Source organism: Oncorhynchus keta, unplaced genomic scaffold (assembly GCF_023373465.1).
Source record: "Oncorhynchus keta strain PuntledgeMale-10-30-2019 unplaced genomic scaffold, Oket_V2 Un_contig_1696_pilon_pilon, whole genome shotgun sequence".
Classification (NCBI taxonomy): Eukaryota; Metazoa; Chordata; class Actinopteri; order Salmoniformes; family Salmonidae; genus Oncorhynchus; species Oncorhynchus keta.
In genome coordinates, this window is record NW_026280215.1 from 1 (window position 1) to 71,264 (window position 71,264).

The 71,264-nt window shown below is 40.8% G+C and overlaps 1 protein-coding gene, 1 long non-coding RNA gene and 1 pseudogene across 2 annotated transcripts; 1 reads left to right on the plus strand and 2 right to left on the minus strand.

Moving 5' to 3' along the window:
* Positions 1-1,547: 1,547 nt before the first annotated feature.
* LOC127919550 (Ig lambda-2 chain C region-like) lies at positions 1,548-4,584 on the minus strand (annotated as a pseudogene).
* Positions 4,585-9,096: 4,512 nt separating this feature from the next.
* LOC127919548 (NACHT, LRR and PYD domains-containing protein 12-like) lies at positions 9,097-51,479 on the minus strand. Its single transcript, XM_052503289.1, is given in 15 exon segments — positions 9,097-10,012; positions 10,374-10,420; positions 10,639-10,812; positions 12,745-12,918; positions 16,680-16,853; positions 17,871-17,901; positions 17,904-18,046; positions 18,290-20,087; positions 20,497-20,615; positions 20,800-20,916; positions 29,210-29,440; positions 39,364-39,441; positions 49,713-49,818; positions 50,146-50,179; positions 51,260-51,479. Coding segments are annotated over 11 exon segments (3,546 nt in total). The 5' UTR covers positions 29,425-29,440; positions 39,364-39,441; positions 49,713-49,818; positions 50,146-50,179; positions 51,260-51,479; the 3' UTR covers positions 9,097-9,458.
* Positions 29,747-36,795, plus strand: LOC127919549 (uncharacterized). The gene is made up of 7 exons (XR_008103275.1): positions 29,747-30,059; positions 30,174-30,339; positions 31,683-33,123; positions 33,586-34,144; positions 34,551-34,606; positions 36,101-36,161; positions 36,595-36,795. It is a non-coding gene; the product is annotated as an uncharacterized LOC127919549 (long non-coding RNA).
* Positions 51,480-71,264: the final 19,785 nt, after the last annotated feature.

Sequence of the window (71,264 nt, forward strand, 5' to 3'; positions counted from 1 at the left end):
TGTTATAATCATTGAAATCCTCATCTCATATAATAAGCAAAATATTTATACCTATAGCATCTGTAAATACCAGTGGTGGGAAAAGTATGCAATTGTCATAATTTTATTTAGGAATGTAGTGAAGTAAAAGTAAAAGTAGTCAAAATATAAATAGTAAAAGTACAGATACCCCTGAAAACTACTTAAGTTGTACTTTTAAAATATTTATACTTATGTTGTCACGTTCTGACCTTAGTTCCTTTGTTATGTCTTTGTGTTAGTTTGGTCAGGGGCGTGAGTTGGGGTGGGTAGTCTATGTTCTTTTTTCTATGTTGTGTTTATGTTTTTGGCCTGGTATGGTTCTCAATCAGAGGCAGGTGTCGTCGTTCTGTTGAGTCATCTGATTGTGTTTTGGCCTGGTATGGAATCAGAGGCATGTCTCTGATTGAGGGAGCCTTTTCCCACCTGTGTTTTTGTGGTTCTCAATGAGGTGTCGTTCGTTGTCTCTGATTTTCTGTTTTCCCACCTGTGTTTTGTGGCTGATTATTTTCTGTTTTAGTGTTTTTCACGTTTGGTTTTTAGTTTATTTTCACGTTGTTATGTTGTATTTCAGTGTAGAGTAAATAAACCATCATGAACACATACCACGCTGCGCATTGGTCCGATATTGACTACTCCTCCTCAGAGGAAGAAGAAACCGTTACATATGTACGTTGGTAAAAACTGCAAATACAGTCCATGATATAGGACTATTTCTGTAATACCGTTGAAACACAAGGTGGCAGCATATTACAATATTTGTCTCACTTCTCTTCCTGCCATTTGCAGATATATAACAGATTCATGCAAAATGCTATTATACATTGCAGTAAGATTATAACACTTTTGCATATTGTAGCTATAAAATATGAATATATTGAATATATCATGTTATTGTATTCTTGTTTTAATTCCTCATACAGTGAAATAGTACCAGAAAATATTGTCAAGGAAATAATGTGATCCCCAATCACATGATTTCTTTACAAATCAACTATATTTTAGATAGATATGGATGATTATTAAATATATACTTTTAGAATACTTTTAGAATGATCTCATAATACAATCATAGTACAATCATAGTACAATCATAGTACAATCATAATACAATCATATCATACTAATGAAGGTTCTCAATGAAGTACTAATTTAAACTAAACTTGTGGTCCATCTCTGGTTATTCATTAACATTATAGTAAACCTGCCCTACATCCTGGATATCTACATCAACTATTTCTGGATCTGACTAAAGTCAGTGAGCAGGCTGCTCTATTTTGAGTTCAGTTAAATTCCCCTCATGCAGAGCTGCTAACACTGATGCTCATCAACATGCTCTAATACAAACACGTGTTCTTTTAGAATGTTCTTTATTGAATATCCACAATACAGCAAAAAGCTTTAACTATTCCTCTATTATAAATCTGCAAAACAACCCATTTCAAATATAACAAGTCTACTTATCATGTAGCCTATTATATCAGTGTGATTAGCTATTTATCTTTATGGAACATAATGAATATATGTAGGTTAAACTTCTAATGCATTAACATTATCTTGAAAAGTGATGTAGAAAATGAAATGGACATTACAATTGATCTCAGGCTACTCAGTGCTGCATTTAGACTTCTTGATGTCTTTCTCAGCGAACTTGGATCCCGCGGTGACTTTACATGAGAACACTTTGTCCTGGTTCCATTCTGACGTGTCAACGGTCAGACAGCTGCTGAGCTGGAACGTCTTGTCGGCTTGCGGTACCGGGACACTCGTTGCGATGCCGCCGGTGACCGGATTTCCAGCTGTCCAGCTGACATCAGCGTAGCCCTGATCTGTACAGACACACCAGGGTGACTTTGCTGGACTTCAACTCTTCACTGGACGGAGGGAGGATGGTCAAGACAGGCGGAGGGAGGGTAGAGTCTGGACCAATGGAATGAGCAGAATAAATATTACACAAAATCATTTGATATATTAGTAGAATGAAACAGGGTTGTGTGATTATACTGTAGAATAAACAGTACAACATTTTCTCAAAGGCTACAAACAATTAACATTCTGGCCTCGTAAATTAAAAGGCACTAAAACCATGGAATTCTATTGTTACATGTTACTCACAAATCTCTGTTTGTACCCGGTCTTAGTTTAAACTTCCTAAGTAACTCTCCATATGTGACTTTTCAGAGGTGAAGCAGATTTCTGTACAAGTGGATAATGAGTTCAGATCTCTACGTTTAAACATAATCAAGTAGTCAGATGTGCTGAATGAGGGATACAATCAAACATACATCCTACTACTAGTCACCCAGCAAACAGAGTTACCAACTGTAATGTCGTAGCCTGCAATGTAATGAATCATGTAGCAACATTGTGTAACTACCATATACATGGTTTTATCATTATTTAATATAATGTGGGACCAATACCTTAAAGGTTGATACAACTTTATGTAGCATTCACATTCAAATCTACCTCTGAGTAAATAGATGATTATTGTATGAGACATTATAAATGAGTAGTGTTGTCAAGTGACAGCAGTAACCGACATGGTCAAATAGTCCATCATGTGTTTTCAGTTTAAATGAGAAATCAACAACTACAGATGTATGGTAGGCTATTTATTTTATTTATTTGACCTTTATTTAACTATGCAAGTCAGTTAAGAAAAAATTCTTATTTTCAATGACAGCCTAGGAACAGTGGGTTAACTGTCTGTTCAGGGGGCAGAACTGACAGATGTACCTTGTCAGCTCAGGGTTGGAACTTGCAACCTTCCAGTTACTAGTTCAATGCTCTAACCACTATGCTACCCTGCCGCTATGAAGATGTCTGGGGTGTCCATGACTCTTGATAATCAGTCCACAAAGTAGGTTAATTCCACTAAATAAACATGAAAAAAATAATATAATGTTAAATATGTAACTCTATTAACTATTACGTTTTACAAAAAGCCTTGAATACAAAAATATAAGGTTAAAATAAAGGGAACTCACCAGTAAAAATGAGCTTGGTTCCTTGTCCGAATACCACAGTGATTCAGTTTGTATACACAGCCGTACAATAACCTCCTCACTCTCTACTGAGAGGACAGGAACTGAACCATCCCATTCAGACAGAGCTTCACTCTCTCTACTGAGAGGACAGGAACTGAACCATCCCATTCAGACAGAGCTACTGAGAGGACAGAGAACTGAACCATCCCATTCAGACAGAGCTCACTCTCTACTGAGAGGACAGGAACTGAACCATCCCATTCAGACAGAGCTTCACTCTCTCTACTGAGAGGACAGGAACTGAACCATCCCATTAAGACAGAGCTTCACTCTCTACTGAGAGGGACAGGAACTGAACCATCCCATTAAGACAGAGCTTCACTCTCTCTACTGAGAGGACAGGATCCATCCCATTCAGACAGAGCTTCACTCTACTGAGAGGACAGGGAACTGAAACATCCCATTCAGACAGAGCTTCACTCTCTCTACTGAAGAGGACAGGAACTGAAACATCCCATTCAGACAGAGCTTCACTCTACTGAGAGGACAGGAACTGAACCATCCCATTCAGACAGAGCTTCACTCTCTCTACTGAGAGGACAGGAACTGAACCATCCCATTCAGACAGAGCTTCACTCTCTCTACTGAGAGGACAGGAACTGAAACATCCCATTCAGACAGAGCTTCACTCTCTCTACTGAGAGGACAGGAACTGAACCATCCCATTCAGACAGAGCTTCACTCTCTCTACTGACAGGACAGGAACTGAACCATCCCATTCAGACAGAGCTTCAATCTGTCTACTAAGAGGAAAGGAACTGAAACATCCCATTCAGACAGAGCTTCACTCTCTCTACTAACATCTCAGGCTTTTCTAGAGTTTCTCTCTATGAAGTAACAGTATATTGTATAGCATCATATTCCGCTGTTTCTGTCTGGTCCTTTTGAATGCATCAGTTAAAGCAAAATCCATATGATGCAGTATTGACCTGATGATGATGATGATGATGATGATGATGATGATGATGATGATGATGATGATCACAACAAGAGAGACAACATCAGTTTCCTTTCAGACAATGTCTTTTTATAATCTTTTTGACATGTAGTAATGGATGGTTCTTCCATTTCCAGATCTCCCATTGTGTCTTGTATATAATGTTATAATAATCACTGATCAACTGCTGTTTCTTAGAGTTCACCCCTCTACCATGAAGCAGAAGTGAGTGTATTTGGGGAGGAGGTTTTTGTCATGGTGTATATCACTGTTATACGATTTCATTAGCATCGTGTGTCTTACAATAATACACTGCTGAGTCTGTCTCCTCCACATTGTTAATAATCAAACAATAATCTGATTTAGACTGATGATTAGATGTGAATTTAGGAGAGAAGAAACCAGAACCATATTCTTATGTCCTCCTCTGGTGGACGTTGACAGAACTGACAGAACTGCACTCTCTATTCTGATCACTGATGCATATTGTAAAACATAACGTGACACTGAGTGTAGAAAACATTAAGAACACCTACCTAATATTGAGTTGAATCTTACAAGGTCATAGTTCTCATTCATGCTGAAAATGATACTGAGTCCAACATCTAATGTTAATAACAGAGAACAGTTTAAACCATGTAATAATGGCAGACAGGTGTGCAACTTGTCCCCCACACATTCTGAAATGTAATTTTGTCCCCACTAGTTTTATCATTGCAATGTGATACAAGAAGCCGTCGAGCATGGGAGATTTGAGCATAGTTCAGTGTGTATATTTTGAGCTCTTTCACCGAGGTGTAAAAGCAAGCAGAGCAGAAACTGGCTACTATTTAGTTAACTGATGTAGCTGGCAAGGTAACAACTGATTAACTTAACAGAACAAAAGTAAACTCGTGTTTATTCGCAGTGCTGAGCTAGTATTGTAACCGACATGTTTCATCCCTCTCGACTGAGGTGAATGAATAAGCTAATCTAGCGAGTAACTACCACAGCCAGGTCAGTTCTAGCCTCTAGTTATCTTTCAGATGGCGATATAAAGACAAAATGTTCCCCATGGCTATCTGTATATAAAAAAATAAATTATAAAATGGTGCCCCTTGGTTTGCTTAATATAAGGAATTTGAAATATTTGTACTTTCATTTTGATACTTAAGTATATTTTAGCAATTACATTTACTTTTGATACTTAAGTATATTTAAAACTAAATACTTTTATACTTTTACTCAAGTAGTATACTGGCTGACTTTTACTTGAGTCATTTTCTATTAAGGTATCTCTACTTTCAGTATGAGAATCTGGGTACTTTTCCATCACTGCAGCCTACTCTACTTCAATGAGACCACACATACTAGGTGCACTTGAACTCTCACACCCAACTAGAGAAGTAGGCTACGGAAGTGGTTCTGTAGCTCAGTTGGTAGAGCATGGCGCTTGTAACGCCAGGGGAGAGGTGGGAGGGTTCCGGGACCAAAAATATAAAATATATATATTTGTGCCTCCCTTCTAAAACCAAAGTTGCACCTCTGATGCAGGCCATGGAATAACTGGAACATTTTCATCTTCCAGGAACTGTGTACAGATCCTTGCAACATGGGGCCAAGCATTATCATGCTGAAACATGAGGTGATGGGGGCAGATGAATGGCACGTCAGGTCTCAGGATCTGCGATCCTGCAGGTATCTCTGTGCATTCAAATTGCCACAGATAAAATGCAAATGTGTTCGTTGTTCATAGCTTATGTCTGCCCATAACATAACCCCACCGCCACCATGGGGCACTCTGTTTACAACATTGACATCAGCAAACCACAGGGTCCACACGATGCCATGTCTGTCATCTGCAGGTACAGTTGAAACCGGGGGTCCCAGAAGAGCAAACTTCTCCAGCGTGCCAGTGGCCATCTGTGAGACGGTCTCTGACAGTTTGTGCAGAAATTCCATTTGGTTGTGCAATCCCACCGTTTCATCAGTTGTCCGGATGGATGGTGTCAGGTGATCCTGCAGGTGAAGAAGCCGGATGTAGATCCTTGGATAATATAATGTGTGGTTACACGCAGTCTGTAGTTGTGAGGCCAGCTGGTCGTACGGCTTTAGGCAGCTAAAACAATGTTGGAGGCGGCTTATGAGATTTTAACATTAAATTCAGCTCATAACAGCTCTGGTGGACATTCCTGCAGTCAGCATGCCAATTGCACACTCCCTCAAAACTTGAGACATCTTTCCCATGTGACAAAACTGTTAACAAACATTTTAGAAGACCTGGGAGATCTATTGTGATGAACAAGGTGCACCTATGCAATTATACTGTTTAATCAGCTACATTGATATGCCACACCTGTCCTATAGCAAAAGAGAAATGTGCACTAAAAGGAATGTGGACAACATTTGAGAGAAATAACTTTTGTGCATATAGATCATTTCTGGGATTTTTATTTCAGCTCATAAAACATGGGACCAACACTTTGCATCTTGCATGTATAGTTTGCTCGGTGTATGATGACAGAATAGTGGATATTATAATGTCTTTACTAAATGCACAGTATCACTTCCTGAAGCTAGTGCTTGCTGCAACGTAACATTGGGTGTGAACTTACGCAGGAGTCTCATTGTAGACAACTAGTAACCCAGCAAAAAATAAATGCCAGCTTTTTCTGTCTTGCTGGTCTTTATGTGACAAAATGAACTGGTGGGGAGGTTCTCTTCGGTCCTGTTGAACCAATCCAGTAAATGTGGAGTAGTTAAGATGGAGTGTTGCTTTGTTAATGTCCAAAAGAGGAAATCACTGCTGTCACATGATCTCTTTCCATTTACCCTGAATGTTTCTGACCCCACAGAGGGTGTTGTAACAGAGATGATAGAGAAAGGAGATTCACTGAAAACACACTACTAAGGAACAGCTACGACCCCATTGAAGTTGACATTTTACATGGTTAAGGTCTGTGTGTGTGTTTTCATAAAAGCTTATTTTTCAACTGAATGAGTCCCATTTCTATGTACTGAACCCCTATTACTGTCCTCCATTTACTGTACTGTCATATTCTGATCAGTATTAAAACATTTACACCTCTTCTTCCATCTATTACTGTACTGTCACATTCTGATCAGTATTAAAACATTTACACCTCATCTTCCATCTATTACTGTACTGTCACATTCTGATCAGTATTAAAACATTTACATCTCTTCTTCCATCTATTACTGTACTGTCATATTGTGATCAGTATTAAAACATTTACACCTCTCTTCTTCCATCTATTACTGTACTGTCATATTGTGATCAATATTAAAACATTTACACCTCTCTTCTTCAATCTATTACTGTACTGTCATATTGTGATCTCTATTAAAACATTTACACCTCTCTTCTTCCATCTATTACTGTACTGTCATATTGTGATCAATATTAAAACATTTACACCTCTCTTCCATCTATTACTGTACTGTCATATTGTGATCAATATTAAAACATTTACACCACTCTGCTTCAATCTATTACTGTACTGTCATATTGTGATCAATATTAAAACATTTACAGGTCCTTCTTCAATATATTACTGTACTGTCATATTCTGATCAGTATTAAAACATGTACACCTCTCTTCTTCCATCTATTACTGTACTGTCATATTGTGATCAATATTAAAACATTTACACCTTCTTCCATCTATTACTGTACTGTCATATTGTGATCAATATTAAAACATTTACACTCTCTTCTTCCATCTATTACTGTACTGTCATATTGTGATCAATATTAAAACATTTACACCTCTCTTCTTCAATATATTACTGTACTGTCATATTCTGATCAGTATTAAAACATTTACACCTCTCTTCTTCCATCTATTACTGTACTGTCATATTGTGATCAATATTAAAACATTTACACCACTCTTCCATCTATTACTGTACTGTCATATTGTGATCAATATTAAAACATTTACACCTCTCTTCTTCCATCTATTACTGTACTGTCATATTGTGATCAATATTAAAACATTTACACCTCTCTTCTTCCATCTATTACTGTACTGTCACATTCTGATCAGTATTAAAACATTTACACCTCTCTTCTTCCATCTATTACTGTACTGTCATATTCTGATCAGTATTAAAACATTTACACGTTCTCTTCTTCCATCTATTACTGTACTGTCATATTGTGATCAGTATTAAAACATTTACACCTCTCTTCTTCCATCTATTACTGTACTGTCATATTGTGATTAATATTAAAAACATTTACACCTCTCTTCTTCAATCTATTACTGTACTGTCATATTGTGATCAATATTAAAACATTTACAACTCTCTTCTTCCATCTATTACTGTACTGTCATATTGTGATCAATATTAAAACATTTACAGGTCTCTTCCATCTATTACTGTACTGTCATATTGTGATCAATATTAAAACATTTACACCCTATTCTTCAATCTATTACTGTACTGTCATATTGTGATCAATATTAAAACATTTACACCTCTCTTCTTCAATATATTACTGTACTGTCATATTCTGATCAGTATTAAAACATGTACACCTCTCTTCTTCCATCTATTACTGTACTGTCATATTGTGATCAATATTAAAACATTTACACCTCTCTTCCATCTATTACTGTACTGTCATATTGTGATCAATATTAAAACATTTACACCTCTCTTCTTCCATCTATTACTGTACTGTCATATTGTGATCAATATTAAAACATTTACACTCTCTTCTTCAATATATTACTGTACTGTCATATTCTGATCAGTATTAAAACATTTACACCTCTCTTCTTCCATCTATTACTGTACTGTCATATTGTGATCAATATTAAAACATTTACACCTCTCTTCTTCCATCTATTACTGTACTGTCATATTCTGATCAATATTAAAACATTTCCACCTCTCTTCTTCCATCTATTACTGTACTGTCATATTGTGATCAATATTAAAACATTTCCACCTCTCTTCTTCCATCTATTACTGTACTGTCATATTGTGATCAATATTAAAACATTTCCATCTCTTCTTCCATCTATTACTGTACTGTCATATTGTGATCAATATTAAAACATTTCCATCTCTCTTCTTCCATCTGGTTTGTTAACTTTATTATTCACATCTGTCACATGTACATTTCATTCAGTGGAATTGAGTTTAAACAAAAACAAGATTGTTGTGTCAATAATTTGACAAATTAACATTCTACAGACAACAATATGTACAAACACCAAGAAGCCCAATCACAACAAGATCAGTGATTTCTAAATGAAAACAGTTTTTACAACACAGTGTGGTGATTCATTCTATTAATGACTGACTCTAGTTGACAATGTCTGTCAACGTCAATGTTGTTTATTCATGAATATTTACAATCACGTTTACACACTAGAGAGATATTCTACATTGTTGCTCCAGTGTGTCTTACTGAACAGGACCAGGATTAGAGTGAAACATCATGTTGTGTTTGACACAGGGACCACCTGACACAGGGACACTGAGGAGTCATACCAAACCCTAAACCCTGGATAGAGGGGCTCAGTGAATGTGGTGTAGAATGTGTACAGGTGGGTCAGTGTGTCAGAGGAGACTCTGTAGAAGGACAGAGTGCCGGCTGGCCAGTCCAGATACACTCCTACTCTGTGGGAGCTGGAGGACGGGATGGCTATTGTAGTGAGATTATCATTGTGCCTTGCATAGTAACTGTTGTCAGAGCATTGTAGACTCCAAGACCTGTCATTGAATCCAATGACACAGTCATTACCCTCTCCTCTCCTGCTGATTCCTTTATATGTCACTCCTATAACAGCCCCTCTTCCACTCCTCTCTACCTCCCAGTAACAGCGCCCAGTCAGACCCTCTTTACACAGCACCTGTTCACAGTCCTCAAATCTCTCCTGGTGATCAGGATACCGCCGCTCCTGTCTCCTACATGTCACCTTTCTGTTCTCCTCAGACAGAGAGAGGTGTCTGTTTACTGTGTTTGGGTCCAGTGTGAGATCACAGGCATCTGATGGATGAAACCAGACACAATATTAGAAATCATCATCATTCACATTAGAACTCACTTTTCACTAATTAATTTAATGTAGATGTTTCTAGGTATCTAACGGATAAAGTAAGGTAACTTGACACACACATATGCATGCATGAACACACACACACACACACACTTTTCTTATGTAACACGAACACGCCATACACATTGTCAAAGCAACTTTCTAAACTTTGGTGTCCCTGATTTCTGCTTCTGTTGAACTACAGCTGATATTTAATATGACCAAGTAAGTAATGATGGTGGTCTTTGACTTTGAATTAACTTGAACTAAGACTTATTCTTAGTCATATTCTTCACAGCAGTCAACACTCACATTTTCTAAGCCCAGGTTTCATTGTGTACTCTCCACCATGTTCCACACTGTAGTGGTAAGCAGAAGAACAGTCATTGAGTGATACACGTGAACTCACACGCACGCACGCACACACACACACACACGTACACACACGCAAACAGACAGACACACACAGACACACACACAGTCAGCATATAACAATGTCCAAGGGGTGGTAAGAATGTTTGTCTTAACTAGCCTAATAAACATGTCTGATATGAACATTGATGTAAACCCTACATACCAGAGTTTCTCCAGTCTGCAGTGTGGATCCTCCAGTCCAGCAGAGAGCAGTCTGACTCCTGAGTCTCCTGGGTGATTGTAGCTCAGGTCCAGTTCTCTCAGGTGTGAGGGGTTTGACCTCAGAGCTGAGACCAGAGAAGCACAGCCTTCCTCTGTGACTAGACAGCGTGACAGCCTGAAAATAGTCAAATCATTTTAAAATCACAATGTTTTTCTTTGGTGTTGAAAATAGAGTGGCGGTATATTTGAACAACATGTTCAGATACATCAGTGTCCTGAAACCTGCCTTCAGAAACTGTTCACCCCTTTGACTGTGTTGTGTCCACAAAGTGGGATTAAAATGGATTTAATGGTCATTTTTTGTCAACGATCTATCATTATTCACGATTCACATAATCACGGTAGCATCTAAATTGAAAGTAGAATTGTTTAGAAACATATTATTTTCTTATTGACAATAAAATATAAAAGAACACAATTAATTATACAGCGCATTGGGAAAGTCTTCAGACCCCTTCCCTTTTCACATGTTATGTTACTGCCTTATTCTAAAATGCATTAAATACATACAAATCCTTAATATATTCATAATACCCCATAATGACAAAGTGAAAACAGTTTACAGAAATGTTTGCAAATTTATAAAAATTTTAAAACAGAAATATCAATATCAAAATTAAAAACAGAAAAATCACCCCTCACTCAGTCACAAATAAAGGACCTTTGGCAGCGATTATAGCCTCGAGTCTTTTTGGGTATGACGATACAAGCCTGGCACACCTGTATTTGTGGAGTTTCTCCCATTGTTCTCTGCAAACCGTCTCAAGATCTGTCAGGTTGGATGGGGAGTGTCACGACACAGCTATTTTCAGGTCTCTCCAGAGATGTTCGAAAGGGTTCAAGTCTGGGCTCTGGTTGAGCCACTCAAGGTCATTCAGAGACTTGTTCCAAAGCCACTCCTGCGTTGTCTTGGCTGTGTGATTACAGTCTTTGCCCTGTTGGAAGGTGAACCTTCACACAAGGCTGAGGTCCTGAGTGCTCTGGAGCAGGTTTTCATCAAGGATCTCTCTGTAGTTTGCTCTGTTCATCTTTCCCTCGATCCTGACTAGACTCACAGTCCCTGCCGCTGATAAATAACCCCACAGCAGGATGCTGCCACCACCATGCTTTACCATAGGGATGGTATCAGGTTTCCTCCAGATGTAACACTTGGCATTCAGGCCAAAGAGTTCAATCTTGGTTTCATCAGGCCAGATAATCTTAATTGTCATGGTCTGAGAGTTTTTAGGTTCCTTTTGGCAAATTTCAAGCAGGATTTCATGAGCCTTTTACTGAGGAGTGGCTTCCCTCTGGCCACTACCATAAAGGCCCGATTGGTGGAGTGCTGCAGAGATGGTTGTCCTTCTGGACGTTTCTCCCATCTCCACAGAGGAACCCTAGAGCTCTGTAAGACTGACCATCGGATTCTTGTTCCCCTCCCTGACCAAGGCCCTTCTCCCCCGATCAATTTGGCCGGGCGGCCAGCATGAGGGAGAGTCTTGCTGGTTCCAAACTTCTTCAATTTAAAAATGATGAAGGCCACTGTGTTTTAGGGACCTTCAATGTTAGGGACCTTCAATGTTGCAGAAATTGTTTGGTAGCCTTCCCCAGATCTGTGCCTCAACACAATCCTGTCTCAAAACTCTACAGACAATTCCTTTGACCTCATGGCTTGGTTTTTGCTCTGACATTCACTGTCAATTGTGGGACCTTATATAGAAAGGTGTGTGCCTTTCCAAATCATGTCCAATCAATTGAATTTACTACAGGTGGACTCCAATCAAGTTTTAGAAACATATCAAGGATGATTAATGGAAACAGGATGCATTTTAGATCAATTTCGAGTCTCATAGCAAATGGTCTCAATACTGATGTGAGGTATTTCTGTTTTTATTTTTAATACTTTTGCAAAAATGTCTAAAAACCTGTTTCTGCTTTGTCATTATTGGGTATTGTACATAGATTGATGATCATTTTTAATAAGTCTGTAACGTGACAAAATGTTGAAAAGGTCAAGGGGTCTGAATACTTTCCCAATACACTGTACATACATTATTAATTAACTGACCTCAGAGTATCCAATTTACAGTGGGGATTCCCCAGTCCAACAGAGAGCATCTTCACTCCTGAATCGTTCAGGTCATTGTTACTCAGATCCAACTCTCTCAGGTGTGAGGGGTTTGACTTCAGAGCTGAGACCAGAGAAGCACATCCTTCCTCTGTGACTCCACAGCCTGACAGCCTGATAAAGAGGTCATCATGATTTTACAAACACACTGTTCATTTAACACCAAATCAAACAGAAAATTCAACAAGGTTGTAGAGTCACAAGCTTGATGTAAAATCAAAATCAAATCAAATACACATGGTCACATACACATGGTTAGCAGATGTTAATGCGAGTGTAGCGAAATGCTTGTGCTTCTAGTTCCGACAATGCAGTAATAACCAACGAGTAATCTAACTAACAATTTCACAACAACTACCTTATACACACCCGTGTAAAGGGAGGAAGAATATGTACATAAAGATATATGAATAAGTGATGGTACAGAACGACATAGGCAAGATGCCGTAGATGGTATCGAGTACAGTATATACATATGAGATGAGTAATGTAGGGTATGTAAACATTATATTAAGTGTTTAAAGTTTTTGTTTACATTTTTTACATAAATTTTTACATTATTAAAGTGGCTGGAGTTGAGTCAGTGTGTTGGCAGCAGCCACTCAATGTTAGTGGTGGCTGTTTAACAGTCTGATGGCCTTGAGATAGAAGCTGTTTTTCAGTCTCTCAGTCCCAGCTTTGATGCACCTGTACTGACCTCGCCTTCTGGATGATAGCGGGGTGAACAGGCAGTGGCTCGGGTGGTTGTTGTCCTTAATGATCTTTTTGGCCTTCCTGTGACATCGGGTGGTGTAGGTGTCCTGGAGGGCAAGTAGTTTGCCCCCGGTGATGCGTTGTGCAGACCTCACTACCCTTAGAAGAGCTTTACCGTTGTGGGCGGAGCAGTTCCGTACCAGGCGGTGATACAGCCCGACAGGATGCTCTCGATTGTGTATCTGTAGAAGTTTGTGAGTGCTTATGGTGACAAGCTGAATTTCTTCAGCCTCCTGCACCTTCTTCACCACGCTGTCTGTGTGGGTGGACCAATTCAGTCCGTGATGTGTACGACGAGGAACTTAAAACGTACTATCCTCTCCATTACTGTCCCGTCGATGTGGATATGGGGTGCTCCCTCTGCAGTTTCCTGAAGTCCACGATCATCTCCTTTGTTTTGTTGACGTTGAGTGTGAGGTTATTTTCCTGACACCACACTCTGAGGGCCCTCACCTCCTCCCTGTAGGCCGTCTCGTCGTTGTTGGTAGTCAAGCCTACCACTGTCGTTTCGTCTGCAAACTTGATGATTGAGTTGGAGGTGTGCATGGCCACGCAGTCATGGGTGAACAGGGAGTACAAGGGAGGGCTTAGAACGCACCCTTGTTGGTCCCTAGTGTTGAGGATCAGTGGGGTGGAGATGTTGTTACCTACCGTCACCACCTGGGGGCGGCCCGTCAGGAAGTCCAGTACCCAGTTGCACAGGGTGGGGTCGAGACCCAGGGTCTCAGGCTTGATGACGAGTTTGGAGGGTACTATGTTGACGTTAAATGCTGAGCTCGATGAACAGCATTCTCACATAGGTATTCCTCTTGTCCAGATGGGTTAGGGCAGTGTGCAGTGTGGTTGCGATTGTGTCGTCTGTGGACCTATTGGGGCGGTAAGCAAATTGGAGTGGGTTGAGGGTGTCAGGTAGGGGGGAGGTGATATGGTCCTTGACTAGTCTCTCAAAGCACTTCATGTTGACAGGAGTGAGTGCTATGGGGCGGTAGTCGTTTAGCTCAGTTACCGTAGCTTTTTTGGGAACAGGAACAATGGTGGCCCTCTTGAAGCATGTGGGAACAGCAGACTGGGATAAGGATTGATTGAAATTGTCCGTAAACACCCCAGCCAGCTGGTCTGCGCATGTTCTGAGGACGTGGCTCGGGATGCCGTCTGGGCCTGCAGCCTTGCGAAGGCTAACACGTTTAAATGTTTTACTCACGTCTGCTGCAGTGAAGGAGAGTCCACAGGTTTTGGTAGCGGGCCGTGTCAGTGGCACTGTATTGTCCTCAAAGCGAGCAAAGAAGTTGTTTAGTCTGTCTGGGAGCAAGACATCCTGGTCCGCGATGGGGCTGGTATTCTTTTTGTAATCCGTGATTGACTGTAGACCCTGCCACATACCTCTTGTGTCTGAGCCGTTGAATTGCGACTCTACTTTGTCTCAATACTGATGCTTAGCTTGTTTGATTGCCTTGCGGAGGGAACAGCTACACTGTTTGTATTCGGTCATGTTTCCGGTCACCTTGCCCTGGTTAAAAGCAGTGGTTCGCGCTTTCAGTTTCGCACGAATGCTGCCTTCAATCCACAGTTTCTGGTTTGGGAATGTTTTAATAGTTGCTGTGGGTGCAACATTGCCAATGCACTTGCTAATGAACTCGCTCACCGAATCAGCGTATTCGTCAATGTTGTTGTTTGACTCAATGCGGAACATATCCCAATCCACGTGATCGAATCAATCTTGAAGCCTGGAATCAGATTGGTCGGACCACCGTTGAACAGACCTGAGCGCGGGAGCTTCCTGTTTTAGTTTCTGTCCATAGGCAGGGAGCAACAAAATGGAGTCGTGGTCAGCTTTTCTGAAAGGAGTATGGGGTAGGGCCTTATATGCGTTGCGGAAGTTCAAATAACAATGATCAAGGGTTTTACCAGTCCTGGTAGCACAATCGATATGCTGATAGAATTTAGAAAGTCTTGTTTTCAGATTAGCCTTGTTAAAATCCCCAGCTACAATGAATGCAGCCTCAGGATATGTGGTTTCCAGTTTACACAGAGTCAAATAAAGTTTGTTCAGGGCCATTGATGTGTCTGCTTGGGGGGGAATATATGCGGCTGTGATTATAATCGGAGAGAATTCTCTTGGTAGATAATGTGCTTGACATTTGATTGTGAGGAATTCTAAGTCAGGTGAACAGAAGGTCTTGAGTTCCTGTGTGTTGTTATGATCACACCACGTCTCGTTAATCATAAGGCAACCCCCCGCCCCTCTTCTTACCAGAAAAATGCTTGTTTCTGTCAGAGCGATGCGTGAAGAAACCAGCTGGCTGTACCGACTCCGATAGCATGTCTCGAGTGAGCCATGTTTCCGTGAAGCAAAGTAAGTTACAGTCTCTGATGTCCCTCTGGAATGCTACCCTTGCTCGGATTTCTTCTACCTTGTTGTCAAGAGACTGGACGTTGGCTAGTAGTATACTCGGGAGCGGTGCGCGATATGCCCGTCTCCGGAGCCTGACCAGAAGACCGCTTCGTCTGCCCCTTTCACGGCATCGGTGTTTTGGTTCGCCGGCTGGGATCCGATCCATTGTCACGGGTGGTGGGCAAAACACAGGATCCACTTCGGGAAAGTCGTATTCCTGGTCGTAATGATGGTGAGTTGACGTTGCTCTTATATCCAGTAGTTCCTCCCGTCTGTATGTAATAAAACCTAAGATTTCCTGGGGTAACAATGTAAGAAATAACACGTAAAGAAACAAAATACTGCATAGATTCCTAGGAACGTGAAGCGAGGCGGCCATCTCTGTCGGCGCCGGATGACTGCAGGGAAAGAGTATGGGACCAAATACTAAACTTTTGACAAAATGAATTTGTCCAAATAATTACAACTTCTCCAAATGGGAGGACTAGATATATAAAGTGATTCATTTCTAATCGGTAAAACAGATGTATAAATACCCTCAAATAAAAACGGACATTATGTACTGTCGCCTAATATGAAACATCTCAAATCCAAAATGCTGGAGCAGAGCAACACATTTAAAACTGTGAGCTTCACTGTCCAAACACATACTGTATGGTGTGGACTGTGTGTGCCTGTTGAGGATCTGGTGAACAGTTATCACTTGTTGACTAACTACAGGAATACTGACCTCAGAGTCTCCAGTTTACAGTGGGGATTTCCCAGCCCAGCAGAAAGCAGCTTCACTCCTGAATCCTTCAGGTCATTGTTACTCAGATCCAGCTCGCTCAGGTGTGAGGGGTTTGACTTCAGATCTGAGACCAGAGAAGCACAGCCTTCTTCTGTGACTAGACAGCCTGACAGCCTGCAAGGAGTAAAACATATATATTTTTAATCACACTGCTATTCTTTGGTGGTGAAAAGACTTTTAGATATATCAGTGTCCTTAAACCTGATACAGTGCATTCAGAAATGATTCACCCCTATGACTTTTCCACATTTTGTTGTGTTACAAAGTGGGATAAAAATAAAAAACATTTTTTGTCAATGATCTACACGAAACACACTAATGCCAAAGTGGATGAAGAATTCTAACTTTTGCCTCCCAAAAATAATAAAACCTGACATAAATTGGGACAGTGACACGTGTTGTTGTTTTGGCTCTGTACTCCTGCACTTTGGATTTGAAATGATACAATGACTGTGATGCTGACGTGCAGACTATCTGTAATTTGAGGCTTTTTTCATCCATATAGGTTGATCTGTTTAGAAAATGACATATTCCTGGCATGCAACTATTACATCAAGCTTGTGACTCTACAAACTTGTTGGATGCATTTGCTGTTTGTTTTGGTTGTGTGTCAGATTATTTTGTGCCCAGTATAAATGAATGGTGAATAATGTATTGTGTTATTTTGGAGTCATTTTTATTATAAATAAGAATAGAATATGTTTAGAAACACTTCTACATTATTGTGGATGCTACCATGATTATGGATAGTCCTGAATTAATTGTGAATAATGATGGGTGAGAAAGTTAGAAACACAAATATCATACCCCCAAGACAGCTAACCTCTCTCACCATTACAATAAAAGGGGAGGTTAGCATTTTTTGGGTGTATGATATTTGTGCATCTGTAATTTTCTCACCCATAATTATTCACGATTCCCTGAGGAAGGCTACAATCATGGTAGCATCTATATTAAATATGGAAGTGTTGAGAAACACATTATATTCTTATTTATAATAAAAGGGACTTAAAAATAACACAATACATTATAATATAATATGATAATTATAATATAAAACGGGACTTACAGTCATGTGTGCATAAAAATAACGTTACAATACATTATACATACAGTACATTATTTACTGACCTCAGAGTCTCCAGTTTACAGTGGGGATTCCCAGTCCAACAGAGAGCAGCTTCACTCCTGAATCCTTCAGGTCATTGTTACTCAGATCCAGCTCTCTCAGGTATGAGGAGTTTGACTTCAGAACTTCAGAAGCCAGAGAAGCACAACTTTTCTCTGTGACTCCACAGCTTGACAGCCTGACAGAGAGAACATCATGATTTCACAAACACACTGTTCATTTAACACATAGTGTAGAAGGACAATGGCATTAGGTTTAGTCTCTCAAAAAACATACAGATTCATCTTCAGTCTCCTAGAATGTTATGTTCACATTGTTATACTAATGTGAACATCAATGCATTGATTCAGTATGTTTATCAATAATACATATTTTTCTCTGAAGTAAATATTTATTCCTAAATGTAATTCTATGTACTCACAGAGCAGCTCTGGAGGCTTTGATCACTGGCAGCAGCCTTAGAAGACCTTCCTCTGATCTGGAGTATTTCTTCAGGTCAAACACATCCAGCTCCTTTTCTGAAGTCAGCAACACAAAGACCAGAGCTGACCACTGTGCAGGTGACAGTTTGCCTCTAGAGTGACTTCCTGATCTCAGGTATCTTTGGATCTCCTCCACTAGAGAATGGTCATTCAGTTCATTCAGACAGTGGAACAGATTCATGCACCTCTCTGGAGAAGGATTCTCCCTGATCTTCTCCTTGATGTACTTGACTGTTTCTTCATGGCTCTGTGAGCTGCTTCTTGTCTTTGTCAGTAGACCTCCTAAGTGCTTCTGATTGGACTCCAGTGAGAGGCCCAGAAGGAAGCGGAGGAAAAGGTCCAGGTTTCCCGTCTCACTTTGTAAGGCTTCATCCACAGCTCTCTTGTAGAAAGTAACTTCACGCCTGTCTCTGAACAGAGCAAGAAAGTTGCTGGATGTTGATTGCGGTTTGGCCATTAGATTCTCATTGTTGTTGATGAATGAGAGGAATACATATAGAGCAGCCAGAAACTCTTGAATGCTCAGATGCACAAAGCAGTACACCTTGTCCTGGTACAGCCCACATTCCTCTTTAAAGAGCTGTGTGCACAATCCTGAATACACTGAGGCTTCATTGACATCAATGCCAGCCTCCTTCAGGTCTTCTTCATAGAAAATCAGATTGCCCTTCACAAGCTGTTGAAAAGCCAGTTTTCCCAGTGACAGAATGCTCTCTTTATTCCAGTGTGGACCTGTCTCTTCTTTCCCAAGATACTTTTCATTCTTCTGTTTGGTATGAAACACCACAAGGTGTGTGTACATCTCAGTCAGAGTCTTGGGCATCTCTTCTCTCTTATGCTTCAGCATGTGTTCAAGGACTGTTGCAGAAATCCAACAGAAGACTGGAATGTGGCACATGATGTGGAGGCTCCTTGATGTCTTTATGTGTGAGATGATACTGCTGGCCAGGTCCTCATCACTGAATCTCTTCCTGAAGTACTCCTCCTTCTGTGGGTCATTGAACCCTCGTACCTCTGTCACCTGGTCAACACACCCTGAAGGGATCTGATTGGCTGCTGCAGGTCGGGTAGTTATCCAGAGGAGAGCAGAGGGAAGCAGATTTCCCTTGATAAGATTTGTCAGCAGAACATCCACTGAGGTTGACTCTGTGACGTCACAACAGATCTTGTTTTTCTGGAAGTCTAGGGGCAGTCGGCACTCATCCAGACCATCAAAGATGAACAGAACTTTGTACTTGTCATAGTTGGAGAATCTTGATTCTTTGGTTTCCATTGAGAAGTGATTGAGAAGTTCAATCAAATTGTGTTTTTCCTCTTTCATCAAATTCAACTCCCGAAAAGGGAATGAAAATACAAATTGGACATCCTGATTTGCTTTTCCTTCAGCCCAGTCCAGAATGAACTTCTGCACAGAGACTGTTTTTCCAATGCCAGCGACTCCCTTTGTCAGCACAGTTCTGATAGGTTTGTCTTGTCCACTTAAGGGTTTGAAGATGTCATTACATTTGATTGCAGTCTCTGATCTTGCTTGTTTCCTGGTTGTTGTCTCAATCTGTCTCAGCTCATGTTCATTATTGACCTCTCCTGTTCCACCCTCTGTGATGTAGAGCTCTGTGTAGATCTTATTGAGAAGTGTTGGGTTTCCTTGTTTAGCGACCCCCTCAAATACACATTGAAATGTCTTCTTTAGATTAGATTTCAGTTCACGTTGGCAAATCACAGCAAGCTCGTCTGAATCTAGAAATAACACAGAGGATATTAATAATATGTCTGTTTTATATGCCTACAGTATTGTAGGAATGTGTTATAAAGTTGTACATTATAATATTTTCTTCTCTTAACTGACTGTATAAATGTTTAAGTGTTTTCATAATCATTGCACACTGGAGTGACAGAGTGTATTTGTATTATTTGTATTACTGATATTATCATTAATGTTGTGTCTCTGTCTATCTCTCATCTCTCCTCTTTCTGACTAAATTAATCAACACAACACATCCCTCCTGTTATTTGATAAGGTCACTAGGGGTTGTGTTAAGGCTTCTACAATATCATTGAGTTACACAGCTACTTTATCTGTACTTTAGCTACAGCTTTTAAATGTTTGTTACAAAACAGCAATCAACATGAGGCAGACAGCTTTTACTTTTCTCCAGTGTGTCAGAAATGTCCCTCTCTATGGCACTGCTATCCTGCTTCTCATCTTCAGCATTCACCACTTCCTCATCCTCCCTCTGACTCTCAAAGTCTTCTGGGAGTTCTGGACTAAGAATCACACAGACAGGGAATGTTGTGTTTGTTAAATATTGTTTTAAGGCTATGAAAATTGAAAAAAGGATTAGCCTATGGATTATGAACACCACAAAAATAAATGGGAAAATGAGAGAGCAGAAATGCCTAGAGACAGTGTTGTTTAACTCACTGACCATGACCCATGAGTTCTTCTTACCTTTGTTCATTAGAAAAGTCTCCCTCTCTAAATGTTATAGGTTCAAGCATAGAACAGCCACTATTCATGGACACACAGCTGGGTACAGGGGAGGCTGGTCTCTCCTGCTTGATTGGACTTCAACACAACAGAGACAAACATTAGGAATCTCATTTACTCTAAGCTCAGATGGAGAAACATGAGAAACGTTTCCTTCCAAAATGATATATATCCATTTTTGGGAAATGCTAGTATCAAATCAAATCAATTCAAATTTTATTTGTCACATACACATGGTTAGCAGATGTTAATGCGAGTGTAGCGAAATGCTTGTGCTTCTAGTTCCGACCATGCAGTAATAACCAACAAGTAATCTAACTAACAATTCCAAAACTACTGTCTTATACACACAAGTGTAAGGGGATAAAGAATATGTACATAAAGATATATGAATGAGTGATGGTACAGAGCAGCATAGGCAAGATACAGTAGATGGTATCGAGTACAGTATATACATATGAGATGAGTATGTAAACAAAGTGGCATAGTTAAAGTGGCTAGTGATACATGTATTACATAAGGATGCAGTAGATGATATAGAGTACAGTATATACATATGCATATGAGATTAATAATGTAGGCTATGTAAACATTATATTAGGTAGCATTGTTTAAAGTGGCTAGTGATACATGTATTACATAAAGATGCAGTAGATGATATAGAGTACAGTATATACGTATACATATGAGATGAATAATGTAGGGTAAGTAAACATTATATTAGGTAGCATTGTTTAAAGTGGCTAGTGATAATTGTCCATCATTTCTTTTCAATTCCCATTATTAAATGAACAACTGACTAGTAAAAATTAAAGAAATTAAAATAAAACAGAAATCTGGTGCAAAGACAATTGACAGTGAACAATCACCTATGTCAAACATATTTGTTTAAAATATATTTGAGTATATTATCACATCAGAGACAACTCAATGACACCTGCCTCTGATTAGAAAGACACTCTAATGTAATAAATTGAAATTCAAACATTTGACTGTTAAACCCAGACTCACGCCCTGACCATACTAACTAAATACAAAACACAGGAAATAAAGGTCAATTCTGTGACATATAATATGAGATGAATAATGTAGGGTAAGTAAACATTATATTAGGTAGCATTGTTTAAAGTGGCTAGTGATATATCTTACATCATTTCCCATCAATTCCCATTATTAAAGTGGCTGGAGTTGAGTAGTACATTAAAGAAATTAGAAAAAGAAGAAATTATGAAAGCAATTGATGTGTTTTCTTCACTATGTCATCATATTTGTTTAAAATATATTTGATATATAACATCTGCCTCAAATGAAAACACTCTCATGTAATAAGACACTCTAATGTAATAAATTGTTATTCATTACATTTGAATATATTTAATTTTCAATCAATACAGTTTTATTTTCTTTGTGACAATAATATATATATTGTCACAATAAATTTAATTCTGTACAGTAATATGAGATCTGTTTTTAAAACATTTGCATTTGACAATTTAGTCACTTGCAAATATTCTTATCCTGGGTCCGGTTTAGAAAAGTTTACCTTAGAACCTTGGTCTCTCTGTGATTATCTCTCGGAACAAAATTGCCAATGTCTTCAGTAATTGATACAAACAAGCAAAATATAAAATTATGCTTCAAATGAAAACTGCGATGTCTGCATTAAAATTGAACCAGTTTGCTACAGGCCTATTTCAATCATTTTGAAATATATTTCATGTTCAATCAATAAAGATTTATTTTTTTACTTGTAGACTACGGTCATAAATTTGTCTCAATATATTTAAAATCACGTGTAGCCTAACGTGTGCAATGTTTTCAAATCTTGATTTAGTTTGCATTTTTATTTACCAAGCATGTCAAACCTCAATATTTCCAGCCGATTGTAGTATTACTCAACACCTCATCATTTGTTTATGAAACAATTTCCTGATGCTTAAGGATTATTTTCCTGATGTGAGAAATTATGTGAAATTAAGATATGGCATCTGTAAGTGCATTTATCTCTAGCTATCTAGGTGAGACAACCACATACGCATATCACTTCTGGACCTTATTTGGACACTGTGTTAACAACCCTCCAGACGAGCTTCAATGCCATACAACTCTCCTTCCGTGGCCTCCAACTACTCTTAAATACAAGTTTATCTAAATGCATGCTCTTCAACCGATCGCTGCCTGCACCTGCCCGCCCATCCAGCATCACTACTCTGGACGGTTCTGACTTAGAATATGTGGACAACTACAAATACCTAGGTGTCTGGTTAGACTGTAAACTCTCCTTCCAGACTCACATCAAACATCTCAAATCCAAAGTTAAATCTAGAATTGGCTTCCTATTACAAAGCATCCTTCAATCATGCTGCCAAACATACCCTCGTAAAACAGACCATCCTACCGATCCTCGACTTCGGCGATGTCATTTACAAAATAGCCATCCGTTTTGTCACCAAAGCCCCATACCCACCTCTGCAACCTGTACGCCCTTGCTTCATACTCGTCGCCAAACCCACTGGCTCCAGGTCATCTACAAGACCCTGCTAGGTAAAGTCCCCCTTATCTCAGCTCGCTGGTCACCATAGCATCCCCCACCTGTAGCACGCACTCCAGCAGGTATATCTCTCTGGTCACCCCCAAAAACAATTCTTCCTTTGGCCGCCTCTCCTTACAGTTCTCTGCTGCCAATGACTGGAACAAACTACAAAAATCTCTGAAACTGGAAACACTTATCTCCCTCACTAACTTTAAGCACCAGCTGTCAAAGCAGCTCACAGATTACTGCACCTGTACATAGCCCACCTATAATTTAGCCCAAACAACTACCTCTTTCCCTACTGTATTTATTTTATTTATTTATTTATTTTGCTCCTTTGCACCCCATTATTTTACTTTGCACATTCTTCCACTGCAAATCTACCATTCCAGTGTTTTACTTGCTATATTGTATTTACTTCGCCACCATGGCCTTTTTTTACCTCCCTTATCTCACCTCATTTGCTCACATTGTATATAGACTTATTTTTCTACTGTATTATTGACTGTATGTTTGTTTTACTCCATGTGTAACTCTGTGTTGTTGTTTGTGTCGAACTGCTTTGCTTTATCTTGGCCAGGTCGCAATCGTAAATGAGAACTTGTTCTCAACTTGCCTACCTGGTTAAATAAAGGTGAAATAAAAATAAATAAAACATATTCTGCCTGTTTCGCCCTGTCCGGGTTATTGTCAGACGGGGCCACAATGTCTCCTGACCCTTCCTGTCTCAGCCTCCAGCATTTATGCTGCAATAGTTTATGTGTCGGGGGGCTAGGCACAGTCTGTTATATCTGGAGTATTTCTCCTGTCTTATCCGGTGTCCTGTGTGAATTTGAGTATGCTCTCTCTAATTCTCTCTTTCTATTTTTCTCTCTTTCTAATTCTCTCTCTCTCTCTTTCCATTTTTCTCTCTTTCTAATTCTCTCTCACTTTTTCTCTCTTTCTCTCTCTCTCTCTTTCTCTTGGAGGACCTGAGCCCTAGGAACATGCCTCAGGACTACCTGTCCTGATGACTCCTTGCTGTCCCCAGTCCAGCTGGTTTCAACTGTTCTGTTCTTTGGAACCCTGACCTGTTCGCCGGACGTGCTACCTGTCCCAGACCTGCCGTTTAAAACTCTCTAGAGACAGCAGGTGTGGTAGAGATAGTCTGAATGATTGGCAATGAAAATCCAACTGACATCTACTCCTGAGGTGCTGACCTGATGCACCCTCTATAACCACTGTGATTATTATTATTTGACCCTGCTGGTCATCTATGAACATACTGGCCATGTTCTGTTATAATCTCCATCCGGCACAGCCAGAAGAGGACTGGCCACCCCTCATAGCCTGGTTCCTCTCTAGGTTTCTTCCAAGGTTTTGGCCTTTCTATTGAGTTCTTCCTAGTCACCATGCATCTACACCTGCATTGCTTGCTGTTTGGGGTTTTAGTCTGGGTTTCTATACAGCACTGTGTGACATCAGCTGATGTAAGAAGAGCTTTATAATGAAATTGTATTGAATGATTGATAAAAATAAAACAAATCTGTCACACCCTGACCTTAGTATTCTTTGTTTTATTTTATTATTTTGGTTAGGTCAGGGTGTGACAAGGGTTATGTATGTGTTTTTGTACTGTCTAGGGACTTTGTATGTTTATGGGGGTGTTTACTATCTCGGTGTTTATGTATGTCTATGGTTGCCTAGATTGGTTCTCAATTAGAGGCAGCTGTTTATCGTTGTCTCTGATTGGGAACCATATTTAGGCAGCCATCTTCTTTGGGTATTTCGTGGGTTATTGTCTATGTCTAGTTGCCTGTGTCTGCACATTTATAGTAAAGCTTCACGTTCGTTTGGTTGTTTTTGTAGTTTGTTTAATGTCCGTCTTTATTAAAATATAACATGTATTCATATCACGCTGCGCCTTGGTCTCCTCCATTCAACGAACGTGACAAAATCAGAGAACAGTAATTGGCACGACTTCTGCCGAAGTTGGTCCATCTCCATGTTCGTTCGGCGGTCGAAGTCCCCGACCTTCTAGCCATCGCTGATCCTCTTTTCATTTTCCTTTGGTTTTGTCTGGTCTTGTATCACACCTGGTTCCAATCCCATCAATTACATGTTGTGTATTTAACCCTCTGTTTCCCCCATATCCTTGTGGGTGATTCCCCTCTGTTCCCCCATGTCCTTGTGGGTGATTGTTTATTGTAGTGTTTGAACATGTCTGTCCTGGTGTGTATTTACCCCTCTGTTCCCCCCATGTCTTTGTGGGTGATTGTTTAAGTGCTTGTGCTCATCTGTCCTGGTGTGTATTTACCCCTCTGTTCCCCCTCATGTCCTTGTGGGTTGCTTGTGCTCGTCTGTCCACCCCTCTGTTCCCCCTCCATGTCCTTGTGGGTGATTGTTTTTTGTCTGTCTTGTGCTCGTCTGTCCTGGTGTGTATTGTAATCCATCAATTACTGGTGTGTATTTACCCCTCTGTTCCCCTCATGTCCTTGTGGGTGATTGTTTATTAGTGCTTGTGCTCGTCTGTCCTGGTGTGTATTTACCCCTCTGTTCCCCCTCATGTCCTTGTGGGTGATTGTTTATTTAGTGCTTGTGCTCGTCTGTCCTGGTCTGTATTTACCCCTCTGTTCCCCCTCATGTCCTTGTGGGTGATTGTTTATTGTAGTGCTTTGTGTCTGTCTGTCCTGTCCTGTGTGTATTTACCCCTCTGTTCCCCCTCATGTCCTTGTGGGTGATTGTTTATTGTAGTGCTTGTGTATTTACCCCTCTGTGTCCTTGTGGGTGATTGTTTATTTACCGTCCCTGTTACCCCCTGTTCCCCCTCATGTCCTTGTGGGTGATTGTTTATTGTAGTGCTTGTGCTCGTCTGTCCTGGTGTGTATTTACCCCTCTGTTGTCCTGGTGTGTATTTACCCCTCTGTTCCCCCCCCTTGTGCTCGTCTGTCCTGGTGTGTATTTACCCCTCTGTTCCCCCTCATGTCCTTGTGGGTGATTGTTTATTGTAGTGCTTGTGCTCGTCTGTCCTGGTGTGTATTTACCCCTCTGTTCCCCTCATGTCCTTGTGGGTGATTGTTTATTGTAGTGCTTGTGCTCGTCTGTCCTGTGTGTATTTACCCCTCTGTTCCCCCTCATGTCCTTGTGGGTGATTGTTTATTGTAGTGCTTGTGCTCGTCTGTCCTGGTGTGTATTTACCCCTCTGTTCCCCTCATGTCCTTGTGGGTGATTGTTTATTGTAGTGCTTGTGCTCGTCTGTCCTGGTGTGTATTTACCCCTCTGTTCCCCCTCATGTCCTTGATTGTTTATTGTAGTGCTTGTGCTCGTCTGTGGGTGATTGTTTATTGTAGTGTCCTTGTGGGTGATTGTTTATTGTAGTGCTTGTGCTCGTCTGTCCTGGTGTGTATTTACCCCTCTGTTCCCCCTCATGTCCTTGTGGGTGATTGTTTATTGTAAGTGCTCGTCTGTCCTGGTGGGTGTTGGGTTATTTATTCATTATTTGATTGTTCTGTTTTTTTTGTTATTAAACTGCACCGTTTGGAAACACAGTTTTTGCTCTCCTGCGTCTGACTTCTCTGCCGCCAGTACACACCCCTTACAGAATCACCGACCAGACTTTGGAGTCAACAGGAGCAGGTACCCCGGGTGTAGGGGTGGAGGAGTGCGTCCGAGAGCACGCAGCAATGTTCCACCATCTTGGCACCGCCATGGACTGGGATGTCCAGACTATGTACCGCTGGGAGAGACAGGGAGTTCTTCCAGCGCCTCCACCAGCACAACCGGGGTCTTCTCTGAGCGCCCCTCTTCCTCCTGGTCCCAGTGGGATTCGTCTCTCCCTGCCCCAGGAATACGACGGAAAGGCTGCCTTCTTCAACTGGACCTATACCTGGCCACCGTCCACCCGGCTCCATCGCCGTGAGAGGGTGTCTGCCCTCATCTCGTGCCTCACCGGGAAAGCCCTCGAGTGAGCCAACGCCGTGTGGAGAGAGGGAGATGCGGCGTTGGACCAGTTTGAGGAGTTCACCCACCGTTTCCGGGCAATCTTCGACCACCCGCCTGAGGGTAGAGCGGCGGGTGAGCTCCTCTTCCATCTGAGGCAGGATACGAGGAGTGCACAGGAGTTTGCCCTGGAGTTTAGGACCCTTGCTGCCGGCGCGGGATGGAGCGACAGGACCCTGATCGACCATTACCGCTGCAGTCTGCACGAGGACATCCGTCGGGGGTTGGCCTGCAGAGACACTACCCTCACGTTCGACCAGCTGGTGGACCTGTCCATCCCGGCTGGTCAACCTGCTGGCCACCCGCGGACATTCTGATCAGGGTCTGATGGTTCCATCCTCCCGCACCCCCTCTCCGATACCCAATGGAGCTGGGAGGGGCAGTGTGCAGGGAGACCGGAGGGGGTTCCCGCTCGTGCTCCATCTGTGGCCACAGAGGTCACACTGCCGGTCGGTGCCAGGTTGGTTCCTTTGGGGATCGAGGCAGCTGGCAGGGCGCTCTGGCGTCACCCAGGGTGATCCGGCACCATTCTCTCCCAGAGCCCTCTGTTGCACATATGTTTGTATATCACTTTCCCTGAGTTTTCCCCGCATTCCCCCTGAATATTTCGATTTGTCTCTCGCCTTCTCTAAAAAGAAGGCGACTCAATTACCACCTCATTGACGGGGCGATTGTGCGATTGCGCTGCACTTCCCAGGAGTCACGTGTATCCCCTCTCACAGGCGGAGACGGAGGCTATGGAAACGTATGTCTCTGAATCACTGTGTCAGGGGTACATTCGGTCCTCCACTTCACCCACCTCCTCGAGTTTCTGTTTTGTGAAGGAGGAGGGAGATCTGCACCCATGTATTGACAATCGGGGGCTGAATCTGATCACTGTGAGGTATAGTTAAGTAGGCCTTGTTTACACACGTCTTCTGGCACAACTGGGTGCTTGAGGATATAGTGTCTCATCGGATCCCCAGTTCACGTCTAGGGTCTGGAAGGCGTTCATGGAAAGTCTGGGTGTCTCGATCAGTCTTACTTCAGGGTTTCGCCCCGAGAGTAATGGGCAGGTGGAGAGAGTGAACCAGGATGTGGGTAGGTTTCGGTGGTCCTATTGCCTGTCCTGGCCAGGGGAGTGGGCGGCGTTCGTGCCCTGAGCCGAGATGGCACAGAACTCGCTCCGCCCCTCCTCCTCTAACCTCTCTCCCTTCCAGTGCGTACTGGGGTACCAGCCGGTTCTGGCGCCTTGGCATCAGGCGTACTCTGTTCGCTCCATTCGAGGCGGCCCGGAGGAGAGGTGCTGGGTTCCGGTCGAGGACGTGTTGGACCCATCTATGCTGCAGGAGTTCCACCGTCTTCGTCTGGATCGCCCTGCGCTTCGCCCTCCGGGTTGTCTGGAGCTGGGGGGGTACTGTCACGACTTCCGCCGAAGTTGGCCCTTGTTCATTTGGCGGTCGAAGTCCCCGACCTTCTAGCCATCGTTGATCCTCTTTTCATTTTCCTTTGGTTTTGTCTTGTCTTCCATCACACCTGGTTCCAATCCCATCAATTACATGTTGTGTATTTACCCCTCTGTTCCCCCTCATGTGTTTGTCGGTGTTTGTTTATTGTAAGTGTTTGTGCTCATCTGTCCTGGTGTGTGTCGGGTTATGTACCCATTGTTTGATTGTACAGTTTTCGGGTGGGTTTTTTGTTAATAAAACTGCTCTGTTTGGAAACACAGTTATTGCTCTCCTGCGTCTGACTTCTCTGCCGCCAGTACACACTCCTTACAGTAATATCATATCTAAATAAAAAAAGATATGTTCAATAAAAATGTGGATAGAGTGTTTTGGAAAAAAACATAATAAATCTTAAGCAAAATTGTCATCTCACCTCTTAGCTTTGGTGTCATGTTCCCCAGAGAGATTCATTTTAGAGGCAGGGACCCCCTCCTCTCTCTCCCCAGAGAGATTCATTTTAGAGGCAGGGACCCCCTCTCTCTCCCCAGAGAGATTCATTTTAGAGGCAGGGACCCCCTCCTCTCTCTCCCCAGAGAGATTCATTTTAGAGGCAGGGCTCCCCTCCTCTCTCTCCCCAGAGAGACTCATTTTATAGCACTGAGCCCTAAACAGAGATCCAGCATGTTGGTTGTGGTTAAAACACTGACAACAATTCTTGAATGTCAATTAATCTAATGTATTCATTATCTCTTTGAGAAACAAAACATTTACTAACAGACATATTGAAACAGTCAGGTGATTTAATTCAATCACATTAACATGTAGTTATGACATCTCTTCTCCATGGTAACTGTCAATAATAATAATAATAGTCACTGTTTGTTAAGGTAGTTCTAGACAGTGCAGCAACAACAATAATAATAATAATAGTCACTGTTTGTTAAGGTAGTTCTAGACAGTGCAGCAACAACAATAATAATAATAATAGTCACTGTTAAGGTAGTTCTAGACAGTGCAGCAACAATAATAATAATAATAATAGTCACTGTTAAGGTAGTTCTAGACAGTACAGCAACAATAATAATAATAATAATAATAGTCACTGTTTGTTAAGGTAGTTCTAGACAGTGCAGCAACAATAATAATAATAATAAGTCACTGTTTGTTAAGGTAGTTATAGACAGTGCAGCAACAATAATAATAATAATAATAGTCACTGTTTGTTAAGGTAGTTCTAGACAGTGCAGCAACAATAATAATAATAATAGTCACTGTTTGTTAAGGTAGTTATAGACAGTGCAGCAACAATAATAATAATAATAAGTCACTGTTTGTTAAGGTAGTTATAGACAGTGCAGCAACAATAATAATAATAATAATAGTCACTGTTTGTTAAGGTAGTTCTAGACAGTGCAGCAACAATAATAATAATAATAGTCACTGTTTGTTAAGGTAGTTATAGACAGTGCAGCAACAATAATAATAATAATAAGTCACTGTTTGTTAAGGTAGTTATAGACAGTGCAGCAACAATAATAATAATAATAGTCACTGTTTGTTAAGGTAGTTCTAGACAGTGCAGCAACAATAATAATAATAATAGTCACTGTTAAGGTAGTTATAGACAGTGCAGCAACAATAATAATAATAGTTACTGTTTGTTAAGGTAGTTATAGACAGTGCAGCAACAATAATAATAATAATAATAGTCACTGTTAAGGTAGTTATAGACAGTGCAGCAACAATAATAATAATAATAATAAGTCACTGTTTGTTAAGGTAGTTATAGACAGTGCAGCAACAATAATAATAATAATAATAATAATAATAGTCACTGTTTGTTAAGGTAGTTCTAGACAGTGCAGCAACAATAATAATAATAATAATAAGTCACTGTTTGTTAAGGTAGTTATAGACAGTGCAGCAACAATAATAATAATAATAATAATAATAATAGTCACTGTTTGTTAAGGTAGTTATAGACAGTGCAGCAACAATAACAATAATAATAAGTCACTGTTTGTTAAGGTAGTTCTAGACAGTGCAGCAACAATAATAATAATAATAGTCACTGTTTGTTAAGGTAGTTCTAGACAGTGCAGCAATAATAATAATAATAATAGTCACTGTTTGTTAAGGTAGTTCTAGACAGTACAGCAACAATAATAATAATAATAAGTCACTGTTTGTTAAGGTAGTTCTAGACAGTGCAGCAACAATAATAATAATAATAATAATAATAAGTCACTGTTTGTTAAGGTAGTTCTAGACAGTACAGCAACAATAATAATAATAATAAGTCACTGTTTGTTAAGGTAGTTCTAGACAGTGCAGCAACAATAATAATAATAATAATAATAATAAGTCACTGTTTGTTAAGGTAGTTCTAGACAGTACAGCAACAATAATAATAATAATAATAATAATAATAGTCACTGTTTGTTAAGGTAGTTCTAGACAGTACAGCAACAATAATAATAATAATAATAATAATAATAAGTCACTGTTTGTTAAGGTAGTTCTAGACAGTACAGCAACAATAATAATAATAATAATAATAATAATAGTCACTGTTTGTTAAGGTAGTTCTAGACAGTGCAGCAACAATAACAATAATAATAATAATAGTCACTGTTTGTTAAGGTAGTTCTAGACAGTACAGCAACAATAATAATAATAATAATAATAATAATAGTCACTGTTTGTTAAGGTAGTTCTAGACAGTACAGCAACAATAATAATAATAATAATAATAATAATAGTCACTGTTTGTTAAGGTAGTTCTAGACAGTGCAGCAACAATAACAATAATAATAATAATAAGTCACTGTTTGTTAAGGTAGTTCTAGACAGTACAGCAACAATAATAATAATAATAATAATAATAATAGTCACTGTTTGTTAAGGTAGTTCTAGACAGTGCAGCAACAATAATAATAATAATAATAATAGTCACTGTTTGTTAAGGTAGTTCTAGACAGTACAGCAACAATAATAATAATAATAAGTCACTGTTTGTTAAGGTAGTTCTAGACAGTGCAGCAACAATAATAATAATAATAATAATAATAAGTCACTGTTTGTTAAGGTAGTTCTAGACAGTACAGCAACAATAACAATAATAATAATAATAGTCACTGTTTGTTAAGGTAGTTCTAGACAGTGCAGCAATAATAATAATAATAATAATAATAGTCACTGTTTGTTAAGGTAGTTCTAGACAGTGCAGCAATAATAATAATAATAATAGTCACTGTTTGTTAAGGTAGTTCTAGACAGTGCAGCAATAATAATAATAATAATAATAATAGTCACTGTTTGTTAAGGTAGTTCTAGACAGTGCAGCAATAATAATAATAATAATAGTCACTGTTTGTTAAGGTAGTTCTAGACAGTGCAGCAATAATAATAATAATAATAGTCACTGTTTGTTAAGGTAGTTCTAGACAGTGCAGCAATAATAATAATAATAATAATAATAGTCACTGTTTGTTAAGGTAGTTCTAGACAGTGCAGCAATAATAATAATAATAATAGTCACTGTTTGTTAAGGTAGTTCTAGACAGTGCAGCAATAATAATAATAATAATAGTCACTGTTTGTTAAGGTAGTTCTAGACAGTGCAGCAATAATAATAATAATAATAGTCACTGTTTGTTAAGGTAGTTCTAGACAGTGCAGCAATAATAATAATAATAATAATAATAGTCACTGTTTGTTAAGGTAGTTCTAGACAGTGCAGCAATAATAATAATAATAATAGTCACTGTTTGTTAAGGTAGTTCTAGACAGTGCAGCAATAATAATAATAATAATAGTCACTGTTTGTTAAGGTAGTTCTAGACAGTGCAGCAATAATAATAATAATAATAATAATAGTCACTGTTTGTTAAGGTAGTTCTAGACAGTGCAGCAATAATAATAATAATAATAGTCACTGTTTGTTAAGGTAGTTCTAGACAGTGCAGCAATAATAATAATAATAATAGTCACTGTTTGTTAAGGTAGTTCTAGACAGTGCAGCAATAATAATAATAATAATAATAATAGTCACTGTTTGTTAAGGTAGTTCTAGACAGTGCAGCAATAATAATAATAATAATAGTCACTGTTTGTTAAGGTAGTTCTAGACAGTGCAGCAATAATAATAATAATAATAGTCACTGTTTGTTAAGGTAGTTCTAGACAGTGCAGCAATAATAATAATAATAATAATAATAGTCACTGTTTGTTAAGGTAGTTCTAGACAGTGCAGCAATAATAATAATAATAATAGTCACTGTTTGTTAAGGTAGTTCTAGACAGTGCAGCAACAATAATAATAATAATAAGTCACTGTTTGTTAAGGTAGTTCTAGACAGTACAGCAACAATAACAATAATAATAATAATAGTCACTGTTTGTTAAGGTAGTTCTAGACAGTACAGCAACAATAATAATAATAATAATAATAGTCACTGTTTGTTAAGGTAGTTCTAGACAGTACAGCAACAATAACAATAATAATAATAATAGTCACTGTTTGTTAAGGTAGTTCTAGACAGTGCAGCAATAATAATAATAATAATAGTCACTGTTTGTTAAGGTAGTTCTAGACAGTGCAGCAACAATAATAATAATAATAAGTCACTGTTTGTTAAGGTAGTTCTAGACAGTACAGCAACAATAATAATAATAATAAGTCACTGTTTGTTAAGGTAGTTCTAGACAGTGCAGCAACAATAACAATAATAATAAGTCACTGTTTGTTAAGGTAGTTATAGACAGTACAGCAACAATAATAATAATAATAAGTCACTGTTTGTTAAGGTAGTTCTAGACAGTACAGCAACAATAATAATAATAATAAGTCACTGTTTGTTAAGGTAGTTCTAGACAGTGCAGCAACAATAACAATAATAATAAGTCACTGTTTGTTAAGGTAGTTCTAGACAGTGCAGCAATAATAATAATAATAATAGTCACTGTTTGTTAAGGTAGTTCTAGACAGTGCAGCAACAATAATAATAATAATAAGTCACTGTTTGTTAAGGTAGTTCTAGACAGTACAGCAACAATAATAATAATAATAAGTCACTGTTTGTTAAGGTAGTTCTAGACAGTGCAGCAACAATAACAATAATAATAAGTCACTGTTTGTTAAGGTAGTTATAGACAGTACAGCAACAATAATAATAATAATAAGTCACTGTTTGTTAAGGTAGTTCTAGACAGTACAGCAACAATAATAATAATAATAAGTCACTGTTTGTTAAGGTAGTTCTAGACAGTGCAGCAACAATAACAATAATAATAAGTCACTGTTTGTTAAGGTAGTTATAGACAGTACAGCAACAATAATAATAATAATAAGTCACTGTTTGTTAAGGTAGTTCTAGACAGTGCAGCAACAATAACAATAATAATAATAATAGTCACTGTTTGTTAAGGTAGTTCTAGACAGTGCAGCAACAATAACAATAATAATAATAATAGTCACTGTTTGTTAAGGTAGTTCTAGACAGTACAGCAACAATAACAATAATAATAAGTCACTGTTTGTTAAGGTAGTTCTAGACAGTACAGCAACAATAACAATAATAATAGTCACTGTTTGTTAAGGTAGTTCTAGACAGTGCAGCAACAATAACAATAATAATAATAATAAGTCACTGTTTGTTAAGGTAGTTCTAGACAGTGCAGCAACAATAACAATAATAATAAGTCACTGTTTGTTAAGGTAGTTCTAGACAGTGCAGCAATAATAATAATAATAATAGTCACTGTTTGTTAAGGTAGTTCTAGACAGTGCAGCAACAATAATAATAATAATAAGTCACTGTTTGTTAAGGTAGTTCTAGACAGTACAGCAACAATAATAATAATAATAAGTCACTGTTTGTTAAGGTAGTTCTAGACAGTGCAGCAACAATAACAATAATAATAAGTCACTGTTTGTTAAGGTAGTTATAGACAGTACAGCAACAATAATAATAATAATAAGTCACTGTTTGTTAAGGTAGTTCTAGACAGTACAGCAACAATAATAATAATAATAAGTCACTGTTTGTTAAGGTAGTTCTAGACAGTGCAGCAACAATAACAATAATAATAAGTCACTGTTTGTTAAGGTAGTTATAGACAGTACAGCAACAATAATAATAATAATAAGTCACTGTTTGTTAAGGTAGTTCTAGACAGTGCAGCAACAATAACAATAATAATAATAATAGTCACTGTTTGTTAAGGTAGTTCTAGACAGTGCAGCAACAATAACAATAATAATAATAATAGTCACTGTTTGTTAAGGTAGTTCTAGACAGTACAGCAACAATAACAATAATAATAATAATAGTCACTGTTTGTTAAGGTAGTTCTAGACAGTACAGCAACAATAACAATAATAATAATAATAGTCACTGTTTGTTAAGGTAGTTCTAGACAGTGCAGCAACAATAACAATAATAATAATAATAAGTCACTGTTTGTTAAGGTAGTTCTAGACAGTGCAGCAACAATAACAATAATAATAATAATAGTCACTGTTTGTTAAGGTAGTTCTAGACAGTACAGCAACAATAACAATAATAATAATAATAGTCACTGTTTGTTAAGGTAGTTCTAGACAGTGCAGCAACAATAATAATAATAATAATAATAATAATAGTCACTGTTTGTTAAGGTAGTTCTAGACAGTGCAGCAACAATAATAATAATAATAATAATAATAATAGTCACTGTTTGTTAAGGTAGTTCTAGACAGTACAGCAACAATAACAATAATAATAATAATAGTCACTGTTTGTTAAGGTAGTTCTAGACAGTGCAGCAACAACAATAATAATAATAATAGTCACTGTTTGTTAAGGTAGTTCTAGACAGTACAGCAACAATAACAATAATAATAATAATAGTCACTGTTTGTTAAGGTAGTTCTAGACAGTGCAGCAACAACAATAATAATAATAATAGTCACTGTTTGTTAAGGTAGTTCTAGACAGTACAGCAACAATAACAATAATAATAATAATAGTCACTGTTTGTTAAGGTAGTTCTAGACAGTGCAGCAACAACAATAATAATAATAATAGTCACTGTTTGTTAAGGTAGTTCTAGACAGTACAGCAACAATAACAATAATAATAATAATAGTCACTGTTTGTTAAGGTAGTTCTAGACAGTGCAGCAACAATAACAATAATAATAATAATAGTCACTGTTTGTTAAGGTAGTTCTAGACAGTGCAGCAACAATAATAATAATAATAATAATAGTCACTGTTTGTTAAGGTAGTTCTAGACAGTACAGCAACAATAACAATAATAATAAGTCACTGTTTGTTAAGGTAGTTCTAGACAGTGCAGCAACAATAATAATAATAATAATAATAGTCACTGTTTGTTAAGGTAGTTCTAGACAGTGCAGCAACAATAATAATAATAATAATAATAATAAGTCACTGTTTGTTAAGGTAGTTCTAGACAGTGCAGCAACAATAATAATAATAATAATAATAATAAGTCACTGTTTGTTAAGGTAGTTCTAGACAGTGCAGCAACAATAATAATAATAATAATAATAATAAGTCACTGTTTGTTAAGGTAGTTCTAGACAGTACAGCAACAATAATAATAATAATAAGTCACTGTTTGTTAAGGTAGTTATAGACAGTGCAGCAACAATAATAATAATAATAATAATAATAATAGTCACTGTTTGTTAAGGTAGTTATAGACAGTGCAGCAACAATAATAATAATAATAAGTCACTGTTTGTTAAGGTAGTTCTAGACAGTGCAGCAACAATAATAATAATAATAATAAGTCACTGTTTGTTAAGGTAGTTATAGACAGTGCAGCAACAATAATAATAATAATAAGTCACTGTTTGTTAAGGTAGTTCTAGACAGTGCAGCAACAATAATAATAATAATAATAAGTCACTGTTTGTTAAGGTAGTTATAGACAGTGCAGCAACAATAATAATAATAAGTCACTGTTTGTTAAGGTAGTTCTAGACAGTACAGCAACAATAATAATAATAATAATAATAATAATAATAATAATAATAATAATAATAATAATAATAGTCACTGTTTGTTAAGGTAGTTCTAGACAGTGCAGCAACAATAATAATAATAATAAGTCACTGTTTGTTAAGGTAGTTCTAGACAGTGCAGCAATAATAATAATAATAATAGTCACTGTTTGTTAAGGTAGTTCTAGACAGTGCAACAATAATAATAATAATAGTCACTGTTTGTTAAGGTAGTTCTAGACAGTGGGGAAACACAAGGCCATGTCTCACACTTATTTTTATTCATTAAAAGTAGGCTATTTATTGTCTTTCAATCGGTTCATTTCTAAACGTATCTGAGAATGTGGACATAAGGGATAAAATGGGCATGATTGATCTATTCAGAAAGGCTTTTTGCAATAAGTAAGAGATGTTATATTATGTAAACTAGACAAGGTTATAATGTATAGTAGTGGGTTGTTAGTGATATGTAGATGTTATATTATGTAAACTAGACAAGGTTATAATGTATAGTAGTGGGTTGTTAGTGATATGTAGATGTTATATTATGTAAACTAGACAAGGTTATAATGTATAGTAGTGGGTTGTTAGTGATATGTAGATGTTATATTATGTAAACTAGACAAGGTTATAATGTATAGTAGTGGGTTGTTAGTGATATGTAGATGTTATATTATGTAAACTAGACAAGGTTATAATGTATAGTAGTGGGTTGTTAGTGATATGTAGATGTTATATTATGTAAACTAGACAAGGTTATAATGTATAGTAGTGGGTTGTTAGTGATATGTAGATGTTATATTATGTAAACTAGACTACCTTATAATGTATAATAGCAGATTGTTCGTTATAGGCAGATGGAGGTCTATACCTTGGTTATAGCTACATATCATAGATGACCAACCTGTTCAGATCAGTTCCCATAATGTTATAGGCATAACAGTAGCAGGACAGAGCATGTAGCCTAGGCCTGATATTTTTCTGAATATTTCCAATGGAGGCCATCAGGTCGTTCGGCATGATAATATACATTTATTTAACCTTTAGTTAACTAGGCAAGTCAGTTTAAGAACACATTCTTACTTTCAATGATGGCCTACCCCGGCCAAACCCTCCCGTAACCTGGATAACGCTGGGAAAATTGTGCGCCGCCCTATGGGACTCCCGATCACGGCCGGATCGAACCAGGGTCTGTAGTGACGCCTCGAGCACAGAGATGCAGTGCAATAGACCGCTGCGCCACTCGGGAGCCCAAAATAAGCAGAGGTGTATTTTTTTTAGGTGAGGGAGCGCAATAAAAATATGTCAATTACGTCATACTTTCCTCCAGTTTGTACAGATAGATATAGCCTATTGAATAGCCAGCCCATCCAACCCTGTTCCTGCAGCGCTCCCCTCCTGTAGGGTTTCACTACAACCCCAATTGCAGCTAACCTGATTAATCTTACAAACCAACTCATTATTTGAATCAGGTGGGATAGTTTTGAGTTGGAATGAAAACCTACAGGATGGTAGCTCTCCAGGAACAGGATTGGAGAGCCATGTTATAGAAGATGCATAAAATGCTACGTCTGCCTATGCCCACAATAACATTTCTTAATTTGTTTTTATATTTCTAATACCCTTAGACACCAAGTTAGACATAGCTAATTACAAGGCCATCATCACTGTCATTATTCATGTTTTACGAGGGAAACTGCATCTGCATGCAAATTATTTGATTGCTCTCAATCACAAATAGCCTACGAATTTCGATCTTCTTGAATAACTGTTTCGAGAGAAAATTATAGCAGATGGTTTTAAACTATTAGAACGCTCTCGTCTCAGTGAGCCAGAGGGCAGAATAACTGCCCAATTTCCTAACGCTCAACACAATAACAGCCCAATTTCCTAACGCTCAACACAATAACTGCCCAATTTCCTAACGCTCAACACAATAACTGCCCAATATCCTAACGCTCAACACAATAACTGCCCAATGTCGTAACGCTCGGTAAACGTTGGCAAAAAATCATAGTTAAATTGTTGCCAGCAGCACAGTTACAGTCACCAAGCAGTCACCAACCAAACCAGTTACAGTCACCAAGCAGTCACCAACCAAACCAGTTACAGTCACCAACGCAGTCACCAACCAAACCAGTTACAGTCACCAAGCAGTCACCAACCAAACCAGTTACAGTCACCAACGCAGTCACCAACCAAACCAGTTACAGTCACCAAGCAGTCACCAACCAAACCAGTTACAGTCACCAAGCAGTCACCAACCAAACCAGTTACAGTCACCAAGCAGTCACCAACCAAACCAGTTACAGTCACCAAGCAGTCACCAACCAAACCAGTTACAGTCACCAAGCAGTCACCAACCAAACCAGTTACAGTCACCAAGCAGTCACCAACCAAACCAGTTACAGTCACCAAGCAGTCACCAACCAAACCAGTTACAGTCACCAAGCAGTCACCAACCAAACCAGTTACAGTCACCAACGCAGTCACCAACCAAACCAGTTACAGTCACCAACCAAACCAGTTACAGTCACCAACCAAAATTATTTTTTTAAATGTTCATCTCACCTCTTAGCTTTGGTGTCATGTTCCCCAGGAGACTCATTTTAGAAGCAGGGCCCCAGACTCATTTTAGATCACTGACCCCTAAACAGAGATCAAGCATGTTGGTTGTGGTTAACACGGTGACAACTAATTATCGAATGTCTATTGTTCTCTTTTATTCATTATATCCAAACAGTCAGGTGATTTAATGAAATCACATGAACATGTAGTTGTGATTGATATCTCTTCTCCATGGTAATGCTATGTTCCCTACCAAGAAATAACAAAAATTGGTGCTCAAACAGAAGAGGTAACTAACAAAGAGTCACTAATAGTGGAGGCTCCTCAAAGGAGGAAGGGGAGGTCTACCCTCCTCAGTGAATTTCATAAAAATAAAAATAGTGAAAGATTAAAGTTATAATTTTCAGCATAAATTGTGGTAAATAGTTCACTCAAAGAAAGAGAAAGACAATAGTTGAACAGTATTGAACAAATTAATTTCTTCCAAAATGACGAAGCAAGAGAGAGAGAGTGAGAGAGAATTATGTATATTTCATAGTATATATTTTTTCACCTTCACTTACTTAGCTAGCATCAAATGCAGCTAGCTAATTTAGCCTACTCAAACACCCAGCTCAAACAGAGAAGGGTGCTATTTTAGAAAGCTAACTATGGCTATCCAACACTGGAAGTCTTCCAAGTCAAGGTAAGCTTTTGGCTCTATTAATTTGTTGTCACCGGGGCTCGCCAGTGTAACTGCTAAACTGCTTGCTGCTGACTTATCACTGTACTGCATGATTGTAGTGGGCTTATACTAACACGTTAGTTCTAGTAGCTATGTTGACTATGACTTGACAATTGATGTAGGCTGTGTGTCGTGGTTAGTGGTCATGATATGAAGGTTTGGCTTGAAAAGGTTTGTTCGCTGTTGAATGGCACCGACCACCACTGGTCAGTAACAACAACCGAGACGAAACATGGGTTGTCCACTAGTGATGGGAAACCGAGGCTTTCAGAACCCTTTGGGACTTTCACCAAATAGTGTTGAGAAATGGTTCATTACTCTGAGTGTTTAACACAGTGTACATTCGGGACAACTTCTGGTCAAGAATAAATATCAGCATGTTCAATGTTAATGTAGAATTGTTTTCCCAATGAATCCATCAAAACGTTGTGGCACAATGGATAGGTGTTTTTGTTAGTTCATATCCTTTTTGCCTCCATGTTCACAATTTTTCCAAAAGCATCCGTGATATTATTTAGGATGCCGAAGAGAAAACATATTATCACAGGCTACACGAAATAAAAACAAGTTATTTAAACAACAACAGGAAGATAGCGTGGTTTCACAGATAAACATTTTTCCAACCATAGCCAGGATTCAATCTAGTGCCTATCATGTGCCTATGCTGATATCTGATCCAGATCCCTGTCCCTACCTGCTGAGCCATTCAGTCTCTACAAGCTGGAAGACATGAACTAAATGTGTAAATAAGGTGTTCAGTAGAGGTCAGTGCTTGAAAGAGACTTTGCTTCGAAAAAAGCACCTTGACCAGGGAGAAGTTAGTGGGATCTCCTACATTTTGCAACACATGGTTTGAAAAAGCATGTGATCAAACGTCACTGATAACGTGGTAATGTTACTTCGAAACTAGATCTTTTGTTACAAACAAAACATTTAAAAATGACAGTGGCTCAATTGCATGATTTAGGGTGTTAAATAAAAGCCCGAACAGTCTATGTTTACAGAAACTCATTATTTAAAAGTTTGAAATATAATGTAGCCAGTGTTTCAAAGAAAACTATTCCAAAATATCTATAGGGGGATTTGATCCTGTGCCTCCACAAGACAAGAAACTCACGACTCTATAGGCAGAGACACCAGTGATAGAGGAAAATATAGTTTAGATGGTCAATTATGTATACATTAATGATTAGAAACATTCATGCTAATACTATTATATTATGATTTGAAAAGTATGGGTTCTTAATTGTACTGTTACTGAAAATGTAAGCAGAAATTAATTGTGTCTGTGTCTCCTGGGAAAGTTTTAAAGCAGGGATAAGATAGTACTTCAAACAGATAAGAATGTTTTGGTTGGATTCCATTAGCAGAGAGAAGTATATCCTTTAGGCAGGTTGGAATGTAGTTTATGAGGGGAGTGAAACTATCTCCAGGACCGAATACTACGCCATTGTAAGACTGGGAGAGGGGGTGTAACTGATGACGTCATTTTATGTCTTCTTCAGATTTAAAATGTAATGTTCTTTGTATTTTGGGTCAGTACTCATCAAGAATAAATGCTGAAATTGTTTTTTAAGACTGGTCTCTTGCTAATTCATGCAAATGATAAACTTACAACTTATCATGAATTAGAAATGAGTGCGAATTTAATTGGTTTTGACAATAAAACATAAGGGAATTTAAAATTCCTCTATCAACCAGTCAGGTGAGAAATGGAGAAGAACATCTAGACTAAAGCTGTGTTCGAATACCCATACTAACATACTGTATAATCACTATTAGTTAATTTTATTATACTATAAACGAACAGTAACCTTTCAGTTGAGCGTACTAGAACTTTGCTCGTCTACCGGAAGTTGATGTTGTTGCTATGCAATCTCTTGCTAGTTTGCTATCATAACAAATGACTAGCTAAACATTTTATGATTTCAGGGGTGTTCGTAAATTCAATCTGGAGTGCCGGAGTGTGCTCGTAAATCCCTTCAACGGCAGTCAGGCACCCAAGCTAACTGGCTAACGTTGGCTAGCTACTTCCAGACACAAATGAGAGAACACCTCACTCTGACCATTTTTTAACTCACCCTAGCAGAGCTGGTTAGGCTATTTTAATGTTATCCAGAGCGTTGGTGACTGTAACTGTGCTGCTATAATAATAATATAATAATAATGCTGCTAGCAACAATTTAACTACACTCTTTTTTGCCCACGTTTACTGACACTGGCCATATTCAATGGCTCTGTGGTGTTAGTAAATGTATCAGTTATTCTGCGTGAGAGTGCTCTGAAATCAGAGTAGATAGCCAGAATTAACAATGTCCATTGAAATGCACAACGACTATACCACTTAGCTAAGAATGATGTGAATAATCAAGTCAATAAACGTTGAGTAGTTAGTTAGATAGTTGATGTACTGCCTGGCAAGTTCGATGTACAGTATTAGTAGCCAACGTTAGGTAAGTAGCTAACATACAGGTACATACTGCTGTAATGCTATGCAATTCGTAAGGATAGTGTAGCTAACAAATTGTCAGCCAACATAACGTGTAACTTAACTTATTTGAAAAGTCATTACTTTATTACATTGCTCAACATTTTCTTAACATTTGTCATAATTAGTTAAAGCAATGAATTTGTATCTGCTCTCATCAGACTTCAGCTGCATATTTTCATGAATTTTCTTCAAATCTGAAAACGTTGTGAAACCACTGCCATTTTCTGAAGAATTGTGGGCCCGAAAAGTATAGAAATAGTGTCCCCTGCATGTATTCTTTGTATTTTGGCGAATGTAGTACGACATCCGGGAACTTTTGGCATACTAATTATATCCATACTATGACCAATAAGCATACTATATTCTCAATTCACGTCACAAATAGTATGGTTAGTGCGGTTAGTATGCAGCAGAGGAAATGGAGGAGAATATCTAGACTTAGCCTGTAAGTAGTGTCCAGCAGAGGGAAATGGAGGAGAATATCTAGACTTAGCCTGTAAGTAGTGTCCAGCAGAGGAAATGGAGGAGAATATCTAGACTAAGACTGTAAGTAGCGTCCCGCAGAGGAAATGGAGGAGAATATCTAGACTAAGACTGTAAGTAGTGTCCCGCAGAGGAAATGGAGGAGAATATCTAGACTTAGCCTGTAAGTAGTGTCCAGCAGAGGAAATGGAGGAGAATATCTAGACTTAGCCTGTAAGTAGTGTCCGGCAGAGGAAATGGAGGAGAATATCTAGACTTAGCCTGTAAGTAGTGTCCAGCAGAGGAAATGGAGGAGAATATCTAGACTTAGCCTGTAAGTAGTGTCCAGCAGAGGAAATGGAGGAGAATATCTAGACTTAGCCTGTAAGTAGTGTCCGGCAGAGGAAATGGAGGAGAATATCTAGACTTAGCCTGTAAGTAGTGTCCGGCAGAGGAAATGGAGGAGAATATCTAGACTTAGCCTGTAAGTAGTGTCCAGCAGAGGAAATGGAGGAGAATATCTAGACTTAGCCTGTAAGTAGTGTCCGGCAGAGGAAATGGAGGAGAATATCTAGACTTAGCCTGTAAGTAGTGTCCAGCAGAGGAAATGGAGGAGAATATCTAGACTTAGCCTGTAAGTAGTGTCCCGCAGAGGAAATGGAGAAGAATATCTAGACTTAGCCTGTAAGTAGTGTCCGGCAGAGGAAATGGAGGAGAATATCTAGACTTAGCCTGTAAGTAGTGTCCAGCAGAGGAAATGGAGGAGAATATCTAGACTAAGACTGTAGGTAGTCCAGCAGAGGAAATGGAGGAGAATATCTAGACTTAGCCTGTAAGTAGTGTCCAGCAGAGGAAATGGAGAAGAATATCTAGACTTAGCCTGTAAGTAGTGTCCAGCAGAGGAAATAGAGGAGAATATCTAGAATAAGACTGTAAGTAGTGTCCAGCAGAGGGAAATGGAGGAGAATATCTAGACTTAGCCTGTAGGTAGTCCAGCAGAGGAAATGGAGGAGAATATCTAGACTTAGCCTGTAAGTAGTGTCCAGCAGAGGAAATGGAGGAGAATATCTAGACTTAGCCTGTAAGTAGTGTCCAGCAGAGGAAATGGAGGAGAATATCTAGACTTAGCCTGTAAGTAGTGTCCAGCAGAGGAAATGGAGGAGAATATCTAGACTTAGCCTGTAGGTAGTCCAGCAGAGGAAATGGAGGAGAATATCTAGACTTAGCCTGTAGGTAGTCCAGCAGAGGAAATGGAGGAGAATATCTAGACTTAGCCTGTAAGTAGTGTCCGGCAGAGGAAATAGAGGAGAATATCTAGACTTAGCCTGTAGGTAGTCCAGCAGAGGAAATGGAGGAGAATATCTAGACTTAGCCTGTAAGTAGTGTCCAGCAGAGGGAAATGGAGGAGAATATCTAGACTTAGCCTGTAAGTAGTGTCCAGCAGAGGGAAATGGAGGAGAATATCTAGACTTAGCCTGTAGGTAGTCCAGCAGAGGAAATGGAGGAGAATATCTAGACTTAGCCTGTAGGTAGTCCAGCAGAGGAAATGGAGGAGAATATCTAGACTTAGCCTGTAAGTAGTGTCCGGCAGAGGAAATAGAGGAGAATATCTAGACTTAGCCTGTAGGTAGTCCAGCAGAGGAAATGGAGGAGAATATCTAGAATAAGACTGTAAGTAGTGTCCAGCAGAGGAAATGGAGGAGAATATCTAGACTTAGACTGTAAGTAGTGTCCAGCAGAGGAAATGGAGGAGAATATCTAGACTTAGCCTGTAAGTAGTGTCCGGCAGAGGAAATGGAGGAGAATATCTAGACTTAGCCTGTAAGTAGTGTCCAGCAGAGGAAATGGAGGAGAATATCTAGACTTAGCCTGTAAGTAGCGTCCCGCAGAGGAAATGGAGGAGAATATCTAGACTTAGCCTGTAAGTAGTGTCCCGCAGAGGAAATGGAGGAGAATATCTAGACTTAGCCTGTAAGTAGTGTCCAGCAGAGGAAATGGAGGAGAATATCTAGACTTAGCCTGTAAGTAGTGTCCGGCAGAGGAAATAGAGGAGAATATCTAGACTTAGACTGTAGGTAGTCCAGCAGAGGAAATGGAGGAGAATATCTAGACTTAGCCTGTAAGTAGTGTCCAGCAGAGGAAATGGAGGAGAATATCTAGACTTAGCCTGTAAGTAGTGTCCGGCAGAGGAAATGGAGGAGAATATCTAGACTTAGCCTGTAAGTAGTGTCCAGCAGAGGAAATGGAGGAGAATATCTAGACTTAGACTGTAAGTAGTGTCCGGCAGAGGAAATGGAGGAGAATATCTAGACTTAGCCTGTAAGTAGTGTCCGGCAGAGGAAATGGAGGAGAATATCTAGACTTAGCCTGTAAGTAGTGTCCAGCAGAGGAAATGGAGGAGAATATCTAGACTAAGACTGTAGGTAGTCCAGCAGAGGAAATGGAGGAGAATATCTAGACTTAGCCTGTAAGTAGTGTCCGGCAGAGGAAATGGAGGAGAATATCTAGACTTAGCCTGTAAGTAGTGTCCGGCAGAGGAAATGGAGGAGAATATCTAGACTTAGCCTGTAAGTAGTGTCCAGCAGAGGAAATGGAGGAGAATATCTAGACTTAGCCTGTAAGTAGTGTCCAGCAGAGGGAAATGGAGGAGAATATCTAGACTTAGCCTGTAGGTAGTCCAGCAGAGGAAATGGAGGAGAATATCTAGACTTAGCCTGTAAGTAGTGTCCGGCAGAGGAAATGGAGGAGAATATCTAGACTTAGCCTGTAAGTAGTGTCCAGCAGAGGGAAATGGAGGAGAATATCTAGACTTAGCCTGTAAGTAGTGTCCAGCAGAGGGAAATGGAGGAGAATATCTAGACTTAGCCTGTAGGTAGTCCAGCAGAGGAAATGGAGGAGAATATCTAGACTTAGCCTGTAGGTAGTCCAGCAGAGGAAATGGAGGAGAATATCTAGAGTTAGCCTGTAAGTAGTGTCCGGCAGAGGAAATAGAGGAGAATATCTAGACTTAGCCTGTAGGTAGTCCAGCAGAGGAAATGGAGGAGAATATCTAGACTTAGCCTGTAAGTAGTGTCCAGCAGAGGGAAATGGAGGAGAATATCTAGACTTAGCCTGTAAGTAGTGTCCAGCAGAGGGAAATGGAGGAGAATATCTAGACTTAGCCTGTAGGTAGTCCACCAGAGGAAATGGAGGAGAATATCTAGACTTAGCCTGTAGGTAGTCCAGCAGAGGAAATGGAGGAGAATATCTAGACTTAGCCTGTAAGTAGTGTCCGGCAGAGGAAATAGAGGAGAATATCTAGACTTAGCCTGTAGGTAGTCCAGCAGAGGAAATGGAGGAGAATATCTAGAATAAGACTGTAAGTAGTGTCCAGCAGAGGAAATGGAGGAGAATATCTAGACTTAGACTGTAAGTAGTGTCCAGCAGAGGAAATGGAGGAGAATATCTAGACTTAGCCTGTAAGTAGTGTCCGGCAGAGGAAATGGAGGAGAATATCTAGACTTAGCCTGTAAGTAGTGTCCAGCAGAGGAAATGGAGGAGAATATCTAGACTTAGCCTGTAAGTAGCGTCCCGCAGAGGAAATGGAGGAGAATATCTAGACTTAGCCTGTAAGTAGTGTCCCGCAGAGGAAATGGAGGAGAATATCTAGACTTAGCCTGTAAGTAGTGTCCAGCAGAGGAAATGGAGGAGAATATCTAGACTTAGCCTGTAAGTAGTGTCCGGCAGAGGAAATGGAGGAGAATATCTAGACTTAGCCTGTAGGTAGTCCAGCAGAGGAAATGGAGGAGAATATCTAGACTTAGCCTGTAAGTAGTGTCCAGCAGAGGAAATGGAGGAGAATATCTAGACTTAGCCTGTAAGTAGTGTCCGGCAGAGGAAATGGAGGAGAATATCTAGACTTAGCCTGTAAGTAGTGTCCAGCAGAGGGAAATGGAGGAGAATATCTAGACTTAGCCTGTAAGTAGTGTCCGGCAGAGGAAATGGAGGAGAATATCTAGACTTAGCCTGTAAGTAGTGTCCAGCAGAGGGAAATGGAGGAGAATATCTAGACTTAGCCTGTAGGTAGTCCAGCAGAGGAAATGGAGGAGAATATCTAGACTTAGCCTGTAGGTAGTCCAGCAGAGGAAATGGAGGAGAATATCTAGAGTTAGCCTGTAAGTAGTGTCCGGCAGAGGAAATAGAGGAGAATATCTAGACTTAGCCTGTAGGTAGTCCAGCAGAGGAAATGGAGGAGAATATCTAGACTTAGCCTGTAAGTAGTGTCCAGCAGAGGGAAATGGAGGAGAATATCTAGACTTAGCCTGTAAGTAGTGTCCAGCAGAGGGAAATGGAGGAGAATATCTAGACTTAGCCTGTAGGTAGTCCACCAGAGGAAATGGAGGAGAATATCTAGACTTAGCCTGTAGGTAGTCCAGCAGAGGAAATGGAGGAGAATATCTAGACTTAGCCTGTAAGTAGTGTCCGGCAGAGGAAATAGAGGAGAATATCTAGACTTAGCCTGTAGGTAGTCCAGCAGAGGAAATGGAGGAGAATATCTAGAATAAGACTGTAAGTAGTGTCCAGCAGAGGAAATGGAGGAGAATATCTAGACTTAGCCTGTAAGTAGCGTCCCGCAGAGGAAATGGAGGAGAATATCTAGACTTAGCCTGTAAGTAGTGTCCCGCAGAGGAAATGGAGGAGAATATCTAGACTTAGCCTGTAAGTAGTGTCCAGCAGAGGAAATGGAGGAGAATATCTAGACTTAGCCTGTAAGTAGCGTCCCGCAGAGGAAATGGAGGAGAATATCTAGACTTAGCCTGTAAGTAGTGTCCCGCAGAGGAAATGGAGGAGAATATCTAGACTTAGCCTGTAAGTAGTGTCCAGCAGAGGAAATGGAGGAGAATATCTAGACTTAGCCTGTAAGTAGTGTCCGGCAGAGGAAATAGAGGAGAATATCTAGACTTAGCCTGTAGGTAGTCCAGCAGAGGAAATGGAGGAGAATATCTAGACTTAGCCTGTAAGTAGTGTCCAGCAGAGGAAATGGAGGAGAATATCTAGACTTAGCCTGTAAGTAGTGTCCGGCAGAGGAAATGGAGGAGAATATCTAGACTTAGCCTGTAAGTAGTGTCCAGCAGAGGGAAATGGAGGAGAATATCTAGACTTAGCCTGTAAGTAGTGTCCGGCAGAGGAAATGGAGGAGAATATCTAGACTTAGCCTGTAAGTAGTGTCCAGCAGAGGAAATGGAGGAGAATATCTAGACTTAGCCTGTAAGTAGCGTCCCGCAGAGGAAATGGAGGAGAATATCTAGACTTAACCTGTAAGTAGTGTCCCGCAGAGGAAATGGAGGAGAATATCTAGACTTAGCCTGTAAGTAGTGTCCAGCAGAGGAAATGGAGGAGAATATCTAGACTTAGCCTGTAAGTAGTGTCCGGCAGAGGAAATGGAGGAGAATATCTAGACTTAGCCTGTAAGTAGTGTCCAGCAGAGGGAAATGGAGGAGAATATCTAGACTTAGCCTGTAGGTAGTCCAGCAGAGGAAATGGAGGAGAATATCTAGACTTAGCCTGTAGGTAGTCCAGCAGAGGAAATGGAGGAGAATATCTAGACTTAGCCTGTAAGTAGTGTCCAGCAGAGGAAATGGAGGAGAATATCTAGACTTAGCCTGTAAGTAGTGTCCAGCAGAAGTCGATGTTATGGAAGCCATATCGGGGTCCACTGGCAGATCTAACTCAGCTTTGTATGTAATTTATCACGTGGTAACGGCTTGTCAACTTTGCTTTGGGTTTGAATTAAACTTTTCAACTCACTTTTACATAACAAAAACTTGGGATCCATAATTTGATAACTACCAGTAACTACAAGAGCCATTTAACTTACAATCACTGTTTGAGACAAAGGAAAACAATTCTAAATATGCCGTCTCAAGATTGAATACAAGTGTGCTATGATTTCAGGAGAGCTTCCTCTGCCATGTGGCTCTGCGCCCTGAACTATCAGTCCACCTACTATGAAGGTGACATATCGACACTGATAAAAAATAAAAACATTTTTTAAATGGTGGTCCCATGTTTCAAATAAAACATTTTTATTCACATACACCGAATACAACAGGTGTAGGTAGACCTTATCATGAAACACATACTTACAAGCACTTAACCAACAATGCAGATTTTTAAAAAAATAGAAGTGAGCTGAAATAAAAGTTTCCATAAATTATCCATATGCACAAAAAGCTTATTTCTCCCACATGTTGTGTACAAATTTATACATCCCTGTTAATGAGCATTTCTCCTTGAATGGAAAGTTGCTCCTAGAGCAGCGTTGCCTTTCTTTCCATCCTATCAGTATTGCCACACCTCAATGACCCACTTTGCATGATGTTTTGGGAAACGCATGTTACATCTGTAGCCGTTGTAGGAAATATGCATCTTTAAAGCCTAAGTTCCATCGCTATCGGGAAACTGAGCCCAGGTTGGTCAGCATGATGTAGGACCATATCTCAAGCCCACTCTGTCTATTGAATGTCTGACAGAGACCTAACTTTATCACTTGATAATAGTTTGTATGTCGCCCAGACCTACCAGTCTGCCCATCTTTCCTTTAAATCAACACATTCATCTGACTTCTAATGTTGCCCAGAAATGTGCACCACAGTTCGAACAGCCATTTTGTAACTGCGTAGGCTTCACACTTACTCTGAATGTCATATGAGGAGTTCACATAACTTCTACCAGTTACAGGTGCGGACAGCTGTTTTCTTGCAGATGAAGTAGCTTCTCATAGGGAACTCAATCAACAAGCCTAAACAACAGTAGATTAAAAAATATGTAAAATGGTCAAACAAGAATGGTCAAAGGAGAATCCTGTCCTCCTGATATAGCCATGTACTTTAAAGACAGATATATTTCTACAGATGTAGGATCTAAATTTGAGCCAGTTTCCACCGCAGGAATATTATTTGGATTAGAATTCATTAACATTTTTAAAGTGGAAAAGTGGAAATTACAAACTTCAGAAGCCTTTTAAAATCTCAAATACACTACAAGTCTTAGGTATCATGCAACAGGATGATCAAATGATTGAGTTTTTAACAATGAAGCAATTTTGTATGATTAAACTGACACGTACCTCAAATCAAACTTTATTTGTCACATACACATACCTGTCCCAGAAGAAATAGACTGTTAGGTCTGAGTGTTTAACTTCCATTCACTATACTAAAATAACAACATATGTTTCATTTCTCTACACATTTTACAATAATCACTGGCAGGATTGTCACCTTGTAGCCGGAATTCACAACCAGAACATGTCAAGTCATTGAGATATGTTCCGTTCTGCTGAGAGAACACCTTCCTGATGACTAGCACTCTGTATATTCTGATGGATGAGGCCTAACCTGGAATGTGAAGATAACTGAAGCCGGCTAGCTTCAGAAAACCAGTATGTCTAGATTGCATCATAGTATACCTCTCAGGTTACGTTCATGTTTCACCATCAGGCAGGCATCAACAGCCGGGTTATAGGCTACTACCTGGGCCCTATTCAATAGTTTACACCGCATCCAACAGTTTTGCAACGTTGCATAAACAGTTTACTCTAAATGCTCTACAATGTGACCTGAAAGGTATCCGTTGCCAAATGTTTTGCTACAGTGGTCACTAATGAATGCAAACAATCTGTTTTGAGGAAGTGTAAGTTCTTGTTAGTCAACTATATTAATACACATAACAATATCATCAACTATATGAAAACATAATATCATCAACTACATGAATGGTATTGTTATGTGTATCCATATAGTTGATGATATTGTTATGTGTATCCATATAGTTGATGATATTGTTATGTGTATTCATATAGTTGATGATATTGTTATGTTTATTAATATAGTTGATGGTATTGTTATGTGTATTCATATAGTAGACAATAACATAAATTCTATGAATACACATAACAATATCACCATCTATATAAATAAACATAACAATATCATCAACTATATTAATAAACATAACAATATCATCAACTGTATTAATACACATAACAATATCATCAACTATATTAATAAACATAACAATATCATCAACTGTATTAATAAACATAACAATATCATCAACTGTATTAATAAACATAACAATATCATCAACTATATTAATACACATAACAATATCATCAACTGTATTAATACACATAACAATATCATCAACTATATGAATAACCATTACAATTGTCGTCATACCTTATATTTCTCTCTCAACAGAAGCAGAGTCTGGAATGATCATTCGGTAGTAGAAAGTTACTTTCATTTGCTCTACTCATTTACATATCAGGTTCTGCCTGTTTACATTTACATTACATTTAAGTCATTTAGCAGACGCTCTTATCCAGAGCGACTTACAAATCTCTCTAACACTCCCTCTCTCTTTATAGCTCTTACGATATGCCTTGGCATACATTCTACAAGTGTCTGGAACTCTATTGGAGGTATGTGACATTCTTCCACGACAAATTCCATGTATTTATGTTTTGATGATGGCGCCTCTCCAGAACCTCCCGTAAGTGTTGAATTGGGTTAAGACCTGGTGACTGAGACGACCCTGGCATATTGTGAGAAATCAGCAAGTTGAGCAGTCTTTGTCACTGAAGATCCTGCCAAACATGCCCCAACACTCACCAATCGTTAAGCTCTTCCCGAGCAGGGTCACAGTCTCTCCTGGTAGCAGCTCCTCTCTCTCCCCAGGGGTAGCATCTCCTCTCCCCCCAGGGGTAGCAGCTCCTCTCCCCCCAGGGGTAGCATCTCCTCTCCCCCCAGGGGTAGCAGCTCCTCTCTCTCCCCAGGAGTAGCAGCTCCTCTCCCCAGGGGTAGCATCTCCTCTCCCCAGGGGTAGCATCTCCTCTCTCCCCAGGGGTAGCAGCTCCTCTCTCCCCAGGGGTAGCAGCTCCTCTCTCCCCAGGGGTAGCAGCTCCTCTCTCCCCAGGGGTAGCAGCTCCTCTCTCCCCACAGGTAGCAGGTCCTCTCTCCCCTAGGATTTGAATAAATTGGTAGCTTAGTCCATAGCCAGTAGGGGAGTCCGGGAAGGAATTTCAACAGCTAAATCAATGAATACATCTACAGTGTATTGCCAAAAACCACTCAACAACTTCAAACATAGACTCTGACCTGTCCAATGAGCCAAACTGATTAAAGAATCCTACAGAACCTTAACACCCTCTCTCTCTTTATCTCTATCTCACACACACACACGCAGTGAAGTAATTGGAATCCATATAGCAGCTTTAAGTAATACAGTCTACTGTGTGCTCTCCCCTCCTCCACCTCTCTCTGTCACTTTCTCCGTGTCGTCTATTTATGTTTCTTGTCTTGTCTCGTGTGTCTCTCTAATAATGAATAATGTAAATCATGCGGATATGAATGGTTTGTGTAGCAGTATATAAGGACTGAAAGGGAACCCTTGTCAGAGTTTTTCATCGACCTTGTATTGGGTTTGTGAACCTCTCCGGCCGTAATAATAAAGACAGATTCATTTACGTTGAGTGTGCTTCCTTAGCGGAGAATTTCCATTACAATTACTTTTAAATATATTTCTTACCATTATCTGGGTATTTGCATTTTCAATGCAAGTTCAACTATAATTTTTCAGCGGGATTGTGCCATTTGTTTTTTAAGGTGATAACTGGATCACTGGCTGTCTCATGCGAGGGTGGGTGTTTTTTTATTTTAATTTTACCTTTATTTAACCAGGCAAGTCAGTTAAGAACATATTCTTATTTTCAATGACGGCCTGGGAACAGTGGGTTAACTGCCTGTTCAGGGGCAGAACGACAGATTTGTACCTTGTCAGCTCGGGGTTTGAACTCACAACCTTCCGGTTACTAGTCCAACGCTCTAACCACTAGGCTATGCTGCCGTCATGGTCGGATGGCCTGAACTCTGTCTGATAGAATACCAAGGAAAACCTCAGTAACTACAGCAAAACATGAGGGAACAAAGGCAGATGGCAGTAATTTCCCTTTCTGGTGTTTCCTTGGTTGTTACTTGGATTTTGTAGTTACAGAAAATGTGACACTATATTTTCTCTGAAACGGAAGGTAATTGAACCAGGAACCTTTGTCACAAGATATAACAGATACTACTACAAAGCCTGATTTCACTCTTAACTCATCTTTGACCAAATGTGTAGCAGCAGTTGGCAATTGTATAGAAGAATATCATAATTCTAATACCTTTACATGGACTACATATAAACACTTTAAGATTGTGTTCTTTTAGGGCTGGAACTGATATAGTATGGTCAGATTGCCTAGCAGTTAGAGCGTTGGGCCAGTAAACAACATTTTGCTGGTTGGAATACACGAGCCAACAAGGTGAAAATCTGTCCATGTGCTGTTAAGCAAGGCATTTAACCCCAATTTGCTCCAGGGTTGTGTCACTCCCTGACCATAAAGAACCATTGTTTCTCCATGGTGTAGTAGGTCAGGGCGTGACTAGGGGTGGTCTAGTATTTATGTCTATGTTGTGTTCTAGTTTTCCTAGTTCTATGTTGGTGAGCTTGGTATGGTTCCCAATTAGAGGCAGCTGATTATCGTTGTCTAATTGGGGATCTTTCTTAAGTTCTTCATTGTTCCACCTGGGTTGTGGGATATTATTTTGTGCACCACCGTAGTCACGTTTCGTTGTTATTGTTTCTGCCAAGTTTCACTGTTAATAAATGATGTGGAACTCAACATTCGCTGCGCCTTGGTCCGTCTCTCCTCACGTACGTGACAGGTTGTAAGGGTGCGTGCTGGTGGCAGGGAAGTCAGGCGCAGGAGATCGAACTTGGTATAAAACGGAGCAGTTTAATAAGTTCTCAAAAACTCAGAAAACCAAAATATACAAAATAATACAAGTGGGAAGAAAACCCGTCGCCCACCAGAACATATCTTGCACATAGCTTACAAACAATCACCGACAAACACATGAGGGGGAACAGAGGGGTAAATACACAACATGTAATTGATGGAATTGGAACCAGGTGTGATGGAAGACAAGACAAAACCAATGGAAAATGAAAAGAGGATCAGCGATGGCTAGAAAGTCGGTGACTTCGACCGCCGAATGCCCCCGAACAAGGAGAGGGACCAACTTCGGTGGAAGTCGTGACAAGGGTCGTCATACTGCTATGGCTGACCCTGTAAAACAACACAATTCGCTGCACCTATGTGAAAAACGTTTTTATTTAATTTATTTTATAATATGTTTATTATTTTCCAATAAAAAATCAAATAAAAAGACAGCAATACTAACAATGACATTTTTTTATTTGTATATATTTTTCAATTACAACAGTTAATTTAACATTGCTGGTTATAAATCTTGTTGACGTTCATCCAAGGACACCTTGACTTGCATGACCCTCTCACTGCAGAAAAACATTCTCATGAAATCATATAACGTATAGTTAGAGAAAAGGATTTGTGTAAAAACATCCTGCTTACAATCAGGAAAGTAGAAATGTGACACGTCTGTTTGATAGTAACCCTGAATGATGAATGTGTGAACTATCTTGTCATCTTTTTGGCTAACCACATTGGAACATTCTAAAGGACATGAACTGGCAGAACACGTTTAACCAAAGAATGGTATCATTGTTGTTAGGAAGTTGTACCTATGGCGATAGGAGGCAGACTAAGAACAAGGGCAGCCACCTGAACTAAGGCCCTACAAAGTCAAAGAGCAGTCTACATTGACTGGCAGCCCCATTGGCTGACAACCCTATTGACTGGCAACCCCATTGACTGGCAACCCCATTGTAGATGAATGAATACTTCTAATGACGGACTGGTGTTAGATGTGTAACACATGCATCTCATACAATATATTGTTGGATGGACAAGGTTGTTTAAAATGGCAAGTTATGTTAAAATGACTATACTTTGTGTTTTATTGAATGAAGGGAGTGAAGGGAGTCATGTCCAGTTGTGAATCTAACCAATATAACACAGCACATACTGTCTCTCTGACAGTCACAGTAGTTTTCATAATTTCACTAACTGGGTTTTTCATCTATGACTGTGGGCTAGCCCTGTAGTGACTTGGCCTTTCATTTACATTCCTGTACTGGGGCTAGCCCTGTAGTGACTTGGCCTTTCATGTACATTCCTGTACTGTGGGCTAGCCCTGTAGTGACTTGGCCTTTCAATTACATTCCTGTACTGTGGGCTAGCCCGGTAGTGACTTGACCTTTCATTTACATTCCTGTACTGTGGGCTAGCCCGGTAGTGACTTGGCCTTTCATTTACATTCCTGTACTGTGGGCTAGCCCTGTAGTGACTTGGCCTTTCATTTACATTCCTGTACTGTGGGCTAGCCCTGTAGTGACTTGGCCTTTCATTTACATTCCTGTACTGTGGGCTAGCCCGGTAGTGACTTGGCCTTTCATTTACATTCCTGTACTGTGGGCTAGCCCGGTAGTGACTTGGCCTTTCATTTACATTCCTGTACTGTGGGCTAGCCCGGTAGTGACTTGGCCTTTCATTTACATTCCTGTACTGTGGGCTAGCCCGGTAGTGACTTGGCCTTTCATTTACATTCCTGTACTGTGGGCTAGCCCGGTAGTGACTTGGCCTTTCATTTACATTCCTGTACTGTGGGCTAGCCCTGTAGTGACTTGGCCTTTCATTTACATTCCTGTACTGTGGGCTAGCCCTGTAGTGACTTGGCCTTTCATTTACATTCCTGTACTGTGGGCTAGCCCTGTAGTGACTTGGCCTTTAATTTACATTCCTGTACTGTGGGCTAGCCCTGTAGTGACTTGGCCTTTCATTTACATTCCTGTACTGTGGGCTAGCCCTGTAGTGACTTGGCCTTTCATTTACATTCCTGTACTGTGGGCTAGCCCTGTAGTGACTTGGCCTTTCATTTACATTCCTGTACTGTGGGCTAGCCCTGTAGTGACTTGGCCTTTCATTTACATTCCTGTACTGTGGGCTAGCCCTGTAGTGACTTGGCCTTTCATTTACATTCCTGTACTGTGGGCTAGCCCTGTAGTGACTTGGCCTTTCATTTACATTCCTGTACTGTGGGCTAGCCCTGTAGTGACTTGGCCTTTCAATTACATTCCTGTACTGTGGGCTAGCCCTGTAGTGACTTGGCCTTTCATTTACATTCCTGTACTGTGGGTTAGCCCTGTAGTGACTTGGCCTTTCATTTACATTCCTTTACTGTGGGCTAGCCCTGTAGTGACTTGGCCTTTCATTTACATTCCTGTACTGTGGGCTAGCCCTGTAGTGACTTGGCCTTTCATTTACATTCATGTACTGTGGGCTAGCCCTGTAGTGACTTGGCCTTTCATTTACATTCCTGTACTGGGGCTAGCCCTGTAGTGACTTGGCCTTTCATGTACATTCCTGTACTGTGGGCTAGCCCTGTAGTGACTTGGCCTTTCAATTACATTCCTGTACTGTGGGCTAGCCCTGTAGTGACTTGGCCTTTCATTTACATTCCTGTACTGTGGGCTAGCCCTGTAGTGACTTGGCCTTTCAATTACATTCCTGTACTGTGGGCTAGCCCTGTAGTGACTTGGCCTTTCATTTACATTCCTGTACTGTGGGCTAGCCCTGTAGTGACTTGGCCTTTCATTTACATTCCTGTACTGTGGGCTAGCCCTGTAGTGACTTGGCCTTTCTACAGACAACACAGGCTAACCTGATGTTTCCATTGCCCACCCCAAAACAATGGGATTAAATATCACATGGGATAATTGTCTGAATTGGACAATACAATACCAAGTATCTCTCTCTCGCCATTTCTATTAGGATGTGCACAAATCTACAGTTGGAGGTAAGGATGGAGAAACAGAAGCATGAGGTGGACTTCCAGCTGGAGAGCAGGAGCCTGTAACCAACAACAAAATATACACATGTATATCACTGATACACAGATATCACTGGTTGATGGATGCCAACACAATAACATCACTGTCACTGTTTAAGAGGACACAAACTCACTAACATTGTCTGTATGGAGACTCTGATACAGAGATTTATCTTTTAAAGGGATTGTTCACCCAAACTTCAAAATGACTTGGTTTCCTTACCCAAAGCCTATCGATGCTAAGGTTTTGTATACCTGGCTACTGTCTCCAAATGTTAACTTTTGGTAATACATCGGGACACCTTGCAATCCTGATGCAATATGCTCCTACAGTCGTGTTCAGTGGACTGGTGTGGTAGAAGGTGTACAGTCGTGTTCAGTGGACTGGTGTGGTAGAAGGTGTACAGTCGTGTTCAGTGGACTGGTGTGGTAGAAGGTGTACAGTCGTGTTCAGTGGACTGGTGTGGTAGAAGGTGTACAGTCGTGTTCAGTGGACTGGTGTGGTAGAAGGTGTACAGTCGTGTTCAGTGGACTGGTGTGGTAGAAGGTGTACAGTCGTGTTCAGTGGACTGGTGTGGTAGAAGGTGTACAGTCGTGTTCAGTGGACTGGTGTGGTAGAAGGTGTACAGTCGTGTTCAGTGGACTGGTGTGGTAGAAGGTGTACAGTCGTGTTCAGTGGACTGGTGTGGTAGAAGGTGTACAGTCGTGGCCAATAGTTTTGAGAATGACACCAATAATAATTTCCGCAAAGTTTGCTGCTTCAGTGTCTTTAGATATTTGTCAGATGTTACTATGGAATACTGAAGTATAATTACTAGCATTTCATAAGTGTCAAAGGTTTTATTGACAATTACATGAAGTTGATGCAAAGAGTCAATATTTGCAGTGTTGACCCTTCTTTTTCAAAACCTCTGCAATCCGCCCTGGCATGCTGTCAATTAACTTCTGGGCCACATCCTAACTGATGGCAGCCCATTCTTGCATAACCAATGCTTGGAGTTTGTGGGGTTTTGTTTGTCCACCCACCTCTTGAGGATTGACCACAAGTTCTCTATGAGATTAAGTTCTGGGGAGTTTCCTGGCCATGGACCCAAAATATTGATGTTTTGTTCCCCGAGCCACTTAGTTATCACTTTTGCATTATGGCAAGGTGCTCCATCATGCTGGAAAAGGCCTTGTTCGTCACCAAACGGTTCCTGGATGGTTGGGAGAAGTTGCTCTCAGAGGATGTGTTGGTACCATTCTTTATTCATGGCTGTGTTCTTAGGCAAAATTGTGAGTGAGTCCACTCCCTTGGCTGAGAAGCAACCCCACACATGAATGGTCTCAGGATGCTTTACTGTTGGTTGTCTACCATCTCACAAAAGATGCAAGGTCCTGTAAAAGGTCCTGTAAAAAAATAATTGATTAGATTGTTACTTCATGCTCCATAAGGCATTTATTAAATACACAGTTGAACTATCCAGTTGGGTAAGTGAGTGAAAGAGACTTCTGCTGTCAATGTCACCGACAGCCTACAGTATGACCCGGTCTAACCCTGGGACTCTGTTATAAAATTCACAAATTATCTCCACATCGTCTTTAACCAAATAAAAATAAATTGATAATCAGGATAAATGGTATAATAATTGAGTATATAAAACAAATTCCTAGTGTACTGTATATTTCTGAATATCAATGAGAGCAACACTACACAACCCAGGGCACAGGGAGTCAAATGGCCAGGGGGATTTACAGTATCCATCACCTTAGGATGGGACATAGAATGTGTTGGACACCGACTTGATTTTTGTTGGGAAACACCATAGAAAAACAAACTACACTGGTGACGATTCCATCATGAATTAAAATCGTATTTTTGATATATTTTTATTTTACCCCCTTTTTCACCCCAATTTCGTGGTATCCAATCTTTAGTAGTACCTATCTTGTCTCATCGCTACAACTAACGTACGGGCTCAGGAGAGACGAAGGTCATGTGTCCTCCGAAACACAACCCAACCGAGCCGCGCTGCTTCTTAACACAGCACGCATCCAACCCGGAAGCCAGCCGCACCAATGTGTCGGAGGAAACACTGTGCACCTGGCCACCTTGGTTAGGGTGCACTGCACCCGGCCCGCCACAGGAGTCGCTGGTGCGCAATGAAACAGGGATATCCCTACCGGCCAAACCCTCCCTAACCCGGACGACGCTAGGCCAATTGTGCGTCGCCCCTCGGACCTCCCGGTCGAGGCTGGCTGTGACAGAGCCTGGGCGCGAACCCAGAGTCTCTGGTGACACGGCTCTAGACCACTGCGCCACCCGGGAGGCCATAAAATCATATTTTGATCCCTGATAGAAACTAGATAGCTCTCTCAGAGCTGCAATTTTGTTTTGACTATTCAAGAAGCGTTGGGTTGAAGCATTAGGTTTCTAAGAGAAGGACAAACTGAATTGCTTTCATGGAGGACTGGCTTGACCACACAATTGACCACACAATTGATTTTGTCATAATTAGCTAAAGATATTGGTTGTCTACCCAAAGTTGCAAAGAAAATGTTGTGGTCAATTAAACACAACAGACCAGAAAAATGGATAAAAGGGTGTGGTTGCAGTAGCAGGAACAGCTACTTTATCTGAAAATGTTAAAAAAAACATTGCCAGATTCACAGTTAATACATTAGAAAGGATGAAAAAAAATACTCCAAGCAGCAACTCCATACTACTTGTCAGACATAGAGAAATGATACCTTATACTGGTTGTTGCGGTGGGATTGACGTGGGGTGTGGGGGTCTGTGGGTGTCTTTTGACATTTGTATTGTATTCCTCATGTCGCACTCATTGTTAAATTGAATTATGTTGAATTATGGTCCAAATCAGATGTTCGGTACTATATTTATTCAATATGACATGAATCCTATAAATTAAAATGGCCAATTTGGGTGCAATCAATTAGCTTAATTTCTTAGATTTTACATGATATTTAAATAAAATAATTTTTTAGGAATGCCAATCTGTCACGTTCGTATGATGGAGGAGACCAAGGCGCAGTGTGATTTCAATACATCTTCTTTAATAACCGAAGAAACACTAAACAAACTTACAAAACAATAAACCGAACGTGACGCTATATAATATAAGTACAGAAACAGGCAACTAAACAGACAATAACCCATGAATACCCAAGGAATATGGCTGCCTAAAATATGGTTCCCAATCAGAGACAACGATAAACAGCTGCCTCTGATTGAGAACCAATCTAGGCAACCATAGACATACAAACACCTAGATAGTAAAACAATCCCATAAATATACAAAAGCCCTAGACAGTACAAAAAAACACATACATAACCCTTGTCACACCCTGACCTAACCAAAATAATAAAGAAAACAAAGAGTACTAAGGTCAGGGCGTGACACAATTTTATTCCCGGCCACACACCTAAGCCTATATGGGAGGGTCTGGGTGGGCATAACTCCGCGGTGGCAGTTTTGGTGATCGACGTGGACCCCGCTCCACTTCTGACTCGGCCAACTTACATAATGTCTCTGGAGCGGTAACCCTCACCACCGACCCCGGACTAGAGGACGCCACTGGATTGATGGTCAAGTCTGGAGTGAGTGGCGCCTCTGGATTGGAGGGAGATTCTGGCGGATCCGGACTGGAGGGAGACTCTGGCGGATCCGGACTGGGGACTGTCGTGGTAGGTTTCGGACTGTGACCCGTCGTGGTAGGTTCCGGACTCTGGAGGGCTGGAGTGTAGAGCTGACACAACCCGTCCTGGCTGGATGTTTTTTTGCCCTGCAACTGCAGGGCGCTGGCACAGGACGCACTGGGCTGTGCAGACTGACAGTACGCAGAACCGGCGCAGGATATCCTGGTCCAAGGTGGTATACTGTAGACCAGGAGCACTGAGCCGGCACCCTCCTTCCTGGCTGGATGACCATTCTAGCCCGGCCAATGCGAGGAGCAGGAATAGAGTGCACCGGGCTAGAATAGCGAACTGGAGACACCATGCGCATCTCTGCATAACACGGTGCCTGACCAGTTACACGCTCCCCACGGTAAGCACGAGGAGTTGGCTCAGGTCTCCTACCTGACTCAGCCAATCTCCTCGTGTGCCTCCCCCCAAAATCTTGGGGCTGCCTCTCGGGCTTCCGTGCTAGCCGTGTACCCTTGTATCGTCGCCGTTCCTCCATTCTCCTGTATCCCTCCTCGCACTGTTCCATTGAATCCCAGGCGGGCTCTGGCACTCTCCCTGGATCCATCGACCACCTCTCTATCTCCTCCCAGTTTGTTACCCACTCATCCATGGATATTATGACAGAATAGTTAATATTATAATGACAGAATGATGGTGACAGAATAATGGATATTATAATGACAGAATAATGGATATTATAATGACAGAATAGTGGATATTATAATTTAGTGGATATTATAATGACAGAATAGTGGATATTATAATGACAGAATAGTGGATATTATAATGACAGAATGATGGATATTATAATGACAGAATAGTGGATATTATAATGACAGAATAATGGATATTATAATGTCAGAATAGTAGATATTATAATGACAGAATAGTGGATATTATAATGACAGAATAGTTATTATAATGACAGAATGATGGATATTATAATGACAGAATGATGGATATTATAATGACAGAATAATGGATATTATAATGACAGAATAGTGGATATTATAATTTAGTGGATATTATAATGACAGAATAGTGGATATTATAATGACAGAATAGTGGATATTATAATGACAGAATGATGGATATTATAATGACAGAATAGTGGATATTATAATGACAGAATAATGGATATTATAATGTCAGAATAGTAGATATTATAATGACAGAAAAGTGGATGTTATGACAGAATAGTGGATATTATAATGTCAGAATAGTGGATATTATAATGACAGAATGATGGATATTATAATGACAGAATAGTGGATATTGTAATGACAGAATAATGGATATTATAATGACAGAATAGTGGATATTATAATGTCAGAATAGTGGATATTATAATGACAGAATCATGGATATTATAATGACAGAATAGTGGATATTATAATGACAATAATGGATATTATAATGACAGAAAAGTGGATGTTATGACAGAATAGTGGATATTATAATGACAGAATAGTGGATATTATAATGACAGAATGATGGATATTATAATGACAGAATAGTGGATATTATAATGACAGAATAATGGATATTATAATGACAGAAAAGTGGATGTTATGACAGAATAGTGGATATTATAATGACAGAATAGTGGATATTATAATGACAGAATGATGGATATTATAATGACAGAATAGTGGATATTATAATGACAGAATAATGGATATTATAATGACAGAAAAGTGGATGTTATGACAGAATAGTCATATTATGACAGAATAGTTCATATGATAATGCCTGAATAATGGATATTATGACAGAATAGTTCATATTATAATGACAGAATAGCGGCTATTATAATAACAGAATAATGGATATTATAATGACAGAATAGCGGCTATTATAATAACAGAATAATGGATATTATAATGACAGACTAGTTGTCACATCTGCTCCTGCAACGCCTTCTAATGCTCATCCTGTGTCTCCTTGACCTGCCGCCACTCTCCAGTACTCTCTCCTTCTCTCTCCCTCCCTCCCTCTCTGTGTGTGTGTGTGTGTGTGTGTGTGTGTGTGTGTGTGTGTGTGTGTGTGTGTGTGTGTGTGTGTGTGTGTGTGTGTGTGTGTGTGTGTGTGTGTGTGTGTGTGTGTGTGTGTGTGTGTGTGTGTGTGTGTGTGTGTGTGTGTGTGTGTGTGTGTGTGTGTGCGTGCGTGCGTGTGTGTGTGCGTGTGTGTGTGATTGTGTGGGCGGAGACAGGTGTGCTGGAGTCAGAGCAGATCCCCACCCGCTGCAACCTGTTCCATAATCAAGACCTCTACAAATACTCAGCCCTGCCACTTCCACGCTGCCAGATCTCTGCTCAGTCAGTCTACGTTTCTAGCCGTTTGTTACTATTCAGATCCTGTTATCCTGGTGTGCCTGATTTCCTTGCCTGACAATGTTTTCCTCTCCACTACAATTCTGCCCGCTCTGACTCTGGTCCCTGTCTCCAGTCCCACGTCTCGTTATCCTGCTACTCTGTCCTGGATTCCCCACTCAAGCACTCCGTTGGATTCCCCTCCGGACATGCTAACCTTGTCTCAACCCCAGCCTCAGCCTCCGCACCTGGTTTCCAGCAACCTGCCCAAGCTTCCCTTGACCTGCACTCCATTGTCCCCCTGTGTTTCAATAAATACCTTTGTTACTTCATCCCAGTCTCCTCGTCTGAGTCTGCTCTTGGGTTCCCCTGTTCCACTCCGCGTAACAGTACGATCTGGTCAAAGAGATGAACCCAGCAGACTCTGCTACTCTCCACCAAACCCTCGTCGGCCAAGGTGCTCTGCTCGAGCAACATGACCAAGCCCTGAAGACCCTTCTGGAGCACATCAAGCAGTTTTCAGAGCCTGTTTCAGAGCCTGTCTGACCTACTGGGTCAGAGCTCACAACCAGTTCCAAGTCCTTCTCTTCCGCTCTGGGAGCCGTTTGTTCCGACTCCCGAGCGTTATGATGGCAACCTCGGAGCTTGCAGAGGCTTTTGGTAGAATGTTCACTAGTATTTGAGCAGCTGCCCTACTCTTATGTTAGCGAACGGGCCAAGATTTCCTTTCTGATTGGCTGCCTCGTGGAGCAGCGCTCACCTGGGCCACGGCGGTGTGAGAGAGACGGTCCCCAATCTGCTTCTCCTACTCCAGATTCACGGAGGAGATGAAGAAAGTCTTCGACCACCCATTCTGCGGTAAGGATGCCGCTAAATGACTCCTGTCCCTCCATCAAGGGCCCCATAGTGTTGCTGAGATGGCATGTGAGTTTCACACCCTCGCCGCTGAGAGTGGCTGGAATGAGGAGGCCCTTCAGGGAGCATTCCAGAACGCGCTCACTAAGACCCTCAAGGACGAGTTGGTGTCCAGGGATGAGCCTGATGGGCTTGATGAACTCATCTCTCTCGCTATCCGCATCGACAACCGTCTCCGTGAGCGTCAGAGGGAGAGGGTGGGGAGGGTTGCATGTCCCATAACATCTGCTTCAGTGCCTTGTCCTCCTTCTCCAACTGCATCCCATCCCCAGGCTCTTCCAGATTCTGAACCCATGCAGCTCAGCCGGGCCTGTCTCTCTCCAGAAGAGAGGCAAAAACCAATCAGCGCTAGGAGCTGCCTATACTGTGGCCAGGTTGGTAATTTAGGCAGTAGTGGGGGATATACTTTTGAGGCAAATTGCCTGCCCTTCTTCCCCCAAACCCCTGCTTGAAGGCAACCTTGTGTTGCAGAGCCAGGCTTTTCCCCTTTCTGTTTTCATCGATTCGGGCACCGACGAGAGCTTCCTGGACTGAGGTGTCATTACCCAGTTGGGACTGGACACTGTCCCACTCGATTCACCTCTCGATGCAACGTTCTCAATGGAAAGCTTCTTGCCTGTGTCTGTGAGAACCGTCCCTGTCATCCTGCGCCTCTCTGGAAATCACCAGTAAAAGATCCGTTTCCACATAATCTATCCTTACTCTCTCCTGGTTCTGGGCCATCCCATGGTTAAAGCTACACAACCCACAGATTGACTGGACTGCCGGAAAGGTAACCACTTGGAGTTAATTTTGTCACTCTAATTGTCTATATTCTGCCCTTCCCCCTGCCTTGTCTGTGCCCAAGTTCATTCCAGAACCTCCGGACTTGTCATCAGTTCCTCCCGAGTATCACGATCTAGCTCCTGTGTTCAGCAATCATCACGCCCTGTCGCTGCCACCTCAACGGCCGTACGACTGCGCCATTGACCTCCAGCCTGGAGCTCCTCTCTCCAATAGCCGGTTGTGTAACCTCTCTTGCCCCAGTAGAGGCTATGGGAGAAGTACATCCAGGATTCTCTGGCTGCTGGACTTATCACGCCATCTTCCTCCCCGGTGGGTGCTGGGTTTTTCTTTGTGAAGAAGGATAGGTCACTGAGGCCGTGAGTAGACTTCTGTGGGCTGAATGATATTACAGTAAAGAACAAGTACCCTTTGCCACTCATCAGGTCTGCTTTTGCCCCCCTCCATGGTGTCACAGTGTTTACCAAACTCGACCTCCGGAATGCCTACCACCTTGTTCGCATAAGAGAGGGGGATGAGTGGAAGACTGCGTTCAACACACCAGTTGGTCACTTTGAGTATTTGGTCATGCCTTTTGGTCTTACTAACGCCCCTGCTGTTTTCCAGAAACTAGTCAATGACGTGCTGAGGGATGTGATTGGACGCTTCGTTTTTGTCTATTTAGATGACATCCTGATATTTTCCAAGGACCCAGCAACACGTTCACCAAGTTCTTCAACGGCTGTTGGGGAATAAGCTCTTTGTTAAAGCTGAAAAAAGGTGGGTTCCATGCTGCCTCAGTGTCTTTCCTGGGTTATATTATTGCACAGGGACAGTTAAATATGGACCCCACCAAGCTCATGACAGTCACAGAGTGGCCTGCGCCCTCTAACCTGAAGCAGCTACAGCGTTTCCTGGTAGGCATATAGGATTTTCACTAGGGTTGAATTTACTCATCAGTAAACTTTGGAAACAGCTTGATTTTACTACTTTTAATGATAAGAATAAGCCCATATCTGATTGATCAGAGGGGTTATGTCCACTTGTCAAGCCAACAGGCGCAGGGCGAGAGCTTAAAATGCTCAGTTTTTACAATCTGAACACCTGAATCACTACATGGACTAGGGTTGAATATACTCATCCTATAGGCCAGCCTACACATATTCATATACAGCATACAAGGTCATACAGATTTCAGGTTTTAGGTCAGAGGCATGGTGCCGTGACGTGTTGACTCACTTGAAGCTGACTGCTGTGTTCCTGAGTGACCCGAGATAGAAGGGAGTTCTGTGTTACCATCTGAACTCTGACTCTCATATCTGCTGCCGATGAAACGGGTTTAAAGGGCTCTATTCAATCCGTGTCACTGAAGTACAGCTTTACAGCATGATTAAAATTTAAGGAAATGTTCCTGCTTTCGCGGAGACTGCATTCACGGTAAACGCTGCATATGTCGGATCAATCTGAAATAGGGCTGTCCCGAGCCATACCATTACCCAGCATCCAGAGGATACTTCCATGGGCTTGGAGGTAAAGCAGCTGGAAGAGTGGGCCACATCCAACAACATGATCCTGAATGGGAAAAGGTCTGTGGAAATTGGGATATGTTTTTCTAGAGACCATCCGCAATCTGTACCACTGATAGAGGACAGGAAGTACTAGTGGTAACAACCAAGTATCTTGGTTTACATCTCGACTCGAACCTCAGTGGTAACACACATGTGGGGCAGTCAGTGAGGAAGGCCTCAAAATTGAATATCTGGTCAGTCTATACTACACTGGTCAGGCCTTGTCTGGAATACGGTGGAGTGCTGTTAGTTGGATGCAGTAACACGGTGGAGTTCTGTTAGTTGGATGCAGTAACACGGTGGAGTTCTGTTAGTTGGATGCAGTAACACGGTGGAGTTATGTTAGTTGGATGCAGTAACACGGTGGAGTTCTGTTAGTTGGATGCAGTAACACGGTGGAGTTCTGTTAGTTGGATGCAGTAACACGGTGGAGTGCTGTTAGTTGGATGCAGTAACACGGTGGAGTTCTGTTAGTTGGATGCAGTAACACGGTGGAATGCTGTTAGTTGGATGCAGTAACACGGTGGAGTTCTGTTAGTTGGATGCAGTAACACGGTGGAGTTCTGTTAGTTGGATGCAGTAATACGGCGGAATGCTGTTAGTTGGATGCAGTAACACGGCGGAGTTCTGTTAGTTGGATGCAGTAACACGGTGGAGTTCTGTTAGTTGGATGCAGTAACACGGTGGAGTTCTGTTAGTTGGATGCAGTAACACGGTGGAGTTCTGTTAGTTGGATGCAGTAACACGGTGGAGTGCTGTTAGTTGGATGCAGTAACACGGTGGAGTTCTGTTAGTTGGATGCAGTAACACGGTGGAGTTCTGTTAGTTGGATGCAGTAACACGGTGGAGTTCTGTTAGTTGGATGCAGTAACACGGTGGAGTTCTGTTAGTTGGATGCAGTAACACGGTGGAGTTCTGTTAGTTGGATGCAGTAACACGGTGGAGTTCTGTTAGTTGGATGCAGTAACACGGTGGAGTTCTGTTAGTTGGATGCAGTAACACGGTGGAGTTCTGTTAGTTGGATGCAGTAACACGGTGGAGTTCTGTTAGTTGGATGCAGTAACACGGTGGAGTTCTGTTAGTTGGATGCAGTAACACGGTGGAGTTCTGTTAGTTGGATGCAGTAACACGGTGGAGTTCTGTTAGTTGGATGCAGTAACACGGTGGAATGCTGTTAGTTGGATGCAGTAACACGGTGGAGTTCTGTTAGTTGGATGCAGTAACACGGTGGAGTTCTGTTAGTTGGATGCAGTAACACGGTGGAGTTCTGTTAGTTGGATGCAGTAACACGGTGGAATGCTGTTAGTTGGATGCAGTAACACGGTGGAGTTCTGTTAGTTGGATGCAGTAACACGGTGGAGTTCTGTTAGTTGGATGCAGTAACACGGTGGAGTTCTGTTAGTTGGATGCAGTAACACGGTGGAGTTCTGTTAGTTGGATGCAGTAACACGGTGGAGTTCTGTTAGTTGGATGCAGTAACACGGTGGAGTTCTGTTAGTTGGATGCAGTAACACGGTGGAATGCTGTTAGTTGGATGCAGTAACACGGTGGAATGCTGTTAGTTGGATGCAGTAACACGGTGGAGTTCTGTTAGTTGGATGCAGTAACACGGTGGAGTTCTGTTAGTTGGATGCAGTAACACGGTGGAGTTCTGTTAGTTGGATGCAGTAACACGGTGGAGTTCTGTTAGTTGGATGCAGTAACACGGTGGAGTTCTGTTAGTTGGATGCAGTAACACGGTGGAGTTCTGTTAGTTGGATGCAGTAACACGGTGGAGTTCTGTTAGTTGGATGCAGTAACACGGTGGAGTTCTGTTAGTTGGATGCAGTAACACGGTGGAATGCTGTTAGTTGGATGCAGTAACACGGTGGAATGCTGTTAGTTGGATGCAGTAACACGGTGGAATGCTGTTAGTTGGATGCAGTAACACGGTGGAGTTCTGTTAGTTGGATGGAGTAACACGGTGGAGTTCTGTTAGTTGGATGCAGTAACACGGTGGAGTTCAGTTAGTTGGATGCAGTAACACGGTGGAGTTCTGTTAGTTGGATGCAGTAACACGGTGGAGTTCTGTTAGTTGGATGCAGTAACACGGTGGAGTTCTGTTAGTTGGATGCAGTAACACGGTGGAGTTCTGTTAGTTGGATGCAGTAACACGGTGGAGTTCTGTTAGTTGGATGCAGTAACACGGTGGAGTTCTGTTAGTTGGATGCAGTAACACGGTGGAGTTCTGTTAGTTGGATGCAGTAACACGGTGGAATGCTGTTAGTTGGATGCAGTAACACGGTGGAGTTCTGTTAGTTGGATGCAGTAACACGGTGGAGTGCTGTTAGTTGGATGCAGTAACACGGTGGAGTTCTGTTAGTTGGATGCAGTAACACGGTGGAGTTCTGTTAGTTGGATGCAGTAACACGGTGGAGTTCTGTTAGTTGGATGCAGTAACACGGTGGAGTTCTGTTAGTTGGATGCAGTAACACGGTGGAGTTCTGTTAGTTGGATGCAGTAACACGGTGGAGTTCTGTTAGTTGGATGCAGTAACACGGTGGAGTTCTGTTAGTTGGAGGCAGTAACACGGTGGAGTTCTGTTAGTTGGATGCAGTAACACGGTGGAGTTCTGTTAGTTGGATGCAGTAACACGGTGGAGTTCTGTTAGTTGGATGCAGTAACACGGTGGAGTTCTGTTAGTTGGATGCAGTAACACGGTGGAGTTCTGTTAGTTGGATGCAGTAACACGGTGGAATGCTGTTAGTTGGATGCAGTAACACGGTGGAGTTCTGTTAGTTGGATGCAGTAACACGGTGGAATGCTGTTAGTTGGATGCAGTAACACGGTGGAATGCTGTTAGTTGGATGCAGTAACACGGTGGAATGCTGTTAGTTGGATGCAGTAACACGGTGGAATGCTGTTAGTTGGATGCAGTAACACGGTGGAATGCTGTTAGTTGGATGCAGTAACACGGTGGAGTTCTGTTAGTTGGATGCAGTAACACGGTGGAGTTCTGTTAGTTGGATGCAGTAACACGGTGGAGTTCTGTTAGTTGGATGCAGTAACACGGTGGAGTTCTGTTAGTTGGATGCAGTAACACGGTGGAGTTCTGTTAGTTGGATGCAGTAACACGGTGGAGTTCTGTTAGTTGGATGCAGTAACACGGTGGAATGCTGTTAGTTGGATGCAGTAACACGGTGGAGTTCTGTTAGTTGGATGCAGTAACACGGTGGAGTGCTGTTAGTTGGATGCAGTAACACGGTGGAGTTCTGTTAGTTGGATGCAGTAACACGGTGGAGTTCTGTTAGTTGGATGCAGTAACGGTGGAGTTCTGTTAGTTGGATGCAGTAACACGGTGGAGTTCTGTTAGTTGGATGCAGTAACACGGTGGAGTTCTGTTAGTTGGATGCAGTAACACGGTGGAGTTCTGTTAGTTGGATGCAGTAACACGGTGGAGTTCTGTTAGTTGGATGCAGTAACACGGTGGAGTTCTGTTAGTTGGATGCAGTAACACGGTGGAGTTCTGTGAGTTGGATGCAGTAACACGGTGGAGTTCTGTGAGTTGGATGCAGTAACACGGTGGAGTTCTGTGAGTTGGATGCAGTAACACGGTGGAGTTCTGTTAGTTGGATGCAGTAACACGGTGGAGTTCTGTTAGTTGGATGCAGTAACACGGTGGAGTTCTGTTAGTTGGATGCAGTAACACGGTGGAGTTCTGTTAGTTGGATGCAGTAACACGGTGGAGTTCTGTTAGTTGGATGCAGTAACACGGTGGAGTTCTGTTAGTTGGATGCAGTAACACGGTGGAGTTCTGTTAGTTGGATGCAGTAACACGGTGGAGTTCTGTTAGTTGGATGCAGTAACACGGTGGAGTTCTGTTAGTTGGATGCAGTAACACGGTGGAGTTCTGTTAGTTGGATGCAGTAACACGGTGGAGTTCTGTTAGTTGGATGCAGTAACACGGTGGAGTTCTGTTAGTTGGATGCAGTAACACGGTGGAGTTCTGTTAGTTGGATGCAGTAACACGGTGGAGTTCTGTTAGTTGGATGCAGTAACACGGTGGAGTTCTGTTAGTTGGATGCAGTAACACGGTGGAGTTCTGTTAGTTGGATGCAGTAACACGGTGGAGTTCTGTTAGTTGGATGCAGTAACACGGTGGAGTTCTGTTAGTTGGATGCAGTAACGGTGGAGTTCTGTTAGTTGGATGCAGTAACACGGTGGAGTTCTGTTAGTTGGATGCAGTAACACGGTGGAATGCTGTTATTTGGATGCAGTAACACGGTGGAATGCTGTTAGTTGGATGCAGTAACACGGTGGAGTTCTGTTAGTTGGATGCAGTAACACGGTGGAGTTCTGTTAGTTGGATGCAGTAACACGGTGGAGTTCTGTTAGTTGGATGCAGTAACACGGTGGAGTTCTGTTAGTTGGATGCAGTAACGGTGGAGTTCTGTTAGTTGGATGCAGTAACACGGTGGAGTTCTGTTAGTTGGATGCAGTAACACGGTGGAGTTCTGTTAGTTGGATGCAGTAACACGGTGGAGTTCTGTTAGTTGGATGCAGTAACACGGTGGAGTTCTGTTAGTTGGATGCAGTAACACGGTGGAGTTCTGTTAGTTGGATGCAGTAACACGGTGGAGTTCTGTTAGTTGGATGCAGTAACACGGTGGAGTTCTGTTAGTTGGATGCAGTAACACGGTGGAGTTGTGTTAGTTGGATGCAGTAACACGGTGGAGTTCTGTTAGTTGGATGCAGTAACACGGTGGAATGCTGTTAGTTGGATGCAGTAACACGGTGGAATGCTGTTAGTTGGATGCAGTAACACGGTGGAATGTTGTTAGTTGGATGCAGTAACACGGTGGAATGCTGTTAGTTGGATGCAGTAACACGGTGGAATGCTGTTAGTTGGATGCAGTAACACGGTGGAATGCTGTTAGTTGGATGCAGTAACATGGTGGAATGCTGTTAGTTGGATGCAGTAACACGGTGGAGTGCTGTTAGTTGGATGCAGTAACACGGTGGAATGCTGTTAGTTGGATGCAGTAACACGGTGGAATGCTGTTAGTTGGATGCAATAACACGGTGGAATGCTGTTAGTTGGATGCAGTAACACGGTGGAGTTCTGTTAGTTGGATGCAGTAACACGGTGGAATGCTGTTAGTTGGATG